Raw genomic sequence first — 72,089 nt, forward strand, 5'->3', positions numbered from 1 at the left:
CCCTGATCAATACAGGTGTCTACCCCTCAGACCTAAAAAAAACACTACTCAAGCCATTGTTGAAAAAACCAAACCTAGATAGGGACGAACTCAAAAATTACCGACCTATTGCCAATCTCCCTGTCTTGGCAAAAATTGTCGAAAAGGCCCTGAATGTCCAACTGTCAGCCTTTATAGAAACCCACCATCTACTGGATGACTCCCAGTTTAGTTTTCGCCAACATCATGGGACGGAGACGGCCCTGATCAAGGCAACAGAGGACATCAGAACCATTCGTGATGCGGGTGGTACAGCAGTCTTGATACTGCTGGACCTGTCGGCGGCGTTCGACACGGTCGATCATGCCATCCTGATCGACCGTGTCAAAGGCCTGGGGATTAAGCATAAGGCCAGGACTCTTCTGGCTTCCTTTCTGGCAGAAAGAACTCAGGTGGTCACCATAGGGCCTTTTCAGTCTACCACCCTGTCACTGCCGTGCGGAGTACCCCAAGGCTCATCCCTGAGTCCGACACTCTTCAATATATATGTGTCGGACCTTGCCAACACCATTCGAGCTCATGGGATGAGCCTTACATCCTACGCTGACGACACCCAGCTGGTCCTAGCCATCAGAAATAACGGCCAAAAAATCGCCGATAACTTCAATCTGGGCATGCAGGCCATAGGGAATTGGATGGCCTCCAATTGCCTGAAATTAAACTCGGATAAGTCAGAGGTGGTTATCTTTGGAAACTTAACCCCAGAATGGTCTTCCCGCTGGTGGCCACAGTCCATGGGTCCCCCCCCCACTCCCGTTAGCAAAGTGAGGAATCTGGGAGTCATGTTTGACGACCGTCTCACTTTCTTCCCTCACGCAAATCAGATTGCCTCCTCTGCTTTCTATAAACTGCGAATTATTAAGAAAATTCTCCCCTTCCTCCCTGCTTCAGCTGGTAAAACTTTGATTACGTCCCTGGTTTTGTCCACCTTGGACTATTGCAATGCCCTCTTCCTGAACTCTCAAGAAAGAGTCCTTAACAAACTGCAAGCCATTCAAAACGCTGCTGCCAGACTGTTGGGTGATGTCCCCAAATTTCAATCAGTCTCAGGAACCATCAGAGAACTTCACTGGCTTTCCATCAGGAATAGAACCAAGTTTAAGGCTCTTTGCATTGTCTATAAGGCACTGCACAACCAAGGACCAGCCTTTCTCACTCAACAACTGGTTCCCCACCGGCCCACCCGGTCCCTGCGGTCCTCCGATCGACTCCAGCTGGAGATACCCCGCACCAAACTGGTTTCATGGGGTGATAGGAGATTTCTCGTTTCAGCACCCAAGCTCTGGAACACTTTGCCATTCTCCATAAAAAGTAGCCCCTCCCTATGGTCCTTTCGAAAACACCTTAAAACGTGGCTATTTGACCAATAATCCCATCATCCTGTAAGGCCGAATCCAGCAGATACTTAGCGCCGAGATGCCCACGGGCCTTCGTTCGCGCTTTATAAGTGTCTAAATAAATAAATAAATAAAGAAGTCAGTCATCTAGGCACTCACTCATTTATACAATGACCAAGACACTCACTCTTCCGTCACCCAAGCACTCAGTCAATCACCTATTCATGCATCTGTACACTCAATCATCCTTTCATTCCTACACATATCTACTAATTTTCCCATTTACCTACTCATACACTCATAAACTCTACAATCAATGAAGGTGAATTTTCAAATTCAATAAGAGATGACCAATTGGCTTTGCCTCGCCCACATGACTCCATACATTTAAAACCTTTATGTGTATATAAAAAAAAAGAAATACATGCAAAATACACATATATGCGTACAAGGCATTTCAGTCAGTCCTCTTCATCGGTTGTTCTGTTGTAGCGGCTTTCATATTTTGCATCAGCCCACCACAGTATCACAGTATTCAGCGCTGAGCAGAGGGTCCGCACACTTCAGTCATTGGCTCTCCTCACTGTGCATAATCCCATTTTATCTGCCCATCAAATTCAAAATTTCTTAAGCAGTCATTCTAAACACAATCAGCAATATTAAAAAATAAAAGTATCTTTCATTAAATCACACATTGCAGTATTTAGTAAAAGTTATAATCTTGAATAATGTTTTATAAAAAACATGACTTTGAGTGTTTTTTTTTTAACCAGTTTTCAAGCTACAAAATGCATCCATAGAATCAGATAAAAGAAAGATCGGCGTTCCAGATGAAGAGCTTAGATCTCTAGCTAGAAATGCTTTAAAACAGATGGTAAGCTTTCCTGGGGTCATGGACTAAAAAGCCCAGGAGACTTACTGTTTTTGTTGTTCCTGGGGGGCTGCTGCACTTACTGTACCCACCCAGGACATTAAGAAAATGCCTAGTGTACCCTCTCCCTGCTATGGTCACTACCAGGATCTATAAAAAAAGCAAACAGGAAGCCCACACTGGGCATTATGGGGTCGCTCCATTCTAGAAGATGTAATAATAAGTGAGTACCTCCTGCTGCTCATTTATTATTCATTTGTATGTATTTATTAAACTATTTTGGGTGTCCTGGTGTCCACTCAGGACAGCCACATCTTTACTTTTTGTTATGGGCTACAGAGGTGCCCTAGAGTCCCCACAGCCCCACTGGCTACCTTCAAGTAGCCTACAGGCAGTGCAGGATCTATCAACACATTGATTTTTAAAATAGTCTGTGGAGCCTTAGTGCCCACCGGGGGCAACACACTACAATAAATATTTATTGGTGCCGGAGGGGTGCCCCAGGGATCCCGGCACCTTGAAAACTGCCTACCACTTCAGCGGTCAGAAAAGTTTTTTACATGACAGTGGGGGGCCCCTGTGTCCACCGGGGCATTCCACAAGAAGTCCCACAATGTTTGGTGCCGTGCTAGGTGTATGATGCAATATTGAAAGTAATTAGCAATTTGTGGTGAGGGTGTGAGTTACTGTTACTTTATGTACAAGTTATAGTTACTTGAGATAACTATAACTGGTGAATTTCAGTGGCTTTTGTTAGTTTAAAACGGTATATTTTAACTGAAATGTTCACCTAACTATAACGTCCCTTTAACCTTTGTTTTTTCAGTGAATTTCTAGAGTAACTGGGAATTATTGAAAAGACGTAATTGAAATCACACTTGGCCTACTAGTAACTTAGGCCGACCCATCAATGCTGCTCCTAAATGTCCCCTTCTTTTAGGTGCATGGTGTACTACTGGACTTGAAACGTCTCAAATTGTGGTTCCTTACTTCATAACTCTTCCAGCCTGCTCCTCTGAGCTGTCAGTATCTTCACTGCAGAGTCTTCATTCAGGGTCCAGCCTCTGTGCTCCCAACCAACAATTTTCTCACTTGCATTTACACATTTCTTGATGCTCCATTTCTTTAAGCCCCAGTCCTGACTACTTCTGCATGAACATTCCAGTTCTGCAATTCTACCCCATTTCTTGCAAGTCTGAATTTTCAACTACAAAACTGTTGTTAAAGTCAAGAATTTGTTGTTTTGTTCTTCGGGTGCTCATTTCCATTGGAGTGGCCATCCATCTGAAAATCATGAAACCCATGGAATCAGAAGGCTGAGGTTTGGAGGAGACTGACCTTACTACAGGAAGGTTAACAAAAGGAACACTGCCAAACACTGCAGCCATGACCCCTATTCACACTCAAATGTGATTAATTACATATATCACAATATGAATATATTGTGCAAGTGTGTGCATCTTCATCAGAAGTAATGTGTGGGCCTCAGCACTGATTTTTTTTCTCACTAGACTTTGACACAGAGCAAAAGAGAAAAAAAAAAAAAAAATGAAAAAGAATGAGAAAAAAAGGATGGAAATCAGGGAAAAAGGGAGAAAGCAATAGAGAGCTAAAGAGGCAGGCCTGGTATGGTGCTAGGTGAAAGTGTCATAAGGCAAAATCAAGCCTGCACTGCTTTGTTCATTTACCGTGATTCTGAAGGGCAGGCTACTGAGAAATACTTTGGGAACTGAACATTTTAGAAAGTAAGCACTGGTACCTCACCAAGGCCTAAGGAGGAGTCCTCACCGGACATACTCTCGGCAACTCCCAATCAATATTATTTTCGGTTAACTAAAAGGACCACTGGGAAGAAAGGGGAAGCGGGGTTTGGCAGCCAATATTAAGAAAAAAAATCGATTTGTTAAAATGACTCCCCTAGATTTACCCTTGCTGGAGAACTTGGGGCCAGATGTAGGAGCCCTAATACCGGTCGGAAACGGCCGATTTTAGCCGTTTCCGACCGGTATTAGGGTTTTCAGATGTAGGGCATGCATTTACAGAATCGGTATTTTACCGATTCTGTATTTACCGATTCGGTAAAATTACCAAATCTGCAAATACAGACTCGGTAAAATACAGATTCTGTAAATGCAGATGTAGCTGGCACATGTCAGAGTGCCACGGGGCTTTAAGAATCGGTATTTTACCACCCAATCCAATTGGGTGGTAAAATACCGAATCCAGGTGTGCATGCACATGTGTGTATGCACACCTGTGCCATGTGACACACAGACATGCCCTTAGGGCATGTCTGTGTGTCACATGGTGCACATGCCTATTTTTGGGGTGCCAGAGGGTATCAAAGTGACACCCCCTGCACCCTAGCTGGAATCGGTATTTACCGATTCGGTAATTACCGAATCAGTATTTGCCATTGATTCCTATGGGCTTCACAGCCCATAGGAATCAATAGGAAATACCGAATTCCTAATATTCGTTATTACCGAATCGGTAATTGAGATTCGGTAATAATGAATACCTACCCATTCATTCCTTGGGCTTGGAGGCCCATAGGAATGAATGGGAAGACATTCAGTATTACCGATTCGGTATTACAGAATCGGTAATACCGGGAGGTATTTCAAGGGCGTCCAAAGGACACCCTGTTGCACCCTTGAAATGTGCAGTGTATGGAGTTTCATTCCCGCCGCAGCGAACACTGGTTACCCGTGTCGCTTTGGTCTTTTGATTGCAGAAAGTACGTGTATTTAAGTCACGCCTGTCCTTCTCTTGCCTCATCCAAGTGGACGTTCTGCTTAAAGATAAAGGAAGAATTCTTGGTACTGGGGGCAGATAGTGATTCCTGCCCAAGCACCACCCCCCTGTGTGGGTGGGTGTGTTTGCTGGCCACCGATATCTTTCTGAGAATGTGAAAGGACCCACATGAATAGAGTACCCATTGTCCTGATGAAGCCTATATCATCTGGCTGAAACGCGACCGCGACTGCGCCGACACCTTTTGCTTCAATTGGAGTCCCTTGTTTTGATGAAATAATTTGTTTGATTTTTTTCTGATTGGCACCTATGCAAATATAGACTGGGTTGACTCTGTAACCCCCAGGTGCTTTACTCTTGGGACTACCATTGAATTGTGCTCTCATTACAAATGAAGTGGAGGCACTGATCCGAATTAGGATATATATATATATATTTTTTTTTAATATATATTTTGTGTTTGGGGTACATAGAAACGTGATACTGTAAATGTGATGTATATTTGTATATATGTATATGTGATATTTTGTAGATAAACTGTCGGTTGTTGTGCTTCCCTTGATGTTCGCTCATATGTGTGTTGATGAATTTTATATGTAATTCCTTCATGTTTAATTTCTGTTTCACAAGATAATTAATTGTTTCTTGTTTGAAAATTAAATTTGGATCAATCCCTTCGGTACCCTTTGTTGCTAATTTTTCATCTTAGGAAGTCTCCTGCTCAGGTATGGGAGGGTTAAGTGGGCAGGACCCCTGACCATTTTTTTGCTAGTCTTGTGTGCACATGTGGCCCACATGCATGCCCTAAGGGCATGGATGTGTGCCACATAGCACTTAAAAAAAAGCAAGAAAGTGCTTTTTTAAAGGAATTTGGTAATTACCACCAACTTGAAGTTGGTGGTAATTACCGATATCTTAAGATCCAAAAGCACTCTTTTATGTACTTTCTACATTGCATTTAAGGAATCAGTATTACCGATTCCTTAAGTGCAAGGCCCATTAGGAATCGGTATTAGGGAATCGGTATTTGCTGATTCCTTATTACCGAATCCTTCCCTACATCACGAATACCTAAATACCGGTCAGTAACCGTGAAATTTACCGTATTTCACCGTTACAGAGCGGTATTTAGGCCACCTACATCGGGCACCTAGTCTCTTAGATTGGTACTGTCATATAGAAGTCCTAAGTATATGCAGGAATTAACCCAGGCTCTTGCAGAATCAATTGCACCTCTATTCATAGATAAGGCCAATATCATTTTGATAGGAGATTTTAATTACTGGGCTAATGAGGAAAAAGGGGGCCACAAGCTAGGGATCTTACTTCTGTCCTCAGCAATTCAAACCTGGAACAACTAGTAAACCTCCCAACTCACCTCAAGGGACACATCCTGGTTCAGATGTGGATCACTAGATTCCCGGGGAAGGATTTGTGCGTAGCTCCATGTGAATGGTCTGATCACCATTTGATTTCCTTTTCTGTGCTCCTGCCTAGCTGCAATAGCCCCCCTCGGGATCGGACATCATTGCAAGAAATTGGTCTTGGTCAATTTTATTTTTTATTTATTTATTTACTAAAACGTTTTGTATAGCCCTAACAAGACCCCGGTGAGTAACAGAGAGCTTTACATGAGTGTTAAAAAGGATACAGGTCAATAGCGTCAGGGAGAAAATTAGAGCAATTATGGCAATATACATCAGGAGCAACAGTGACATGAGTACGGGCGAAAGTGGACAATGGCAGAGGCCAGGTAGCAGTTACAACAAGTTACATTGGGAATGGCAATAGTACAGTAGCAGGTGTAGCAGAGGCCGTTGCAGAGGCCAGTTGGTAACACATGATGCTAAAACAGGTAGGGCAGTGATGGAGAGAGGCAACTAGTTCGGTGAATTGTTCTTCAGAAGAGCCTTCACCTACCTTTTAAAGGCAAAAGTTCATGGAATCAGTCTTGTTTCAACAGGTAGAGAGTTGCAGATTTTTGGGACAGTGCCAGAGAAAGTGCGTTTGTAGGTGTTCAGTTTTTTAAATTTCTTTGGCTTAAGGAGCAGAGTGCTGGTGCCCCTTGTGGTCTGAGCACTACCAGATAGGTCAAGCTTATTTTTCAGGTATAGAGGGGTGTTGAAGTGTAGTGCTCTATGGGTAATACAAGCAATTTTTTATTGTATCCTTGCCTCGAATGGGAGCCAGTTGAGTGATTTAATGTCCGGCGAGATGTGGTTGGATTTCTTGGAGCCAATGACAAGTCTAGTGGCAGCATTCAGAGATGCTCTGAGTGGGGCTAGGATGAGTTTAGGGAGAACGCATAGAGTGGCACTGCCGTATTTGAGTCTTGAAATGACAAGTGCTTGCACCGCCGATTTGAAGTCATCTTGTGGGAGGTAAGGTTTGAGTTTTCTTAGGATGCTTAGAAGGTAGTTCGCTCCTTTGGTCGATGCTCTAATGTGGTCTTGCATGTTTAGATTCTTATCTAGAACAACACGCAATAATTTAGTGGAGTCAATGATGTGTGGTGTGCAGTTGAGAGTGGTGAGAAAGTTCACTCCTTGGGGATTTGCTTAGTGGGTGAAATGAAGAGGAATTCAGTTTTAAGGCTGTTTAGTTAGAGATGGTTGGAGGTTAACCAGTTTAAGGATTTGTGCAGGGTTTGGTTGAGAGGCTGGATATCTTCTGGTAAAGATAGTTTCATGTACAGTTGGGTATCATCCATATACATGTGGTATTGGATGTTGGAATTTTTGAGGATTAACGTCAGTGGTTCCGTGAAGAGGTTGAAGAGTGTGGGGGAGAGTGAGGAACCTTGTGGGACACCGAGTGTGCAGGGACTGGGGTTGGATAGACTGATTAGATTTGACTTTTTGTGTCCTGTTGTTGAGGAAGGAGGCAAACCATTTTAGGACAGTGCCTGAGAGTCCCATCCTACATTCCAAGAGGTTAATAAGGTTGTCATGTTTGACTGTGTCAAAAGCAGATGAGAGATCGAGTAGTATTAGTAGGCATGCTTCGTTCTGGTCAAGCATAGAGAGGGCATCATCCACTATATGAGTGATGGCCATCTCCATGCTGTGACCAGAGCGGAATCCCGATTTGTTTTGGTCGAGGAATTGGAATTGGTCAATGTATTTGTGCAATTGTTCATGTACACATTTCTCGAGGAGTTTAGCCAGAGTAGGGATGTTTATGATTGGTCGATATTTATTCAGGTCTACATGGTCAGCTGTGGGCTTTTTCGGAATAGGGAAAACTAGGCCCGCTTTCAGGCAGTCTGGGACCTCCCCTTGGAGAAGTGAAGCATTGATGATCTTAGACCAGAGCGGGACTAGTGTTCCAACTATTTCTTTAAAGAAGTTGGGGGCGGGGTCATTAAAGTGATTGGAGGGTTTCAGGGTCGATAGAATGCTGAGTATGGCAGTCTTGTTGAGGGGGTGAATTGGTTCCAAGAGGAGTTGTTTTTAGGGGAGAGAAAGGACAGCGTAGGTGTGGGGGTGGGTTGGGAGGTGTCAGGATAGTTCAGAGAGGGAGTGAGTTTGATGAGAGCCAATTTGAGGTCAGATTCGGTTTTATTCAACTTAGCGAGTAAGAAGTCAGCAACAGCAGCACAGTTCGGTTGAGGGCAGGGGGAGATTTGAGGTGATTGTGCAGAAGTGTTATTAGATTGTGACTTAATCAGCTCAGAGAATCTTTTTGGACAATTTTTGGCTTTGTCCAGTTGGGTTTTGAAGAAATTTGTTTGAGCCGTTCTGATGAGTTTATTGTATCTGCTCCTTTTTAGTCTAAGAGTTTTTAGTAGCTCAGTTGATGGAGCTGATCTCCACGCACATTCTGCTAATCTAAGGCTGTGATTGTCTGAATTAAGGCTGTCATTAAACCATGGTTTGCAGTCTTTGATGGGTATCCTTTTTAGTTGGGCCAGCTGCATCGAGGGCAGACAACATGGAGTTGTTATAGTGTTCAGTGAGGTTGTGAACATTGTGAATGTTAGCAGGGGGCCGAAGGGAGATATTGCAGTAAGAAATTATTTCATTTATGTTGGTATAATGCAGCGTTCTTTTCCACAGTTTATGTTTAAGTGGTTGTGATCTTCAAGACTTCTAGCTTTCAAGGATACGGAAGGTGATATAGCGATGGTCAGACCAATCGCAGGGTAAAATAGAGTCAAATTGAATGGAATTGGGGTTGGCGGTGATTAGGTCTAGGGTCGAGCCTAGTTTGTGCATGGGAGTGTCACAGATTTGGGACAGGGAGATATCACTTAGGAAGTTTTTGAGACTATTAACTGCCTGATCATGTGGATCATTCCAGTGGAGGTTGACATTCCCCCCAGGATCTGGGGGGAATGTCGTTTCAGGTTGGAGGAGATGGTTTCCATAGTTTATTCAATAAACAGGAGGTTGTCTCTGTCAGGAATTAGCCCTCGCGCCTGCTCAACGAACTACAATCCCCATCTATCGCGGGCCGGGAACTACAACTCCCATGAACCCTTGTGGCCATCGTGATTTAGCGCTGGTGGGCGGGTTGCTCGGGGCTAGTGATTCTTGGTGTCCCCCCGGGAGCGGCTGCTCTCGATCCGAGGAGTAGAACGGTCGGGAAATTCTGCCGCGCTTGAGATCCTGATTGGTATCGTACTGATTACATTTACTTTCTAGCCTTGCATTCCGATTCTTAGGAGCGCCGTGCGCTCACGTTTTGGAATCAACGTGAGTAGTTCTTTTTTTTTTTTTTTTTGGGTTAAAGACTTTTATTGCAATCTGCTTCGTGTACACAGCATTTACCTACAACCCGGAGGCCGGCTGCTATAGAGGGACATAGCGTTATACAGTTCAGACATTATTCACTCTGCAGCGTCCTTGGTCGTCATTGTACATTTTAGTTTAGCAGAGAATATACGATCACTTTCGCAAACAATTCTGTAACAGTCTTAATTTTGTATTTTATAACTACAACTAAACGTGTGACTCAGATAGTAGAACAGGTGTTAGTCTTTCCTTACACTCATTACCCATCAGTGCATTAATTGATGCAAGTAGCAACCATTCACATCTCGAGATTCTCAGGTCGTAACATTCCTTTTACGGGACGTGCGACCAACTCAGCAACACTATATCAACTCCATTTGTACGTGATATATCAGTCTAAGTGCGCCTCATTCAATATCCCCCTCCTCCTCAGAGCTGTCTATATCTTCTTCTGATAGGGGCTCACATATATCCCCTCTATAAGTGTTCCATGGCATCCATAACTTGTTCCATTTCCTGGGGTTTGCTCTCATTTGATAGACTGCCCTTTCAATCACTAGTAATAAATCCATATTTCTACACCATTGTGCCAGTGTCGGTGCCTCTACTGCCCCCCATTTTTGCGCTATATCCCGCTTGGCCACCATTATCCCTACGATTGCCCATTGCTGCCCCTCACGAGTCAAATCATTCTGTGTCCAGACATTCAGTAGACACACACGAGGGTCCGGTGGTAGGGATACTTCCAATGTTTGTGAGATGGTGCGCAGAACCTGTCGCCAGTAGGTGGCGATAATTGGGCACTCCCAGAGTGTGTGAAAGAGTGTGCCTGGTTCTCCGCATCCTCTAAGGCAGGTGGGGTGGTCAGCTCTGTGCATTTTGTGAAGAGTAGTTCTCGTATAGTAGACTCTATGTAATATTTTAAGCTGCACCAGCTGATATCTCGATGAGATACCCGCCTCTTTTGGTGAAGCCATCGCTGCGTTCCATTCTGCGTTGTCCATCACACCTAGCTCATCCTCCCATTTTGTTTTCAGTTTTACTAGTGGGTCCTGCAAATTATTCATTATTTTACGATAAGTCAGGGAAGTCGCACTAGCCTCCATATAATCGGTCAATAGGCGGTCCTCCAGCGGGGACGAGTCCGGCACCCTTGTACCTATCTCGATGGCTGTCATTAGTGCATGCCTGATTTGTATGTATCGGTATGTCTCATTCGGGTGTAACTGATATTGCCGCTGGAGTTGTTCAAACGGAACAACTCCATCGTTTGTCCACAGATCTCCTACCGTGGAGATCCCGATGGTATCCCACTGCGTGAAACCCTTACTTTGTCTTAACCGACCCAGAGCTTTGACATCCCACAAGGGCGTCATTTTGGTTATGGTGCCTCCCCATTTGAGTCTTGTTTGCGCTTTATGCCACAGCGCCACCGAGTGGTACGTGGGTCCTATCAGTTTTGGAGCGATGCCCTTGTTGTACAGTGGGGCCAGTAAGCTGTGGGTGCCCAGCTGCGCTCTGTCCACCATGTATGCGGGATCTTCCTGTGGGGCATGAATCCATTGATTTATGATCTTTAGATGCGCCGCCCAATAATATAGCTGCACATCCGAGAGTGCTATCCCCCCATCGTACCAATCTCTGACCAACTTTACGTTTGCTATGCGGGCGATTGCCCCATAGTAGTCCTGATATCGCAGCCGTTACCTTTCTAAAGTAGTCAGGCGGTACCAGGATTGGGGTATTTTCTAGGACGTAGAGAAAGCGCGGCAGCGCTTTCATCTTGAACAGCGCTGCCCTACCTAGCAGAGTTAGCGGAAGTGCCTTCCAGTGCTGCACGTCTGCCTTCAGTCGAGTCAGTGGCGGTATTAAGTTTAGGTCGTGGAAAAGTCCTCTATCTTTTGTAACATGTATCCCAAGATATTTAAAGGACGAGTCCACAACCGCCAGTGGGCAGTTCGCGGGCAGAGGTGGGAAAGGGCCCTTCAGTACATAGAGGATAGATTTCGTCCAGTTAATTGTATAACCAGACGCTTGACCATGTTCGTCGCAGATTGCTAGTAGTGCCGGTATACTCCTCTCCGGTTCCGACAGGTAGACTAACATGTCATCCGCGTAGAGGGAGATTCTGTCTTCCCAGTTATCTCCCCAGGATATTCCCTTCAATAGCGGGGAGGTCCTGATCACGGCTGCCAGTGGTTCTAAAACCAATGCAAATAACAGAGGAGACAGTGGACACCCCTGTCTTGTTCCTCTAGCCAACGGTATCTCGCGTGAGACATGTCCGTTTGCTGTGACATGCGCCACCGGGCCAGAGTATAGGAGTTTTATCCATGAAAGAAATCTGGGGCCAAACCCCATGTGTTTCAGCACCGCGAAGAGATACTGCCATTCCACCATGTCGAACGCCATCCTGGTATCTAATGGCTGCCGGTCCAGTCAGTAGGGGGGCCCTAGCCAGAGCCCCATGTACTCTCCTAAGGTTAAGAGCCGTACTTCTATGCGGCATGAACCCAGACTGATCCGGGTGAATCAGTTGTTCCAGGTGGGGCATCAGTCTGTTCGATAAGAGCTTCGCCAGTATTTTAGCCTCTGCGTTCATCAAAGATATCGGCCGGTATGATGTACACTCTTCCAGCGGCTTGCCCGGTTTCGGGATTCTCACGATCGTTGCCACTCTCTGGTCATAGGGTAGGACTTTTCTTTCTAAACTGTCAGTGTACATGGCCAACAGTGGCCCACTTATGACCTCGGATATGGCCTTGTACCATTCGATGGGAATACCATTGGGGCCTGCCGCCTTCCCGGAATGGAGCGCACTAATTGCTAGCTGTACCTCCTCCTGCGTTAAATCTGCGTCCAGCTCTTCTATTGCTTCTCGGTTTAAGGATTGCGTTGGTACATTATTAAGAGCCATCTCCGCCATTTCAGATGTTACCCTGGTTCCAGGCGTGTATACCTTTAGGTAGTAGTCCGCTAGAATTTCAACTATTTCCGACAGTCGCGTATGTAAATCACCATCAGCGCCACGCAGCTGCCGGATATGCCTGCCTTCTGCCTGCTTTTTGTCTAGCCACGCCAGAAGTTTGCTTGCTTTGTCTCCTATATTGTAGACTCTATGCGCCGTTTCTTCTATATTTTCCACTACTCTGCGCTTCAGATGGTCAGTGTGAAGCCGTTGACTGAGTTGCAACGTGTGTAACGTGTCTACCGTCGGGTTGCTCATGTGTGCTAGGTTTGCGCTGTGTAAACGCGTCTCTAGGACCAGTAAGTCCTTTTTCCGTTCCCGCTCATGTCCCGTGATAGTTGCTATGGCCTGACCCCTCAACACCGTTTTATAAGCCTCCCACACTATCGTAGGTGATTCGACTGAATTTGTGTTTTCTGCAAAATAGTGTTGAGTCACTTTCTTCAATTCTCTTCGTATGGGCCGTACCTGCAAATATCCCGGGTAAATCGGGTAGAATCTCCTACGAATTTTTTCCGGACAGATCAGTGTCAATGTAAGTGGTGAGTGGTCCGAGACGCCCCTAGGTTGAATGAGAACGTTGTCTACGGTGAGTGTGCCCCCTCCTAACGTGAGGAAGTAGTCAATGCGTGACAGGCTATTATGTACTGTAGAGTAGTATGTGTATTGCTTTTCATCTGGGTGCAGCTTTCTCCAGATGTCCACCAGCCCCTGTGCTTCTAGAAAATCGTGTAGTTTAGAAGATCTCACCGATTGCACCCGATTCGGGAATCTGTCGTGTGTGTCGTGCGCCACTGCATTGAAATCACCCCCTATTATGAGGTCCCCGTCTGGCAGTTCAAGTAGGAATTTCCCTAGATCCGGAAAAGTCAGTGCATGTAGTGCCGGAGGGAGATACACCGAGACTATATTGACCGGCTTACCCTCCCAATATCCATACACTGCCGCAAAGCGGCCTTGGTCGTCCGTCTGCGTGGATTGGACTATAAAGGGTGTTGACCTCCGCAGCAGGATCCCTGTCCCACGCGACCCGGAGGTAAAGGCTGAGTGTACTATCATCCGATAGCCTCTCCGGTTTAGCGCCTGTGTCGCCGTGCCCTGCAAGTGTGTCTCTTGTAATAAAACTAGGGATGGGTTAGTCCTTCGGATGCTTTGCAAGACCAATCCCCTTTTGATCTTATCCCCCAGTCCTCTAACATTCCACGACATCAGGGCCAATGGCGTTATAGGTCCTACGTGGTGCTCAACATTTCTATCACCAACCTGTGAATCCCGCGCCATGTTCCCTTTGTGTTAGGTGATGTGTGCCTGCCACCCCTTCATGTTCCAGCGTTGCTTGTCGGCCTATCCCTTCCCACCCCTCCAGCCCTACCCCTCTGGCTGCATGCTCTTCAGGAGTCGATGCCGTCGGGCCATGTGTGTCTAGTAACATAATGAACAGTACCATTGCATTGTGCATGAATCCCTCTGGATATCAGTATGCCTAATTCCCACCTCCCACTAATCCGAGTCAACAATGTAAGTAAAAGAAAAACAATCCCATCCCCAACTCCCCCCCTCCCTGCCCCCCTGCTGTACGGGCTCCCAACCGCCCGCCCCCCAACTTAGCAGAGTGCTTGACCCATCCCCAATACAATTTACTTGCTCGTCGGCGTGGAGGAATCTCCGGAGTCGTCGTCCCCTTTCCACCTCCCTGGAGGACTTCTGCCCAGTGTCCATCTGCAGTCTTTTCGGGCGGGCATACTTCTCATTTATCTTTGTAGTCGCCGGTCGGTCATTGGTCGTCAAGTACATGTTCGTCCACGGTCGATGCAGCTGGCGCCATTTCTTCACTTCCGCTCCTTGACTGCCGTGAGTCCTGTTGCCGACCATTGCTCTGTGGTCTCCGTGCCCCATTCGAACCCCGATGTCTAGTGGCCGGTCTCCAGCCAGTCCTGGGCGACCTCCGGGGTGTCAAAGAACCAGGTTTTATTGTCCGCTACAACACGCAACTTGGCTGGGAAGATCATTGAGTAGGGAATCTCTCTCCTTCGAAGTTCTTTTTTGACGTCTAGAAACGTTCTCCTCTTGCGCGCGACTTCCGCCGTGTAATCCGGAAAGAATGACACCGTTGAGTTTAGGATCTTGACTGGAGGGGAGACTCGCGCTGCCTGTAATATCGCATCCCTGTCGCGTAAATTAAAGAGGCGAGCTATGATAGGCCTCGGGGCAGCGCCCGTTTGTGGTCGGCCTCCCGGGACACGATGTGCCCTCTCCACTGAGAAAAATGAGGACAGTCTTTTAGGTTTGAGTTCTTGCTTAATGAGATCTTCGATATACAGGTCCGTTGCCCTAGTGCCTTCCGATTCCGGAATTCCAATTATGCGGACGTTGTTCCGTCTCGAGCGTCCTTCCTGGTCGTCCAGCCTTTCCCTCAGTACCTTGTTCTCCGCCGATAACTTTACCATGGCCGTTTGCAGCTCTGACACGTCTTCAACTAATGACTTTGTGACCACCTCCATTGAGCCGACTCTCTCCGACATCTTATGCAGATCAGCCCTGATCAGCGTGATTTCGGTAGAGATCGTTCCGACCGTGGTCTGTACCTGCGCCAGCGCTTTCATGACATCGTCAAGCATCGCCTTCTTCCCCCCCAGTAGCCTCCGTTGAGTTGTCGGCCGCCCCTTTGCCGGCACTTGGGGAAGTGTTTCCTTTATCGTATGCGAACTTGTCAAGGCGAGACTGAGCAGCGCTTCCTTTGGTGCTTCTACCTGCCATCTCGATTATTGTATCCGAGTCGTGCCCAGCATTATATCCAAGGGTATCTCGGAGGGGGGCCCCGCCGTCCTCTTATAGTTCTTTTAGGTGTCTCTCCGCCCACTTGTCATCCGTCCGTCTCTGAGCCAATGTGCAGTTGTTTGCGCATCACCCCCAGACATCCATGGTTGCGTGACGTAGACGCATTTTCCCCCTCTTAAGGGCCAGTGTCCGTGCCTCTCATTTGACTGGCCCTGCCGCACAATTTTGCCCGCCACAGTTCGTAGTGCGGGGGGGGAAGGGGGGGGGGGGGGGTCTGGGGGCCACGGGGCAGCCAGGGCAGCTGTGTTGGTGTTGAGTCTTTGGTAGGCGTCGCCGTCTCGTTCGGCGACCTGCCTTCCACCAGTATGGGTCAGAGGTCTTAAGGTGGCACCGGCTGGCCTCAGGCATCACTTGGGGTCCCTACTGAACAGTCAGCTGCAGCACTGTCTTATTCCCAACCTTCAGCATGTGGCTGAAGCAGGATGTGTATTTTGGGACTTCGGTAGGCTCAGTGTGTGACCACCCGCCTATAAGGCTTCAAAAAGAGGGGGAGGGGGCCGCTTCACCCTGGCCCTCCGCCCGGCCGTTGTTTGATGTGCAGGGTGCTTGTAGGGCTCTCCTAGTGGGTCTCGATCTCGGGGCCGACACACCGGGCCCCTCTCTGGTGACTGACAGTTACGACCCCCACTCACCAGCAGCCCCCGAGGTCTCTACCGGGGGGGGGGGGCAGTCTCCCGCTGCCGTGGTTCGGTCGTTGGGTCCACAGCGCAGGCGATGCCCTTCTGTCCCTCCCCTGGGCCGACGCCGGAGAGTGCACTCCCAAGAAGGCAGACGCGTGCCGACGAGGGAGGCCCCCCCGCGTCCACGGAGCCTGCTGCCCAATGTCCATGTACATATGCAGAGTCCCGGATGCTCAATCTAGTCCCCCGTACTCCTCGATTTGGAGTTCCGGGGGTCTGTGCGCCGCTGTAGGTCGCGGCCGGGGACTTCCGGTGTGTCTTACCCGGGCCGACTCCACTTCCTGTCCGGTCGTGCTAGCATGCGACCTCCCGGCTTATCACTTCGGCACAGGCCGCGCCACCTCGGATCTCGCACACCGCCTCCTGGCCTCGGATGCGAACCAGAGTCACCGCCGTTTGCACTGCCTGGACCCGGGTTTCAGTCTCTCCAGTTTGGAGGTGTGGAATGGCTCGGATTAGGTGTCGGATTAATGTAGGGGCCGTTCCGACCACGGAGCTCCTCTGTTTAAGCAGCCGCCATGGATGGCTGCTAGCCACGCCCCCAACGCGAGTAGTTCTTGACTCAAATTTACTTTTGGTGTTTCATATTCTTTACCTTCCCTGGCTAGGGCGGTACTGGTGTTTGTTGGCTCCACAAGTGATGGGGCAAGATCCTGCAAGTGGCGGAATGAAGGGGGAAGGCAACCTCCTCATTACCGTCATGAATTTATGACGAGTGGTTGTTCTCTTCGTGTTGGATTGCAATTCCCAAGGAGGGTGGCAGTGGCTTTGTGGCTACACCTCTCTCCGTATTTGGTTGGTCTTTGCTTGTGGAGGCTTGGGTGACATTCTAGGATATCAATGCAGTAATTGTTATCTATGGAATAGGTTTAAGCCCCTGCAGCGTTTTTGCTTTGTTTACACACATTCCTGAACTGCTGGATAGTGGGAGCAGTATACTGTGCAAGACGTCATTGGCAGTATGATTTACGTTCCAAAGAGTGTTATCACTCTGGGGGTATGTGAAGTCAACATAACATATATATGAATAGTGCAGGGTGTTGTCATAATCATGCATGCTAACTGTGTTCCTTGTGTTATGTAGGTATAGGAGGAAAAGGGAAGAAGGCCGTCATTTGGAGATTGATTCTTAATTACTGCAGGTGATAATCCATTTTAGTGAGACCTTACTGAGAGTAGCCATAGGAAGTGTACTAAGCTGTTCTTTTGTTTTGCAGCTTCCTTTCCCTGCTGTCCCCTCCTTTCCTTCCTTGGGTTTTCCCCGTTTTCGGGGTTTTTCCCTCACCGTATCGCTCGAATACCCTGTGTATATACAGTCAGGTTGTTTGAGAGGTCCGGAGGTGGAGCTTATTGCTGCGAACGAATCCTGCAGAGTGCTGATCCTGACAGTCTCCTGGCATTCTGCCAGGTTCTCAGAGGTTCCTTGCCTGTACCTAAGGAGGAGATTGAGATTGTTTTGCATGAAATCAGGAGCTGGCTGAGGGATGCCAGCAATGATCATGCCCCACACCATAGAAATAGATCATCAAGAACACATGAGGCTAATAAATGGTATTTATATCATCTGAAGCTATCCAAACTTAAGCTGCGACAAGCAGAAAGGAATTGTATAATCTAAGTACTCACCTGACCTTAAAATTGAGTATATTCAACATCTAAATAGTTATAAAACTCCTCTAAGGCAAACCAAACTGAGTTTTACAAAATCATAAATGCCTCTGATAAATCTAATGAGATATTTAAGATTGTCTCAGATGTATCCAACCCACACAAAGTTACTCTCTCGGTCACTCCTACTCAAAATCTGTGTGACTCCCTCAACGCATTCTTTGTGAATAAAATCAAGGTTATTAAAAATAGTATTCCACCTGGCTTCTCACACAACAACTGATGGGAATAGCTACACGATCTCTTGCTCCCCAAACATATCGCAAAAACATATGGTGAAATTACTGACAAAAGTAAAGTCAGGCCCACAAAATTATATCTGCCCCTCAAAGGTCCTGGGGGCAGTTTGTACCCACTTTGCTGCTTTGGTAATGCTCTTAGAAGGTCTAAAGCCGACTATTTCTCCTTTGTAATTTGTAATGCCTCTAATAGCTCTAGAAGCATTTTTAATATTTTGAATAGTCTTACCAGCCCTGACTGTTCTAGGAATGTAATAGCTCCCTCCCAAGAACTCGGTGAGAACCTGGCCAGGTTATTCCAGGAAAAGATCCAGCTGATTATTGATTATCTCGAGGGTGGCCATTAAGCAGCTGGGAATATCGTCCCTGAGGCTAGGAGCATTGTTGCTCATGTGGTGGGTGATTGGGAGGGTGTGGATAATGACCCTGTTTGTCAGGTTTCTCAACAACTATCTGAGTTTACGCCTTTAACGGTGGAGGACTTCAGCAGATTGGCACAGGGCATCTCCTCTGGCTCACCCCTGGACCCAATTTAATGCAGGAAGACAGAGGTGATCTTTTGTGCCGCAAACAGGATCCCTCATTCCCTTCCCTGCAATTTCTAGCCCCCTGGAACTTTGACCACGGTTCGGCCGGTAAAAACTGTCCGTAATCTGGGCATTATGTTTATTGATAACAAGCTTACTTTGGAAGCTCAGGTTACAAATACGACTGTCTCTTGTTTTGCGATCATTAGTTCCCTTCGCAAAAAAAATCTTTCCGTTCGTACCTTCTCAGTCACCTGCCCAAGTGGCAAGGTGTACGAATCTCAGTAGGCTTGACTACTGTAACGCCCTTTTGCTTGATTCCCCAAACAGCCTGCTGGATAGATTACAAAGGAACCAGTCAGCAGCTGTCAAATTGGTCTTAGGGCTGCCTAGAACATCCTCCGCATCTGCAGCTTTGGCAGAACTTCATTGGCTCCCTTTGAGACAGAGAGTGCAATTTAAATCTCTCTGCCTTGTCTTTAAAGCCCTTAATGGGATAGGGCCTGTGCTTATGCGAAAAAAATGTGATTGGTACACCCCTACAAGAATGCTTTACTCCTTGTCGGCGAGATTGGTGAAGGTACCCAGATTTAGGAAAGTTAGGTCAGGGGGTAGATCTTTTGGGGTGGCAGCGGCTAAATTGTGGAATAGACTCCCTTGGAAGATTGGGCAAATTAGGGAGCTCCTTCCCTTCAGGAAAAGTGTAAAAACCTGGCTGTTCCCCAAGACCTAGATGCCTGACCATGTTTCTGCTTCACCCCCCGCCTTTGTGCTGCTAAGCACCCGGATGCCTGCAAGGTGATAGTGCGCTCTATAAGTTGAATAAATAAAATAAATAAATGCTACTACTTTACCAGTCCATCGATTCTGGGCTGGTTCCTAGAGCATTTACGAGAGCGATGATTGTCCCTATCCTAAAGAAAGCGGAAGCAGACCCTACGTATCTGTTAAACTATCGCCCAGTCTCCCTCTTGCCATATCTGGCAAAAATTACTTGAGGCTCATGTAGCCTGCCACCATTGCTCTTTCATAGAAGAGTCATAGTTCCTGGACTCAAGTCAAGTCAGGCAGTGATTACATCAGTCATAGATGGCATGCGGAAGGTAGCTGACAATGGCATTACTCAAGCCTTGGTGCTTTTGGACCTGTCTTCGGCTTTTGACATGGTCGACCATATAATTCTGGCTGACGGGGTCAGGACCGCAGGTTTCCGGGACTCAGCCTTGAACTGGATCATCTCTTTCTTGAGTGAGAGATCACAATGAGTTAGGGTACCCCCCTTTGTTTAATATGGGGTACAAGTGAATTGCCGGGTACCACAGGGTCCCTCCCTTTCTCATCATCTTTTTAACATCTATATCCTCTCCTTGGTCAATCAACTTAAGAACAAGAAATCAACATTTTTTATTATGCTGATGAAATGCATTTACTATTGACGAATAATGATAGCCCCACGTCTAAACAATAATTTCAGAACACAATGCTGTTCATCCGAGATTGGATGAACAGTAATCAGTTGCAGTTGAACGCCGACAAAACAGAGATTGTTAACACAAAAGTAAGGTAGACAATTGGACCCCCTCATTTTGGCCCAGCGACATGGGTACCCCTCCATCTCCTAAAAAGGTGTTAAAAAGCCTCGGGGTCATCATCTATAAGGAGCGATCATTTAGGCAGCAGGTAGTTGCAGTGACCTCGGCAAGCTTCTGCCAATTAGGGTGCATAAAAAAGAAAATGAAATTTCTCACTAGGGAGGCTATGACCCAAGTAATATTAGCGCTAGTCATGTCTAGAATTGACTATGCCAATTCTCTTTACCTGGTTCTTCCTATAGTCCTATTGTGCAGACTCCAGTTAATCCCGAACCAGGCTGCTCGATTGATATATTATCTTCCCAAATGTGGCCACATCACCCAAATGACGAAGGACTTTCAGTGGCTGCCAGTCACACAGAGAACAATGTTTAAGGTGTGCTGTATGGTCGTTAAGGCCTAATGTATGAATTCCTCTACCTTCCTTAAAGCGTGGATCATCAAACATTGCCTCACCAGTGAATAGAGATCCAGCCACCTATATTATTTGGCGGTGCGCTCCTGCAATAAACTTAGGATGGGAGGGCGTAGGTTCTCTGTCACGGCTCCTCGCGGATGGAATGCCTTGTCTTTGAGCTTAGATCCACTTATAATTACACGAGATTTAGGCAACTCTTGAAGACATGGCTATTCAAACAGGCTTACCAATGACATGGTAGAAGGCCATATCAGCAAACCAGTGCCAAGAGACCATCTGGTGAATGTGCGCTCTATAAATTGCCCTTAACAAAACATAACATAACAAAACAAAACATAACATAACATAACATAACATCACATAACATAACATAAGTGAGTGCTGTTTAGCTTTTAATTGTCCACTGTGCAACTTCCAAGGAGCTTTTCATTTAAGGTATGACTGCTAAACTACTGAGATGGATGGACAGGATAGAAACAATGGAAGTGTGGTGTAATTGTAATAGGTTATTTGAAATTGTGTTCTCAGGTCTTTTGATGGCTTTACAGTTATGCCAACATTGCATTGTGGAGACCCCCCAAATTCCCTCCTTGTCCACTCTGGTGAAGACTGGAATTGTGAAACGGAGCGGTAAGTGAACAGAAAACCTTATTCTTCAAGTGCAACAGACACGACCTGCAGGTGTCAAAATCCTTGTTCACTGCCTGCAACTCTGAGAACTCCATATCCATTTCCCTCCATCAGAAACATTAAATCAGAGTCTCGAGGAGACGTCAAGACCCGACTCATTCCTTGATGGATAATGTTGGTATTGTTCTGTTTTCTGAGTGTCTCTTTGGAACCTATATCACCGTAGGTAAAGACTATGATGTAAAATGCACTCTTTAGCTGTCACCTTTCATCCCCCACCACTGTTGACAGCTGTCCTTTGCAACCCCCACATAGAAGTGGCTGTACGACAGCGGCAGCTCCTCCGTTATGGCAGAGGAGCATCACACCCCTTGCTGCAAGCCAACAGAGGCAAACAACAACAAAAAACTGATAATAAAACATTTTTATTATCATTATATTTTTTGCTCTGCAGGATGAGAGATGAGGGAGGGGTGGGGTCAATCATACTGACACTGCAGCTGCAGCACCAGGGAGGATCAGGGGAGTAGCAGGCACTGCTGTGTTCACTTGACGGTTTGGCCGGACCTCGGGGGATGACCAAACTGTCATGCGCACTTAGTTTTTGTCCTACCCGAGCTGTGTTATATAGCTGGGTGGAGAACCAACACAAGCACCCAGTCCATGTCTGAGCACCGAAAGGGCCCTCAGACCAATCCCAGTGTTGCTCTCATGCTGGGAATAGTCTGGGAGCCAGCTCAGTGTGAAGTACTTCCTGGACATTGGGTAGGGAAGGTTTTGGAGCATGAAGGTGGCCGTCGGAGCAGGTAAGTGCCATTTAATATATTTATAATTTTTTCTTTTTTAATTTGTATTCCCCATGCCCCTGTATCATTCCTTCATAATATGAGCGGCCACTACTGTTGTATGAGGCTCCTCTGTAGGAGCTATACGCCTTATACCACAACCACAAAATAACTGCCTAGCCACTGTATAAAAGCTAGGATACTGTTGCATCACTGTATTTTTTCCATATCTGAAAGGCTTGTCATTTTCTGCTCACCCATGGGAGAAATAAAATGACCTCTTCTGCTAAGTATCTCACTGTTGGAGGGCTCTTGGCAGAGTCCTCTTGCAGACATCTTTTCTTTAAAGATTCCCAGAACGTTTGCATAATTGTCGCTGGGAGCATGTATCCAGTTAATTTAAACCCCATTAGACTCATTAAGGGTTTGTGCAGTTTTCAGCTCAATCAATGACACACAAGGTTTCATTTTCCAACCATGATAAAGGGCCAGAGGAGCCCATCCTTAGCAGTGGATGCAGAGGCTGTGCCAAGGCTCTTACTGTTGAAATGTAGATGAATTTAGAGCCAGTTTATGCATTGCTGTGTTTGGAACGTTAACAAATTTCACAGTGTAAGCAGCACAACGCTTGGACTGCCCAATATTGGTCAAACCAGTGCTTAATTTAGTGCTAAGGCTCTCATCAGGAGGCCACTGCACCTTGTGCCACTCAATAGCCCCTGCAAGTCCTGCCGACGATAGTAACAACATAACTCCTAACCATTACATTTCTGCAAGTGTGAGCATTTCGACTATTTCAGGCCCCCAAAGCTGTATGAATGCCTTGGGTGACAGATATTATAAATTTTTAATTTATATTGAGTTAATAATTAACTGTTGTTGTGGTCATCTCTAAATTAGCCAGACAGAGCCAACTTGTGCTGACAATTAAGTACTAGTACTGAGCACCGGAAACCACTGGCTCAATTTAAGCACTGGATAAAACAAAGAATTGATTATTATAAATAAGCCATATTAGTCAGATTTGTAATAATGCTGCAGCATCTACGGACATGGGTTCCACTACTGATGTAGGCTAGCCTGGGAATACCCCTTTCAGCTATTAGCTCATTGGGATCACGGTTAAATTTTAGACCAGCCCACAGCATATCATGGATGATTATAGTGCCTCCTTTAGTGGGTGACTGGGACATAAGATAGTCCTTCTTAGTAGAACTTTTTATGTTTAAAGGTATATTCATAGGTATAAAAAAATGAGCAAAGGCAATTTATTTTTTGCTGGCTGCAATGCCTTCTAATCTACTGCCAAAGTCAGTACTTAATTTGTGACCGTTGGATACAGGTGGGCCTCACGGGCCCTTATTATGAGGGACCTCGGCTTTTTCAAGGTCTCATGGGGTGGCTGTCCTGTCTTTCAAAAGCCAACAAAAGATTTCCAAGGCCATGGTTCCGGCTGCCCGTTTAACAGATCTGTGGTCCACACAAGCCGAAGTATTTCTTTGTAATCTGCGATGTGCTCATTTATGGGATTTTGGCATAGGGCAGCGTTGCAAGTCTTGTTGCTGCACTGACCTGTGCCAAACTGAAAGCACAGGAATGCACAGTATTTATGCAATACAGTGAATTCCTGTCATTTCTCCCTGCGCTTGCATTGTTTCAGAAGCCTAGCAAAAACATAGGCACTATTTGCAGCAAGGTGCAGGATGCCTCCTTTGCATGCAGCGTTGTATTTGTGTAGGAAGGGGCAAAATGCAGCACACAGGGAAAGAGGATAAAAGAGGAGAAGTTATCATATTTCTCCTTGTTACTCCTCACCTCAGAAGGCGTACGATTTGGCACTTCCCCAGGTTTACATCATTTTGTAAATCTGGGTTACTGTCAAATTCCATGGGTCTTACGTGCAAACACCCACCGCAACGCCCATGGAATGCCTCCTGAGCACAAAGTAAGGCAAATCAGAGATTTGCGCTACCTCGCCTTACTCAAGATTTATGATGCCACTCAAAGTCAAGCAGGGTGGCTTTGAGTGGCTTCATAAACCTGATTCCGAACCCTGCATCATGCATGTACCATTTTATGTGGTGCAAATGTGATGCAAGGCTCTCATTAAAAAAAACCTTAGTGGTGATGGCACGTCGTCTTGGAAGTGTCACCCACATGCCAACAGGCCTGGGTCCTGAACGGTGCAACTTTGATGTGTACATACTGCACAGTTCCTTTGAATTCAGGTGGGGTTTATTGAAGACAGCCCCCATGTAAGGACTGAGCCCCGGGCCCAGCATGCCCTAGTGGGAAGCAACCTTTACACCGCAAATTCTTCAATGCATGCTTTTACCCCGCATGTGGTTACTACGCAAATAGCTATCTGTAGAGGACATACAGTGTTGGATTTAAGTCCAACAACTTCCCTACTGCTGCACAGATTGGAATTGGAATACTAAATTATACTATTCCAAACTCCAGTGCACCCTCAACAGCAATTCGGGGTGAAAAATTGCGTTGCAATGGCATGCGAAGTAATAGCATGCATTGGACCATCATACAACCTTCCCTTGTATTTCTATTTGCTCTCCCCGAGCACACACTCTGCAGACTCGTGGTGAACTAGGAGCACACAGCTAGAACAGAGCTGCAGAAAAGGAGCCAAATTAAGGAAAGAGATCCTTGCACAGAGCATTGGTAGAATTACTGAGAAAGGTGCAATATGGGGGTACAATCATTTGTGTATATCGTACAAGGGGGCGGCCTTACGAAGACCAGATGGCGAGTATATGTCTGTGTGAGAATATGTGTGGTCATGCCCAGTTTTTTGTGGACTGATGCAGCAGATTTTTTGACTTTGTGCAATAGGATTCTGCTAACCAAGGTAAAGTATATGTGTTCTGACTAGTAAACGAGATCAAATAGGCTAACACATAATTGGCACATTTAACTACCCTAAATGTCCATAGCATATGGCGGACAAAATACACCAATGGCATGGAAAGATAAATGTCACTTATGGACTACAGTATTATTGTGCCATCCACTAGAGCAACCAGGTAAACATGACTCTGGGCCAGCCACTGCAGCCTGGCAGTTGAAGTTTTAAACTTTAACCCAAAATATCTAAACAACCCCCTTTTGACAGTTTTGAATTGTTAACAAGTCACCCCTATGTAAAACTTGTAGCCCACTAGAGAGGGTGCATGGTAATAATATAGGAAAATAAGAAATTCAAAGTTACCATGTATTCACAGTGACTAGCACTTAAATGCTACTTTACTGCAGGAAGGCTGGCTGACCATAGAGGAACACTGGGAAGAAATATTACATATGAATGTTGTTATCTCAGAGTAGGGGCCAGCTATAAACATAATGGAATGACTATAATACTTAATAAAAATAACAATTCAGTGGTGAAGCAAATTTTTAATAAATATTAAAGAAAAGTGACTTTTAGAAAGGTACTTTTTTCCTGCATAAGATCCTGGGACCCGATTCAAAGAACTAACTGAAGACAAAATCCTAAACTTACTACCATTTTCGTACTCACAGAAGGCACTTACTCATTTTGGTATTCACAGAAGACACTTACTCATTTTGTTATTCACTCCTATCTTTAGGACTCCTAAATGCCTTCTGTGATTGCCTTCTCTGAATACTTAAAGTCTTCAAATTGGGATTTTTCTCAGTTTAGAAGTAGTAAAGTTAGGACTCCTAACTTTAGGACTCCTAAAGGCCTTCTGTGAATACCGAAAGTCTTACAATTAGGATTTTTCTCAATTTAGTAGTAGTAAAGTTAGGACTCCTAACTTTAGGACTCCTAAATCCCTTCTCTGAATACTTCTGTGAATACTGAAAGTCTTAAAATTAGGATTTTTCTCAGTTTAGGAGTCCTAAAGTCCCAATTTTAAGGCTTTCGGTATTCACAGAAGGCATTTATGAGTTCTAAAGTTAGGACTCCTAACTTCTGTGAATACCGAAATGAGTTTGATTGCAAGCGTTTCAAATGGAACTCTTAGCACACAAAAGACTAGGGGCCAGATGTAGGAGGCCATTTACCGACCGGTAACGGACGATTTCGGCCGTTACCGACCGGTAAATGGGTATTTGGGATGTAGGGGCATCATTTTACAGATTCGGTAAATTTACCGAATCGGTAAATTTACCGATTCTGTAAAATACCAAATCAGTATTTTTACCGATTCGGTAACGGCCACATGTAGGTGGGACTCTTCAGAGTCCCTAAAGCCTTACAGATTCGGTATTTTACCACCCAATCCAATTGGGTGGTAAAATACCGAATCCAGGTGTGCATGCACGTGTGCATGCACACCTAGCCATGTGACAGACAGACATGCCCTTAGGGCATGTCTGTGTGCCACATGGCACACATGCCCGTCTTTGGGGTTCTAGAGGGTGTCAAAGTGACACCCCCTGCACCCTTGCTGAAATCGGTATTTACCTAATCGGTAAATACCGATTCGGTATTGCCCATTGATTCCTATTGGCTTCAAGGCCCATAGGAATCAATGGGCATTACCGAATCGGTATTTACCGAATCGGTAAATACCGAATCTTAACGATTCGGTATTTACCGATTCTGAAACAGCTACATACCCACCCCTCTATTTTACCATTTCTTAAATACCGAATCGGTAAAATTCGGTATTTAAGAAGTGGTAAAATAGAATTACCTACATCTGGCCCTAGAAGAGCACCCTTCATGAGCGGTCGGCCATCTTGGAGTGGTTCCAATCTAAAAGCTTCCTTCCAGGTAATGGCCTTAACCTTCAGAATATTCGAAATTGCCTGTTGTTGATATGCCAGGCAGACTAAATGACCTTGACTCTGAGGAGTTCTGACAGTATATCACTTTTGTCCTCCCAGTCAGGCAAGCATCAAACCCCTTGGGAAGAAAGCAGCCACCAAAACTGTTTTGGAGTTGCAAGGGATGAGGGTACTGGTCATTACCCTTGCCACACCTCCGGGGTGAGAACACAGACTGTGCACAAGGGGAGGAGGGTTTCTACCACTTGCATTTTGTGATTGAGGGACACTTTGAATTGTTTGCAGGGAACTTCTACCATATTTATTAGGGTAGATTCAGGAGTCACAACTGCCCACTAGATAGTGCCAGTCATTCCTGTAGCATTGCCTGGTTACCCCACGTGGGCTGAGCGAATTGAGTTTCACTCCACAGAATTCCAAAGAATTGCAGAAAAACTCTGTCTGTTTCTGCGCATTTCCTTGACTGGGCAGAGTTCACTTCCATCTTGAGTCGTGTCTAAATTTGAGGCTGACATTGTTTCTCACTTGTAAAAGCTGAGGTAATTCTTTTTTTTTAGATACTGCAATGTCAATGCCCATCGTTACAATCCAGAAAGAAGATGTAGGGATGGGTATCTGCCACACATAAATACATGTGGTGTAATTATCTACATTTCTAGTACAGCTGCTAACAAACAATATGGGAGGCTGTGGAGTTCGCCTACCTGCTGGTGCTGACCGGGCCCATTGCTTTCTTTCCAAAGCTAGAAGGTCTGCAGGGTGATTGAATACAGTCTAGTGGTTCCTCAGGTCTAAGGAAGGCATGGAGTGGCTGTAGGACGGATGTCTGTGCCCAGAGTCACAGGTTGCAGTGGTCCTTTCCGGTGCCTCCCACTCATACACCCACGCACACAAAGCCCTGCACGATCAAGGCCCGAGCTACCTCAACAACCGCATCAACTTCTACGCTCCCAAGCGCCACCTCCGATCAGCCAGTCACGCCCTCGCCGCCGTCCCCCGCATCCGAAGAACGACAACAGGAGGAAGGTCCTTCTCCTACCTGGCCGCCAAGACCTGGAACTCCCTCCCGACCGACCTGCGCCTGACCCAAGACCACCTCTCCTTCAGAAAGAAGCTCAAGACCTGGCTGTTCGAGCAGTAGCAGCACCCCCCCCCCCAAGCGCATTGAGACCCTCCGGGTGAGTAGTGCGCTCTATAAATGTCCTTGATTGATTGATTGATTGATTGATTGATACATGTGATGCGAGGCAGTACCCAATTTCCAGGTAGTGGTGTCACCCCTACATGCATCTGTGTGTGGATGTAGTACATACATACTCCAGGCATTCAACCTCAGAGAACCATGGGGCTTGTAGTTTCTGAATGCTACTGGTCTGATTCCGAAACAAAATAAATTGTCACACACTTGCTGGATCGCCCTTGATCCACGTCATGCATTGCAGTACCAACGACAAATGATTCTGACAATGGCCACGGAACTCCGGACTCTACTTGCCTTTACCCAGGGAACATCCTCTGCCCCCTCCTCCAATCAAAATTGCTGATGCCGCACCAGTGCTTAATTTGTAAAATATGAAGTGCAGGTGCTCAAATGTTTTAGGAACCACACCCACTACACCCAGCTCTACACACTTCCTGCACTGGCTCCACCCACTTTCTATATTCGCTCCACCTACATCCTCAACTGGTACTGCTGAAAACCAGATGTAGTACCTTATCTGAATCTCAGCAAGGGAGCCTTCCTCAGGTAAGGTTTTGATAGGAGGTTCCCCCCTCCCCCAAGAAAACTTTGAGAAGTATTACATTACACAGCCCTTATTGGCGGGTCCTGTGCAGAGGAGACTACATGGTACTTTCTTTGAATATAGCTCAGAAGAGCTTAATTTGTGTGGTTGATAGAAGGATTGGACAGTTAGGGCATAGGGCATTCAGACAGTGCCAGGTAGGTGAGCCTGTTTTATGGACTGCTTGGCTGGTTTTTTACTCTTGATTTCCCTGTTATTAAAAAAACATTAAGTCACAAACAAAATGCACACAATCTCCCACTAAGTCAAAACGAAACACTCAAGTCAAACGTAAGACAAAAACAAATACATAACCAACCATAGGCACTGACACACAATGGATCTCACACAGAAACAAAGACACACAACAGCAGACAACAGCATTAGTAGACTATAGCATTTTAGACAACGATGGTGCAACACAGCACTTCATATTCCATGGAGAAGAAAGAAAAGAGCATTAAAATGCCCAACATTCCTAAAACGGAGTTATGTGTATTCTTGATGCTATAATTACCCACAATCCATAAACAACATCACGACCTGTGCACATCAGGCTCTCAGAGTGGGCCCAGGCCACAGCCCACGAGCACAGGCATGCTAAAGGCAAGTCAAAATTTATAATTTCTGGCCTGCTTCAGCTTCAGTTGGTTTCAGTTCTGTGTGTGCATAGTGTGAGCTGTTAAATAATAAACAGCTATGTGCTTTTTAATTTCTCGAGGGATGTTGCATTGTTTGTTGTCTCGCTAAGACCTGATCTTTCCAAGACCCAGCCTGCCTCAGTACCTCGCCCTCAGCTCACCCATCAGCCCTCACTCAATTGTAATAAGTATCCAATTCCTACGACATGCTCTTTGAATGGCCGGCGTAACTACTGACATATCTAACGTGATGCAGTTGAAAGGGATGTATGACATTACAACGCATGCTTTTACCATGCATGCCTTTACAATGCGTTTTTTACAACGCATGCCTTTACAACGCATAGTGCTTTGGGGCGCTGGATAGTGAATAGTTAATTTACTATTCCAACTCCAGTCCCCGTGGATAGTAGGGAAGGTGTTGGATAGTAAATTAAACCTATTCCCTATCCTAGAGCGCCCCCCAGCGCAATGTGTTGTAATGGTATGCGTTGTAAAAGTTGCGTTGTAAATGCACTGCGTGGTAAAAGTTGCGTTGTAAAGGATGTTTCCCAGTTGAAAGAGCCTAAACCTGTGCTTTCTTTAATAATGCAAAACCTGCCTTTGCTTCAGAAATGAAAAACTTGAAAAGTGACACACAGGTTTTATACTGCAAAGTGAAAACATGAGCTCTGAAATTGACATACTTTAGCCAGACAATTTCATTTAGCAATGTATGTAACCCTGTGCAAGGAATTTGTAGTTTGATTTAAATATGCTTAGTTAGATGTTGTTCTGACTATGAAAGTGTGATTCTAACTTCTGAAAGTGTTAAAATGTGCATTAGTAGAAAATACCTTGTATTTGAATTAGCACAACATTTTAAATCATAATTCAGCTCTTGCTCTCAGAGTTTCTTTTGACCTTCATGATAAGCAAAGGAATCTTTTTCTCTCTGTGTGAAGAGTACAGTGACATAATTTGCAGCTGTGACCTCGGTCTGAGCTTTCTCTCTGTAGGTGCTGGCAATGTTGAACAAAGCCTCATTTAATTATTTGCTTTAGTGAGAACAGAAAAACACGTATTTTAAAAGTGCATTACCATGTTTAATGTTCTTTTGCAGCTCATGTTGTGTGTGTAGCTAGAAATAAATTGTCTTTTTTAAAAGGAAGGTTAGGAGATGAAATTGTATTTAATAAGATGCAGAATGTACAGTGTGAAGGATCTTTGTCTTCGCCTGTCTGAGGGACAAGTATGAATCTGCCGATGGGTGGAGGCATACTTTTGGAGAATGCTGGATTCCAGTTGGAGGAAGAGAAAGTCACGCCTCATGCTTTGTAACATTATTATTTGATAAACGCGTTCCTAGTTAGGAGTGTCAGAGAGAGGACACCTTCCAGAACACAGGCATGAAGACTTTCGGAGCCCTTTGAAAGAGACAGACAGAGAGAGATTTAGAGACGCGAGGCTGCAAAGGAGTTTCAGTCTCCGATGCAGAAATGAAGGGAAGAGAGCATAAGTGATTTGCAGATGCAATGAAGGAGAGGCAGGACCTTAATGGAGGACAGAATGGAGAGCAGACGTAGGCAGATTACACATAAGTTTAGTTCTATACTCATGTGTGCTTTGACTAATTGGCTTTGTCAAGGCTTAGTTGTTCTATGCTGTTTCCCTTCATGGGAGATTCTGCAATTATTAATGATTGATATAGATTTATGCTAACTCACTCTTGCTTCTAGAACGCTTCAGGAGTTCAGTCTGACATCATTTGCACCCCATTGTCGTAGGGATTGTTTCTTTATGGAATGCGCTGTTTGTAAATGATGATGCTTTGTGCTAACTTAATCTTATTGTTATCAATTCTTTAACCTGATTGATACCTGACTACTGAATGAAGAGTCAGAGATTCTTAAATTTTGATTTGAAAATAAATCCCTTTAACATTACTCTCAACTCTCATTATTGGCTAACATGTTTATTTGCATTTTATGAATTGCTAATGTTTATGTAGGAGCTCTCTGGTCATAAACAGTGGCAAAGATCCATTGACCTTTAGTGAAAATCAGGGTAACGGTAATCAGAGGTAATGGTGCCACATTTCCTAAATTTTCCAAAATGAGATTACCGTGGGATTTCTGCTGCAACAAGATGGTAGCAGAGTTAAGGTTAAACACCTTGACCAGAAGGAGCAGAGTTTAGGTTAATGCCCTGAAAGGAGCCACAAAAAAAATTGCCCGATTAAGAATAGGGCCCAAGCAACAAAAAGTCCTGATTCCTGATTCCAATGCCCAGAACTTGAAGATTGGCAAAGCTGTATTAGTAGGCGGTCCAAGCAGGCGGTTACTGAAGAAGGAGTGAGTATTAATAGGGAGCAGCATATTTGCGGTAATTTCTGATTGCGGCAAATTTTTGATTGTGGTAATTGCATTTGCGGTAATTGCGTTGGATTAGATCATGGTATGTGGGAATGTTATTTGCGGTAATTGCATTGCATTAGATTGTGGTATGCGGTAATTCCAGATGCGGTAATTGCAGTTGCGGTAACGGCGGTTGCGGTAATTGCATGGAATGTGTTAAATTCTGGTGATTGTGTGGTGTCTTGTGGAGTTGGAATAAGAATTTAGTGGTTGTTGTTTCAGACTGTGAGCGTGCGCGGTCCATGTTATTTTGATGTCAGGCTCGATGAGTATGAAAGATAGATTGTGGTGTAGAAGACACCCAGAGCCGTAATTGTCGACCATTGGTTGTGGGAGTCGTGAAGCGCTACAAACGAACCCACAGGTGATAGGGACACATGTGTGAGAGAGCTTGATAGAGTTGTGCACAAGGACGGACCACAGCGATTCGAGTGGCTGACGCAGGCCATGGGTCACTGTGTGTGAATGATTTTGAGCGATTGGATCCTATCGACTATTTATGTGATTGTCCAGCCGTTTGTTGGCAGATGGTCGAGTTCAGTTGTCCGGTCGTTTCACAGACAGACAATAGTCAGATTGAGGTAGACAATTACGAGCGACTGTCCGGTCGTAAGGTGGACAGACAGTCAATCAAGTGATTGTCTGTTCATTTGGTGGACAGACAGTTACTGTCTGTATGAGTGAGAAGTGTGGGAATGTGTAAGGAAGAGATTATGAAGGAGGGTGAACCGTGGTGAGGTGGAAAAGTGAGATCAGAGTGTGCCGCGCTGTGATAGGTTCATTGTGTAATTACCGTATTGAGATTGGTCGAAAGTGTTCAAAAATGTGTACTGTAACAGGATTGGAGGTAAAAATTTGAAGTTTATTGACTTGAATCAAAACATTGGATTGAATTATTGCAGAAATGAAATTTTTTCAAGGTTTTAAGATACTTTTTAGAGGTAAAACGACAAATTTGATTTGGGTCGGTGATGAGACTCCACCCAATAGAACGCCAGCACAATTTATGTTAACAAATTTGGGATTGTTGTCATATTTGTGGCTACGCCAATGGTGCAAGGTTACTGAGAAAGAGGATCCTTTGAGTTTTACAAAATGTGGTACTTTTGAACTGCAAATTATTGACAGATTAAGAGAAATGTAATTTGAAATAGAGTAACCATCTAGAGCTGCACTATTTGCAGCCTTAAGCCCTTAAGCTTGTGGGAAAAGATGGCAAGAGAGGAGTGTAGCTCAATGGTTAGAGCGGCAGACCCTGATGCAGAGGTCTGGCCCGGGACCATGGTTCAATTCCCGCTTCTGCTGGTCCTGGGCTCAATTTCCTCAGACCTGATAATTCTCGCCTCGGTGCCTATTCTAATCATGGGTCCCACTCAGAAACTCTGGGCAATAGCTTGCTTAATCTCCACAACGGCCCCAACAGCGCTGGGATGTCTGGCTTCACCTTGGGGTGAGGAATATCAAAAAGGGGAGTGAAGAGGGGGTGCCGGTCGGCACCGAGGTGGGCGAATCCTCCTCTTCAGAGAGTACAAATAATCAACGAGGTCCACCTCATATATAATTTGTGTATATATTGGTGTTAATGGAATACACTATGTGTGTTAAAATACCCCTCACACACCAAAAGGGCCCTTGGTGTCATGCTTCATCATTGGGGTCTTCCCGCCCCGCTGCGGGACGGGGCGGTGCTGCGACAAGCGACTACGCTGGAGCACCTTTTTATTGAGGGTACTATGTGAGTGACCGAGTGGACACTGTCCTGTCCGGTTGCTCCCCTCGCCCTCTGCCTCCCCCAGACGCTACATTCACTGCTGGCTGCATTCGCTCCTGCCTACCTGCCTGCCTGCCTGCTGCTTAAGCGCACTCAGCGCTCGGTATCGTTTTTGTGCAGATCTAATTTATTTATTTAATTGTCTTTCTCTGTATTGTACTCGGCGCTCGCTAGTACTTGCCTGCTGATACTATATTGAGGTCCATCTGCGCACTACTGCTGATTTATCAGAAAAGAGACGATTGTAGAGTGCATTTTCAGTGTTTATCTACTTTGTAGCTGTGTTTACCCTCGGCAGCCCGTGGCTCCTCCCAGATCCCGCCTCCCAGCCACCCCTCCCACACTCCACCCCCTCCACCATCCATTTATGGCCAATGCCCCCACGCGCAGCGTCCACGCGCTCCGGCCACGCCGAAGGTGCGCCAAAGGTAAGCCCGTCTACGCCCGTCCGCGCCTGGACCGCGCCCAGCGCCAGACCCCCTGCCCCTCGCGCTGCCCAGCCCTCCCGCATTACCTACGATGCCACCACCCTCCTAGCCCTTAACCCCGGTCGCGCCCCCACCTGCGTCCAAGCCGCTCCGGGACACACCCATGGACCTTTCTCTTGCTACTCCTGCAAATTCAGCGGCACCGACAACATCTCCGCTACGACCACACCACAGATTCCCGACCCCAACCACCTACAATGCATCCTTCTCAACACCCGATCGGTCCACAGACACGCCATTGACCTATGGAATCTACTAGACACCATCTCTCCAGACGTCGCCTTCCTAACAGAAACATGGATGAACGCTTCCTCCGCCCCAGACATCACCATTGCCATCCCTGAAGATTATAAGATCACACGCAAGGACCGTACCGGCCACACAGGAGGAGGAATCGCTATCGTCCATAAAAAATCAATCCACATCTCAACCAGCTCTGACGTCAACCTCGCCAACTCTGAACACCTTCACTTCCAGATCCACATCGACCCCAAGACCACACTCAGAGGCACCCTCCTCTACAGACCACCAGGACCCCGCGCAAAATTCAGTGAAGACATCACGGACTTCATCACTCCACACGCGCTCCCCTCCAAAGATTACATCCTTCTGGGAGACCTCAACTTTCACCTTGAAAAGAACAACGATCGCAACACCACCACCCTCTTGGACAACCTCGCCAACCTCGGACTTAAACAACTGGTCACTTCCCCCACCCACATCGCAGGTCACACACTCGACCCCATCTTCACCTCCAGCAATCATGTCTCCTTCAGCCACACTACGGATCTCCTCTGAACTGACCACAGCTGCGTTCACTTCACCTACAACAAGCCAAAACCCACCAACCACCTCCAACCAACTCTGCAAAGAAACTGGAACAAAATCACCATCGACCAGATCTCCTCATCGCTCCTTCTAAACACCCCAGCCCACTCTTCTAACCCAGACCAAGCCGCCGCCAACTTCACCCTATGGTTATCCAACACCGCCGACATCCTAGCACCACTGAAAAAATGTCAAAGCAAACCTGGCAGCAAGAAGGCCTCATGGTTCAACGATGATCTTAAGAAGTCCAAGAAACTCTGCCGCTCCCTTGAGAAGGCCTGGAAAAAAGACCCAACCACTAGCACCAAGGACGCCTTCAAAAACGCCACCCGCACACACCACCAACTAATCCGAAAGGCCAAGAAAACAGCATTCAAGGATCGACTAGACAACAACGCCCACAACAGCAAGGAACTTTTCAACATCGTCAAGGAATTTACCAACCCCTCGGCCAACTCCAACGACATCACCCCCTCTCAAACCCTCTGCGACTCCCTGGCTTTATTCTTCCACAACAAAATTGCAGACATCCACAACAGCTTCGACAACCAACCCGGAGATCAACCCACCCAACCATATGCTGAACATTCTCCCCCCTTGAACACCCTCAACGACTGGAACACAATCTCCACTGAGGACACCATCCGCCTGATGAACTCCATCCACTCAGGATCCCCCACAGACCCATGTCCTCACCACATCTTCAACAAAGCAGACTCCGTCATAGCACCGCACCTCCGAGACGTCATCAACTGCTCCTTCAACTCCGCCACCTTCCCGGAAAGCTGGAAACACGCTGAACTCACCGCCCTTCTGAAAAAACCCACAGCGGACCCCACCGAACTCAAAAATTACCGCCCCATATCGCTCCTTCCTTTCCCGGCCAAAGTCATCGAGAAAGCTGTCAACAACCAACTCGCCGCTTTCCTCGAAGCCAACAAATCCCTCGACTCCTCCCAATCTGGCTTCCGAGCAAAACACAGCACTGAGACCGCCCTCATCGCAGCAACAGACGACATTCGAACCCTACTGGACAATGGAGACACAGTCGCCCTCATCCTCCTCGACCTCTCTGCAGCCTTCGACACAGTCTGCCACAGCACCCTTTTACAACGCCTCAGAAACATCGGAATACAAGGAAAAGCACTTGAATGGATCACCTCGTTCCTCACTGGAAGAACCCAGAGAGTCCGCCTTCCACCATTCAAGTCCGAGGCCACTGAAGTCATCTGTGGCGTACCACAAGGATCCTCACTCAGTCCCACCCTCTTCAACGTATACATGAGCCCCCTTGCGGCCATCGCTCGCCAACACAATCTCAACATCATCTCCTACGCGGATGACACTCAACTGATCCTTTCTCTCACCAATGACCCCAGCACTGCCAAAACCAACCTACACGAAGGAATGAAAGAAGTTGCCGAATGGATGAAACACAGCCGTCTGAAACTGAACTCAGATAAAACAGAAGTCCTCATCTTAGGTACATCCCCCTCTGCTTGGGACGACTCTTGGTGGCCGGAAGCCCTTGGAAAAGCACCCATCCCGACAGACCACGCACGGAACCTAGGCGTTATCCTGGATTCTTCACTTTCAATGAACAGACAAGTCAGCGCCGTATCCTCATCCTGCTTCAACATTCTTCGCATGCTCAAAAAAACATTTCGCTGGATCACCACCGAAACCAGAAAAACAGTCACCCATGCTCTGGTCACGAGCCGACTGGACTACGGAAACACCCTCTACGCAGGTACTACCGCTAAAATCCAGAAGAAACTCCAACGAATCCAAAACGCCTCAGCCAGGATCATATTAGACATCCCGCGTAACGAACACATCTCTGGCCACCTGAAAGACCTCCACTGGCTACCCGTCAATAAGAGGATCACTTTCCGACTGCTAACCCACGCACACAAATCACTCTACGACATCGGACCAGAATGCCTCAACTCACGACTATCCTTCTACATCCCCTCCCGCCAACTACGTTCTTCCAGCCAAGCCCTCGCCACTGTACCCCGCATCAACAAGACCACCATGGGAGGAAGATCCTTCTCATACCTGGCAGCTAAAACATGGAACTCACTCCCCACTTACCTTCGCCTTACCCAGAACCACCTAGCATTCAGAAAGCAACTTAAAACGTGGATATTTGACAAGTAATCCTCCTCCCCTCCCTAAGCGCCTTGAGACCCTCTGGGTATGTAGTGCGCTATATAAATTCTTTGACTTGACTTGACTTGAGTGGATAGGAGTGAGTGTCAGTGGGGTCGAGATTGATAATGAAAAGTGAAGTTAAAAAATACAGTGGCCAAAGTGGAAGAAAAAACTATTTAATAGACACTGGCTGGTATTGTTAAAAGGGTGATGCGGAGAGGTAAAGCAAGTTACTGGGCTTACTCTCCTGTGTGGGTCAACATGTTTCGGGGCACCATGCCCCTTCGTCAGGACTGGGTATAAATCCCCCTGTCACTCACTAATGTTAATGCCACAAAAATGTGTGGGTTATATATTCTTATTATCAATGTGTATAAATATAATTTATAATTATACGTGTTCCTAGCTATATCAGAAGTTCTGAAGTTGTGAGCCTGAAAGGATAAGAGCACAGGGTTATTAGTGCGCAGATCCCAAAGCGCTAGACTGGGATCTGCCCTGATCTTTGGACTGGGTAAGAGTGGTCTGCTTAATTCAGACACTCTGTTCATCACCACCCCCTTTTCTGTATCGTTTTTGGCCACTATAGGTGTGGCAGGGTATACTCAGACATGAGTCCCTTTCTCACTGCTCCATCAGGATTCAAGCAAGCCGGGCCGAAGAGGCTGAAATGCCAGAAACCGGTCCCCGGTAGCTTGTCTCCTTTCTGGTGAATAATTGGCTTGGTAGTTTGGTCTGCCCTGTTCCCATGATGCACTGGGCCAGGGACAGACTAATTTGCATATAGCCAGGTTCTGAGCTGGGATGGGGCAGTGAGATAAATAACGGTGATGGATCAAGCCCTGATCTTTGGACTGGGTAAGAGTGGTCTGCTTAATTCAGACACTCTGTTCATCACCACCCCCTTTTCTGTATCGTTTTTGGCCACTATAGGTGTGGCAGGGTATACTCAGACATGAGTCGCTTTCTCACTGCTCCATCAGGATTCAAGCAAGCCGGGCCGAAGAGGCTGAAATTCCAGAAACCGGTCCCCGGTAGATTGTCTCCTTCCTGGTGAAGAATTGGCTTGGTAGTTTGGTCTGCCCTGTTCCCATGATGCACTGGGCCAGGGACAGACTAATTTGCATATAGCCAGGTTCTGAGCTGGGATGGGGCAGTGAGATAAATAACGGTGATGGATCAAGCCCTGATCTTTGGACTGGGTAAGAGTGGTCTGCTTCATTCAGACACTCTGTTCATCACCACCCCCTTTTCTGTATCGTTTTTGGCCACTATAGGTGTGGCAGGGTATACTCAGACATGAGTCCCTTTCTCACTGCTCCATCAGGATTCAAGCAAGCCGGGCCGAAGAGGCTGAAATGCCAGAAACCGGTCCCCGGTAGCTTGTCTCCTTTCTGGTGAAGAATTGGCTTGGTAGTTTGGTCTGCCCTGTTCCCATGATGCACTGGGCCAGGGACAGACTAATTTGCATATAGCCAGGTTCTGAGCTGGGATGGGGCAGTGAGATAAATAATGGTGATGGATCAAGCCCTGATCTTTGGACTGGGTAAGAGTGGTCTGCTTAATTCAGACACTCTGTTCATCACCACCCCCTTTTCTGTATCGTTTTTGGCCACTATAGGTGTGGCAGGGTATACTCAGACATGAGTCCCTTTCTCACTGCTCCATCAGGATTCAAGCAAGCCGGGCCGAAGAGGCTGAAATGCCAGAAACCGGTCCCCGGTAGCTTGTCTCCTTTCTGGTGAAGAATTGGCTTGGTAGTTTGGTCTGCCCTGTTCCCATGATGCACTGGGCCAGGGACAGACTAATTTGCATATAGCCAGGTTCTGAGCTGGGATGGGGCAGTGAGATAAATAACGGTGATGGATCAAGCCCTGATCTTTGGACTGGGTAAGAGTGGTCTGCTTAATTCAGACACTCTGTTCATCACCACCCCCTTTTCTGTATCGTTTTTGGCCACTATAGGTGTGGCAGGGTATACTCAGACATGAGTCCCTTTCTCACTGCTCCATCAGGATTCAAGCAAGCCGGGCCGAAGAGGCTGAAATGCCAGAAACCGGTCCCCGGTAGCTTGTCTCCTTTCTGGTGAAGAATTGGCTTGGTAGTTTGGTCTGCCCTGTTCCCATGATGCACTGGGCCAGGGACAGACTAATTTGCATATAGCCAGGTTCTGAGCTGGGATGGGGCAGTGAGATAAATAACGGTGATGGATCAAGCCCTGATCTTTGGACTGGGTAAGAGTGGTCTGCTTAATTCAGACACTCTGTTCATCACCACCCCCTTTTCTGTATCGTTTTTGGCCACTATAGGTGTGGCAGGGTATACTCAGACATGAGTCCCTTTCTCACTGCTCCATCAGGATTCAAGCAAGCCGGGCCGAAGAGGCTGAAATGCCAGAAACCGGTCCCCGGTAGCTTGTCTCCTTTCTGGTGAAGAATTGGCTTGGTAGTTTGGTCTGCCCTGTTCCCATGATGCACTGGGCCAGGGACAGATTAATTTGCATATAGCCAGGTTCTGAGCTGGGATGGGGCAGTGAGATAAATAACGGTGATGGATCAAGCCCTGATCTTTGGACTGGGTAAGAGTGGTCTGCTTAATTCAGACACTCTGTTCATCACCACCCCCTTTTCTGTATCGTTTTTGGCCACTATAGGTGTGGCAGGGTATACTCAGACATGAGTCCCTTTCTCACTGCTCCATCAGGATTCAAGCAAGCCGGGCCGAAGAGGCTGAAATGCCAGAAACCGGTCCCCGGTAGCTTGTCTCCTTTCTGGTGAAGAATTGGCTTGGTAGTTTGGTCTGCCCTGTTCCCATGATGCACTGGGCCAGGGACAGACTAATTTGCATATAGCCAGGTTCTGAGCTGGGATGGGGCAGTGAGATAAATAACGGTGATGGATCAAGCCCTGATCTTTGGACTGGGTAAGAGTGGTCTGTTTAATTCAGACACTCTGTTCATCACCACCCCCTTTTCTGTTTCGTTTTTGGCCACTATAGGTGTGGCAGGGTATACTCAGACATGAGTCCCTTTCTCACTGCTCCATCAGGATTCAAGCAAGCCGGGCCGAAGAGGCTGAAATGCCAGAAACCGGTCCCCGGTAGCTTGTCTCCTTTCTGGTGAAGAATTGGCTTGGTAGTTTGGTCTGCCCTGTTCCCATGATGCACTGGGCCAGGGACAGACTAATTTGCATATAGCCAGGTTCTGAGCTGGGATGGGGCAGTGAGATAAATAACGGTGATGGATCAAGCCCTGATCTTTGGACTGGGTAAGAGTGGTCTGCTTAATTCAGACACTCTGTTCATCACCACCCCCTTTTCTGTATCGTTTTTGGCCACTATAGGTGTGGCAGGGTATACTCAGACATGAGTCCCTTTCTCACTGCTCCATCAGGATTCAAGCAAGCCGGGCCGAAGAGGCTGAAATGCCAGAAACCGGTCCCCGGGAGCTTGTCTCCTTTCTGGTGAAGAATTGGCTTGGTAGTTTGGTCTGCCCTGTTCCCATGATGCACTGGGCCAGGGACAGACTAATTTGCATATAGCCAGGTTCTGAGCTGGGATGGGGCAGTGAGATAAATAACGGTGATGGATCAAGCCCTGATCTTTGGACTGGGTAAGAGTGGTCTGCTTAATTCAGACACTCTGTTCATCACCACCCCCTTTTCTGTATCGTTTTTGGCCACTATAGGTGTGGCAGGGTATACTCAGACATGAGTCCCTTTCTCACTGCTCCATCAGGATTCAAGCAAGCCGGGCCGAAGAGGCTGAAATGCCAGAAACCGGTCCCCGGTAGCTTGTCTCCTTTCGGGGGAAGAATTGGCTTGGTAGTTTGGTCTGCCCTGTTCCCATGATGCACTGGGCCAGGGACAGACTAATTTGCATATAGCCAGGTTCTGAGCTGGGATGGGGCAGTGAGATAAATAACGGTGATGGATCAAGCCCTGATCTTTGGACTGGGTAAGAGGGTCTGCTTAATTCAGACACTCTGTTCATCACCACCCCCTTTTCTGTATCGGCTTATCCTTTCAGGCTCACAACTTCAGAACTTCTGATATAGCTAGGAACACGTATAATTAATTATAAATTATATTTATACACATTGATAATAAGAATATATAACCCACCCATTTTTGTGGCATTAACAATAGTGAGTGACAGGGGGATCTATACCCGGTCCTGACGAAGGGGCATGGTGCCCCGAAACATGTTGACCCACACAGGAGAGTAAGCCCAGTAACTTGCTTTACCTCTCCGCATCACCCTTTTAACAATACCAGCCAGTGTCTATTAAATAGTTTTTTCTTCCACTTGGCCAGGTATTTTTTAACTTCACTTTTCATTATCACTCTCGACCCCACTGACACTCACTCCTATCCACTCACATAGTACCCTCAATAAAAAGGTGCTCCAGCGTAGTCGCTTGTCGCAGCACCGCCCCGTCCCGCAGCGGGGCGGGAAGACCCCAATGATGAAGCATGACACCAAGGGCCCTTTTGGTGTGTGAGGGGTATTTTAACACACATAGTGTATTCCATTAACACCAATATATACACAAATTATATATGAGGTGGACCTCATTGATTATTTGTTCACCTTGGGGTGCCCAGGAGTGGACATTACGCATGGAAAAGCCAGGAAGGGTTCCACAGCGGTATGCATTACTGCGCCAGGACACCCCAGTTGGGGTATTAGTGCGCTTTACAAGTACAAATTACATTACATTTACATTACATTACAAAGAAAGAGAGGACAAAAGAGTAAAGAATCAGATACAGGGGAAGGAAATTATGGATGACAAAAAGCCTCAAATCGATAGTGATTTAGGGGATGAAAAATTGGATGCATTGTTAACTGAGTGTCCTCCATCTTATGTGGTCCCCAGTACATATTCCGATAATAGTGTACCAGCAAGTACAACTGTGGGTACTGCTTCTGTTGAACCAAAGGAAATACAGATTGAGGGAACTCTACAGATGTTCCAGATTGCCTCACCACCCTTTGATTCGATACCGACAGTGATACCTCCAGGTGTTAAGCTCCAATTGTGACTGATTCGGTACAAATGTTACAAACTGTAGCTGCACAAACCATGCATAGACAAATTTTGACTGGCCAAATTAATATGGTCTCAACTCAAGAAGCTCAAAGAACTGTAGAAGGAATATTTACATCAGGGTTTATCTTGATATCTCAGAATTCACAGATTATAGAACAGAAAAGGCCCCAGACAGTTCAAGCATTGAAAGATAGAGAAAAAATTGTCTTCACAACACCATTCGCCATGGGAAAAACACATTTATTTGAAAATGAGATTTTTCTACCATGGTTTGAGGAAGCAGCAGGGATTGAAAGGATAGAGAACATAGTAGGATAAATTCACCCTGAACCTGAAAAAGAGAGACCACTTAGTATTTCAAATTTAAAATGTTTACTTGTCAGGGAAGGTTTAGATCTTGGGAATTTGAACCAGTATCAGGAAAAAGGATTAATTTACTTGAGTACGGAAATTACAAAATGTACAGAAACTACATGTGACCGACTAACTGATTTGGCCTGAAAAGATGAAATTGATGTTTCAGGAATTTCAGAAAAGCTTCAGGGTAAAGATGGATGATGAGGCAATTGAGACAACGCGTTCTTCACAAATGTGATTACACATTAAAGAATGGGTGAAATACATTTGTGAATGTAAGGGTTTTGAGAAATTAGGAGATAAGTGGGCATGGAAACATGAAAAGAAAAAGTAACCACCAGACCTTGCAAGGAAATGGGAGAAGATGAAGAAACCAGACCTAGTCGAGGAAAAAATGAACAGGTTGAGGGAGAAGCCTCACCTTATCCACTGAGAGAAGTAGTGGGAGAAGTGCATGTTCATGTACCACAGGACAGTGGTGAACTTGCAGCATTTGTGAACACATTCCCAAAATTGAGAGACAAACCTGTGCGTACCACACAAGTTGATGGATTTGTTGAAATCTCAAATGTGTTGTGGATTGATTTCAAAATGTTCTTTGACACTACAGAGCCAATTGAATTGTGGTCTGAATGTAAAGTTGATGTGCAAGGGTCAAGTGAGGAGACAATGAGAGAGTCTTGCACTAATGTACCATTTTCTGTTGTTATGGGGCAAAATGAAGCAGTGATTACTTTTCTGAAGGGCCCACTGCCACCAAAATGTCTTAATTGGGTAAAGATAAAAAAAAAAACTCACAAAAACTAAAAGAATCAGTTCATGAATTTTGTGAAAGAGTGTGTCAGGAATTTCAACAGCACAGCAATAGAGTGTGTACTGATGTGAGTGACATGAGATTATTTGTGTCTCAGTTTGATATTGGATTAATGATTTTTGGTCAGATCGGTGTATACATTCAGCAAAGAGTGGTTGGTTGACAAAGATAGTTGATACTTGGGATTGCGAAAAATGAAGGTGAGATACAAGAGGTGGTTCCACAAGCAGGAGTCCTAGGTGCTGAAGGAGGATTTGGTGTTTTACAGGCCAGAGATAGCGGAGTTTTGGCTGGTCTAAATTCAAGTATAGATGTCGCAAATGCTGAAGAAAATGACCTTTCGCCATCTTTGTAACAGATTTGAGCATTGGCAGAGGAAGTGTAGACTTAAAACTGATGGAAATGCACAATTACATGCAAATGTCAATTCAGAAACAGATACCAATGACACAAGTTCTCCAAGCCCAGATGGTCCCACAAAATATTGGAAACCCTAAAATTAATTTAAATCAGTTGTCCAAAGCAAATTTGAATTCTTTTCAGAACCAAAATCAGAACACGTTTTAACAGTCGGCTGTATTTAAAAGTGACAGAGTTAGACCCAACATTTTTGAGATCATTAGATCCATTGTGAGGACAGTGGAAGTTCCAGACCTACCTTACTTAGAGAAAAAGGCCCAAGTAGTAGGAGTTCTAAACAGACAGGTTGCAAACTCAGTTTCAGAGCAGGTTTTAGCAACATTAGGTTCATTTGAGGAAAGTTACCAAAGTGCTCCTCGTGACTCAAGCAATATAGACCTGCTAGGAAGACATTTGTGGTGCTAGTTAAACTGCACAATTTACTGTACACCAGATGATATTGAATATCAGACTTCTGTTGAGGATGTATGGTTTGAAATGACCCAACAAGAGACAGCTGAAGAATTGCTTTCAGAAATGACAGTTGAAAAATTACTCTCTGATTTGGAAGAAACAGTGGACCAAGTAGTATGGGAGTTCATAGAGAAAGATGTTGAATTAATAAAAAGTGCAGAACCAGTCTAAGTAAAATTAGAATCAGATGCCATGTATACAGCATAACTATCATACAATTCGACACGAGAGACAGTTACAGAAAAATCACCCGTAATTGAAGAAAAACTGAGCATGGGACTTTAGGAGGGATCGATTGGAAGTTCAGGTAACTATCTGATCACAGGTTTACAGAAACCCAATGAGAAGTACAGAATAGTGCAGGAAATTAGCAGCATAGTTGTTCTGTGTTGTCCTGTGGAACCGAATCCAGCCAACATACCTTTTCAAATTGCATGTTCTGAAGATTGACTTACTGTTATTGTATCAGTCAGGTTTATAATGAAGATAGTCAAGAGTACTGTCAAAAAGGAGATGAATATCTGGGACACGTAATTGAAAAAGGAGCTAGAAAGGTGTCACCAGAGAGAGTAGAAGAAATTCACCAGATGAATCCACTTCGAACTCAGAAAGAAGTCAGAATGCTGTTGGGAATGGTTGGCTACTGTAGACAGTCGACACCAAAACTTTCCCTAGTGGATAAGCCTTTACCGAGGCTGACAGACAAGGATGTGTATGATCTGCTTCCAGTGGACAACGTTTGCAAAAAAGCATGCCTAGAGTCAAAAGAGAAAATGTGTCGTGCCCCGGCACTAGGGATGCAAGTTTATTTAAAAGAATATACAGCAATTTGCAGTGAGAGGGAGGGCTGTGCTCTCTCAGTGCCTGTTCAAAAACATGAAGATGTTCAAAGGTCTGTGACGTGTTTCCCAATGACCCTTGACCCCATTGTCACAGAAATGCCCAGCTGCCTTAACTTAGTGGCTGTGGTTGATTTCAGCCACAAAAAGAGTGAGAATATAATGATGGAATGTCCAGTAACTGAAATGTTTTCTTGTTTTGTGGAATTGTTACTGAAAAGTCTTGTGATTGAAACATGTCAAAATTCAAATGTATTAAGTCTACTGCCAGTAAGGAAAATGTTTGTGATGAAGCACTACCTGAATGTCTAGGTGTCATGAATTGATGCATGAAGCCAAGGTTAGGCACTAATGATAAACCCCTGATTGAGCACAATCATGTCTATTTTGTAGATGGCCAATGTTTTCATGAAGTTACCTCAGCAGAAGATACAAAACTGAATGCCCTTACCATGGCATGCAGTCTAACTGCTCAAATGGGAGTAACAATTGTAATAGGAAAGGTAGATGCTAATTCGGTTGCCCAATATTGCGTTCTGCTGGCTTACACATTAAAGGGAAACTTCACATGTGAATCTGAAAAGGACACTGTCTATCCAATGTTGATGTCAATACCGAACACTTTTGAAGAGTTGAAGGATTGCGTTTGAGAAAAACGCAATTACATCCAAGTATCAGTGTTGCCAGACAGTTTGTCGTTGCCAATGACACAATACATGCATTGACATACACACCTAGAGAGCGATTCAAGGAAACGTCTCTTTAGAAAATATAGATACCAGCAAATGTTTAGGAAGCTAGCAGAAGATCAAGAAGGCCATCGAGATGTGACATGTCAACAAATGAATGCATGGAAAAGAACACATGCTACATTGAGTCACATTGGGAAATCAGAAGGTCCCTTCAAAAGAATGCAAAAGAACATCATCAAAATGCTTGATTCCTACACAACCAGAAGATATGATAACCACATGGTAGCAAATGTTTTATTGCAAAAATCGATCTACAGGGATAGATTGCCAGTTTCTCTAAAATCAGATCAAAACACCCACTATATCAATGATGTCCAGAATATGATGTGTGCAGAACTACAGACTGAACAAGTATAGCAATGTAGCTATCGACCTGAAGTTTCACGCATAATCGAGCAACACAAAGACCTCATAGACTCTAGACATCATAGACATCATAGAGTCTCGCTTTACAAAAGACTGTGTCTCAACATCACTGGAGTGGCTTGGAGATGTACCTGTAAATGCACTTGTGACAAATGCAGATGAGAAGATGAGCCATTGCTGTGAAGGATTGGCTGATGTGGCGCATACAGTTTCTCACCAAGTTGCAGGTGCTACACGAGAACTGCATAGTAATCTGTGCGACAACCTCGATCTGAGAGCTGATGTGATCGAGAATGACATTTGCAAGACTTGGTTGAAACAAAGATGGAAAAGACTGTTCCAAATGATCCAGGTCACAATGATTGCTGTGAAGTGTGGTGGCCTTCCGAACTGGGTGCATATTTTCCATGCTCGTAGGGTCCTGTGTCCCCTTGATGAAACAGCTCCTCTTCTAGAAGACATGCCAGCAGTGGTCGAAAGGCCACAGGAGAGGGTCAGTCAAGCTGTAGGGGAACACACCGAGTCTAAAGTCTGAAACAGCTCTAAAGCAAACCGAAGTGGGACTAGAAAAGCAGGAACTGGAAATTGGCTCGGATGAAACTGATATCAGAGTGGTGAAAAAGGCAGGTCGAGCCTCTGATGAAAGAACTAGTTCTGTGGGCCCACAAGTGGGAGTGGAAGAAAGCTGGCTAAAGAGGTATATGAAAAGTCTGCAGTTGTCCTCTGAAAAAACGTTTGCAATCATAGTTAAAATGTCTGAAACAGAACAAAGTGAAGGCAATAGTGGAAGGCTTGGATTGAGAAAGTCCAAAAGATCGATGGTGCTTTGTCAGAGATATCCAGCACCTGAATGGTCATATTACATGGACAAAGCACTGTCACAATGAATGAACTGTGTGATGCAGTATTTGTATTGTATAAGCCACCCTGATTTCAAGCTTGAGACAAAAAGAGAACTGAGAAAAGCTGAAACAATGACTGAGAACTGTCAAATACTGAAAAGAAAACAATCATTGATGAATAGAAGAAAAAAAAGGAACTGTTCTGTTAGACTTTATTGTTTTCGTGAACTATTTTACAGAAGACATAGGTCCGAGAAAAAGCTACAAGAAGAGTGAGGAATAACATTCTTAGTAGAACACGGAGTAGGTTTATGGATTGTCTTTTTAGAAATTTTAAATGCTGAAAACTAACCATTCTAAGAAGCTACTTACAGAACTCTGCAATGAACTTTTGAGCTTGGCTATAAGTGATCTGATTGATCTCACATGTGGAACGAACTTAGTGTGATGATTAACAAATCCTCAGAGGTGTGAGGATTTTAAATTATCCGAGGGAGGACTAAAAGCCTATACTTTTTTTACTAATGCAAAACCTGCCTTTGCTTCAGAAATGAAAGACTGCATTTGAAAAGTGACACGCAGAGTTTGTGCCCCAAAGTGAAAACATGAGCTCTGAAATTCACAGACTTTAGCCAGACACTTTCATTTAGCAATTTATGTAACCCATGTGCAAAGAATTCATAGCTTGATCTAAATGTGTTCAGTTAAATGTTGTTCTGACTATGAAAATGTGATTCTAACTTGTGAAAGTGTTAAAATGTGCATTAGTAGAAACTAACCTGTATGTGGATTAGCACGACATTTTAAAATGAAGAAACAGAACTAGCTCGTAATTCAGGTCTTGCTCTCAAAGTTTCTTTATACCTACAAGGTAAGCATAGGAATCTTTTTATCTCCGTGTGAAGAGGCCAGTGGCATCATTTACAGCTGTGACCTTGGTCTGAGCTTTATCTCTGTAGTTGCTGGAAATGTTCAACAAAGCCTCATTTAATTCTTTCCTTTAGTGAGAACAGAAATACACATATATTAAAAGTGCATTACCATGTTTAATGTTTCTTGCTTAGTTAAAAGAATGTTCTTTTGCAGCTCATGTTGTGTGTAGTTAGAAATTAAATGTCTTTTTTAAAAGTAAGGTTAGGAGACGAAATTGTATTATATACGATGCAGAATGTACCGTGGGAAGGATTTTCGCCTGTCTGAGGGATGACATATTCATCTGCCAATGGGTGGAGGCACTCTTTGGGAGAATGCTGGATTCCAGATGGAGGAAGAGAAAGTCACGCCACATGCTTTGTAACATTTTTATTTGATAACTGCATTCCTAGTTAGGAGTTTCAGAGAGAGGAGAGAGGGCACTATCCAGAAAACATGCCGGAAGAGAGAGACTGACAGAGAAAGATTTAGAGACGTGTGGCTGCAGACTCTAACGCAGAAATGAAGGGAGGAGAGTAGAAGTGATTTGCAGATGCAGTGAAGGCGAGGGCAGACCTTGATGGAGAGCAGAACGGAGAGCAGATTAAATGTACGTTTAGTTCCATTCTGATTTGTGCTTTGACTAATTGGCTTTGCCAAGGCTTATTTGCACTATGCTGTATCCCTACATGGGAGATTCTGCAATTATTACTGATTGATATAGTTTTATGCTAACTCACTCCTGCCTCTAGAACTCTTCAGGAGTTCAGACTGACATCATTTGGGTGGGCCCCATTGTCTTAGATTAGGGATTGTTTCTTTATGGAACGCGCTGTTTGCAAATTATGAAGCTTTTTGCTAACTTAATCTTTCTGTTATCAATTCTGTAACCTGATTGATACCTGACTACTGAATGAAGAGTCAAAGATTCTTAAATTGTGATTGTAAAATAAATCCCTTTAAAATTACTCACAACTCTCATTATTGGCTAAAATGTTTATTTGCATTTTTTATCAATTGTTCATGTAGGAGCTCTCTGGTCATAAACGGTGGCAAAGATCCATTGACCATTAGCAGAAATCAGGGTAACGGTAATCAGAGGTAATGGTGCCACTTTTCCTAGATTTTCCAAAGCGATATTACCGTCAGATTTCCGCTGCAACACAGTCATCATGCCTGGAGATGGGTGGGTCATTCTCTGAAGACATACAAGGCAGACATTCATCCAAGCAGAAGGAGGAGGAAAGGCCTGGTAGGTATATTTATTTTTTATAATTACTGAGCCCATCACAGGGAATATAAATTCAATAGTCCCGGCCCTGTTAAATACGTGCCGCTGCTTAGCACCAGAAACCACCAGCACAAATTATGCACTGTGCCTCACACACCCCTTGCTTGGAGTTTTGGCATGCAGGCAGCGGGGTGGCCGATGCTGACCAAGAAGATATACTGCTGTAACAATACGCATTGGCACATCCGCCAGATTTGGCTCGCAATATGTGTGCTAAAACATTTAAAATACTTTCTGCATCAATGAGGGTAATAATTGAATGTGTAACAGTCATGCACATTTCAGATGTAAGGCAGTGAATTGAATACTTAGGCGTGGGCTGCACACTGGGCGCTGGTAAACTCCACCACCCATCAGAGTTTTGCTGAACTTCGCATTCCAGGCCAAGCATGGAGTGGCAAAACTCCCCAAACTCTGCTGGCGGAACTGAGTTTGTCGCCCATAAGCATGGGCACAAAATCCGTTCCGTTCGCGGAATTTGCGGATTTTCTGCAATTTCATGAGGGTAATAATTGAATGTGTAACAGTCATGCACATTTCAGATGTAAGGCAGTTAATTGTATACTTAGGCGTGGGCTGCACACTGGGCGCTGGTAAACTCCACCACCCATCAGAGTTTTGCTGAACTTCGCATTCCAGGCCAAGCATGGAGTGGCAAAACTCCCCAAACTCTGCCGGCGGAACTGAGTTTGTCGCCCATAAGCTTGCGCGTAAAATCCGTTCCGTTCGCGGAATTTGCGGATTTTCTGCAATTTCGCGGTCTGCGAATCTCGCGAAATTGCAGAAAAATCCGCGAAATCTGAAGTACATGAAGCACTTACAGGGTTACAGCAGGTGCCCAAGTTGAAGCTAATTTCTTTGTAACCCTTTACAAAATGGTTACAAAGAAATTAACCTCAACTTTGGCACCTGCTGTAACCCTGTAAGTGCTTCCTGAGCGGTGTCTCCAGAGTTGTTGCCTACTTGCAACTATTCTCTGACCCTGCTCTGACCCTCGAAGCAGGGTCAGAGAATAGTTACAAGCATGGCACAATTCTCCAGGCTGTCACAACAATTAAACCACAACAGGAAGCACTTACAGATAAGGAAGCAGGTGCCGGACTTGAAGCTCAAATTCAGTAACACATTAACCAGCTCCCGGTTGAGGATGGGCAGGTGTGCTTTCTCCCCATATTCTACAGTGGTGAACAAGAGGGTGCTGTGATGAACAAGAAGGTGCAGTTGTGAACCAGAGGGTGCTGTGATGAACCAGAGGGTGGCAGTGGTGAACCAGAGGGTGGCAGTGGTGAACCAGAGGGTGCTGTGATGAACCAGAGGGTGGCAGTGATGAACCAGAGGGTGGCAGTGATGAGCCAGAGGGTGACAGTGATGAACCAGAGGGTGGCAGTGGTGATCCAGAGGGTGGCAGTGATGCACCAGAGGGTGGCAGTGGTGAACCAGAGGGTGTCAGTGGTGAACCAGAGAGTGGCAGTGGTGAACAAGAGGGTGCTGTGATGAACCAGAGGGTGGCAGTGATGAAACCAGAGGGTGACAGTGATGAGCCAGAGGGTGGCAGTGTTGAACCAGAGGGTGACAGTGATGGACCAGAGGGTGGCAGTGGTGAACCAGAGGGAGGCAGTGATGAACCAGAGGGTGGCAGTGATAAACCAGAGGGTGTCAGTGGTGAACCAGAGGTTGGCAGTGATGAACCAGAGGGTGGCAGTGGTGAACCAGAGGGTGACAGTGATGAACCAGTGGGTGGCAGTGGTGAACCAGAGGGTGGCAACGATGAACCAGAGGGTGGCAGTGGTGAACCAGAGGTTGGCAAGGGATGAATCAGAGGGTGGCAGTGATGAACCAGATGGTGGCAGGGGTGAACCAGAGGGTGGCAGTGGTGAACCAGAGGATGGCAGTGGTGAACCAGAGGGGGGCAGTGATGAACCAGAGGGTGGCAGTGATGAACCAGAGGGTGGCAGGGGTGATCCAGAGGGTGGCAGTGGTGAACCAGAGGGTGGCAGTGATGAACCAGAGGGTGGCAGTGATGAACCAGAGGGTGACAGTGGTGAACCAGAGGATGACAGTGGTGAACCAGAGGGTGATGTGATGAACCAGATGGTGGCAGGGGTGAACCAGAGGGTGGCAGTGGTGAACCAGAGGGTGCTGTGATGAACCAGAGGGTGGCAGTGGTGAACCAGAGGGTGGCAGTGGTGAACCAGAGGGTGGCAGTGGTGAACCAGAGGGTGGCTGATGAACCAGAGGGTGGCAGTGATGAACTGGAGGGTGGCAGGGGTGAACCAGAGGGTGCTGTGATGAACCAGAGGGTGGCAGTGATGAACCAGAGGGTGGCAGTGGTGAACCAGAGGGTGCTGTGATGAACCAGAGGGCTGCAGTAATGAACCAGAGGGTGGCAGTGGTGAACCAGAGGGTGCTGTGACGAACCAGAGGATGGCAGTGATCAACCAGAGGGTGGCAGTTGTGAACCAGAGGGTAGCAGTGATGAACCAGAGGGTGGCAGTGATGAACCAGAGGGTGGCACTGGTGAACCAGAGGGTGCTGTGATGAACCAGGGGGTGGCAGTGGTGAACCAGAGGGTGCTGTGATGAACCAGAGGGTGGCAGTGATGAACCTGAGGGTGACAGTGATAAACCAGAGGGTGGCAGTGGTGAACCAGAGGGTGGCAGTGATGAACCAGAGGGTGACAGTGATGAACCAGAGGGTGGCAGTGGTATACCAGAGGGTGGCAGTGATGAACCAGAGGGTGGCAGTGGTGAACCAGAGGGTGGCAGTGGTGAACCAGAGGGTGCTGTGATGAACCAAAGGGTGACAGTGATGGACCAGAGGGAGGCAGTGGTGAACCAGAAGGTGCTGTGATGAACCAGAGGGTGGCAGTGATGAACCAGAGGGTGACAGTGATGAACCAGCGGGTGACAGTGGTGAACCAGCGGGTGGCAGTGATGAACCAGAGGGTGGCAGTGATGAACCAGAGGGTGGCAGTGATGAACCAGAGGGTGGCGCTGCTAAACTGCCCGGGAGCCCTGTGGACGTGAGCTCCTGCACTGCTGAGCTGCCCAGGAGTTGTGAGCCCACGCGCTACTGAACTGCCCCGGGGCCCAGTGGGTGTGAGCCTCCGTGCTGCTGAACTGCCCTCTCAGTGTGAAAATCATTCATACTCAATTGCCTGGGAGCCCTCTGGGTGTAAGCACACATTGTGCTAAGTGTCCCCCTGCCCCCAGTGCATATATACCTGTACCGCACAGCACCATTATGCTCTAGCACCATGTAGTCTGGTGCCTGGATGCTCCTGATCCTTGGAGGTGGTACCACTGTCTGGTGCAGTCAAAATGTAAAGCCATACACAGCACCAATAAACAAGTGTCCCCCCTGGCACCGGTATGCGCATGTACCAGGCCACTGCACCCTACTGCTCAGCGCCAGCATATGCCTGTACGGGCAGTTTAGTATGAGATGGGACATTATCCAGCAGCAGCAGCTGCATGCGCCTTAACCCACTGAGCAGGATCAGAATGGCTTTGTACCAACACGCGCAGCAGAGCTATCTTGGACATCTGAAGGATTCTGGGGTCCTGTGCCAAATGTATTTTTGCATCCATGAGTTTCCCGAGCCCCATCCCCGTGTAGGTACTGTGACCAGGAGGCTGCTTGCTCCTCATCTGCTTCTCTGCTCGGTCTCTGTCACAAACAAGATGCATGTGAACTTGCATAGAAGCCCCGCCCATGTGGCCCCATCCACCACGCGGTATGAAACGTCTTCCCGCCCGTCCCCACTATAATGGCCAGCTCACTCAAGAGACCTCGGCACCTTTTGGCGCGCTGGAAAAGTTACAGGCACACGTGGTCACATATTTGTGCAAATGGCACAAAAATCCGCGAGTTCACGGGAAAATTCGTGAACTCGTGGACATTTTTTGCAATATCGCACGAATTCGCGGACCGCGAATTCGCTAATTTCGCCAATACTTAGTCGCCCATCCCTACTGGCAACCTTTCCAGGCCACTACTGGATCTGTGGAAGAACAGAAAAAGGACTGCACCTGCTGTTTAAGACCTGTGAGGAGACCTGAAAATGTTGTTCCAGATCTGCTCCCACTTGGAGAAGCGTGGCTCAGTGGTTAGAGGCGGCAGACCCGGAAGCTGAGATCAGCCATGGACCAGGGTTCGATTCCCCGCCTCGGCGGGTCTCGGGCTCAAAAATTCCACGGACTCGACAATTCTCGCTCCGGTGCCTACTCGACTCACGGGGTCACACTCTGCGACTCTGGGCAATAGCTTGCTTAATCTCCACTACGGCCCCTCGCGGCGGGATGCCTGGCTTTCACCTTGTGAATACCCTGCTGGGGTATCTCACAGGGGAATACCAGGACGGGTTCCCTAAGCAAGCGCCTTGAGACCCCTGGGTGATTAGTGCGCTATATAAATCGAAATACATTTACATTTACATTTACTTGTACTCAGCACAAAGAAGGGGTACAATGGGTCAGTTGGCTGCCCTGTTTAAGCTACATGGCCACATCAACATGCAAGAGGCCTAACTAGCCCCAACTGGACCTGATCCAGACCTTGATGTTGGAAGGAGTGTTGACCCCCAAGTGCTGTACATGAGGTACTGTGACTCTTGACTGTGCCTAACTGGACATCTAACCTCCCTGAAATCTGGGACTTGAAAAATGTTTGGATTAAAGACTCTCTGAAGACTAAGACAAGCCTGCCAAGCCCATCCACCTGAGACACGCTGCAGCTGATATGAAGCAACAGGCTTTCCTCACTTGAAGATTCTCCACAGCAACAACTCCGATACAGCGGCAAATTGCAGAGAAGGTTCTCAGCCACGTGGAGCTCTCTTCAGCTACATCTTGCAGCTGTGCCCTGCTGGGGTATTTCGAGCTCGGAAAAAGAGAATAGGTGTGAAGGTAGAAATCTTGACTGGGCGAAGGCACCAAAAGTAACTGCCTAGAGGACTTCCCTGGAAGGGAAACTTGATTTTTCACTCTGTGCTTTTTCGACCACAACCAACATTTTCACCAGGACCTTGTCCAATTCTTATCTAACAATATGGCATCTTCTCTGGATACAGCCTGCTGCCTTGCAGCACTGAAGGATTTTGACTTTCAGAAACAAATGTCCCAATGTTAAACCTCTGAGTCGAACATGGTTGGAGTTCAAGACCCGCGCTTCATCGTAGTCCCCCTGAAATCATGCCTAAATCCAGGTCTAATGTTACCATTGCCTACCATTGGCACTTTGTGATTTATACCATATTTTTAGTTAAAACAATGAAAAGTTCATATCCCCAGTTCCCCTTATGGATTTTTGTCATTTTGGAGAACTGATGCTCATTAGATTATTCTATCTATTAAAAATTGGAGTGGCATAGGTTGTCAACTTTTTAACTGTTTTGGCAGTACTAAATGTTTTACACATTTTCCCGAAGTTATGCCGGTTTGCTCTGTGCCATAGCTAGCAGGGGTTGAGCTCAGGTCTAAATTACTGGAACGTTTATCTGAAGCTAACAGGAGTAGTGACATTATTGCTTGTGGTGGAGTATGATCCACCTTAATTAATAATTCACTTTCTCACAGTTTGTGAGCATGAAATAAATTAAGAAAGAGAGTGTGTTTGGGGTGGAGGTTAGGGGGCTTAGGCATAAGCCCAAGCCCCTAACCTCCACCCCGAACCCTCTCTCTTTCTTAGTGGGCTTTATTAGCACAAATAGCCCACTTTCCTGAAGGATAGGTAACTAACATAATCCATGAGAGTGGTTAGAGGCCTGTCTGAAAGGAGTAAGGGGCAAATTAACAAGGGCTTTATCTCTGCTTTTTTGGCTTTAAAAGCCAAAGAAGCAGAGATAAAAATATCACCCTATCAACAACTGGGTGCTAACATGCAAAATCGCATGTTAGCTCCCTTTTTCACTACGCTTCCCTTTGTATCTCTAATGAGATACAAAGTGGGCGTTCCAGAGCAAAATAATAGGAAAAATGTCACTAAGCGACATTTCTCCTATTATCAAGCTTCACGCTAACCCTGTTAGAGACAAAAAAGCAGCGCTAACCTGCTGGTCAAGGTTAACGCTGCTTTTTCACGTCTGTTAATTTTCAGACCTAGGGCCCGATGTAGGTGGCAAATACCGGTCGGAAACGGCCGAATTCGGCCGTTTCCGACCGGTATTTGGCATCTTGAGATGTAGGGGGCCAGATTTTACAGATTCTGTAAATTTACCGAATCGGTAAATTTACAGAATCTGTAAAATACCGAATCGGTATTTTTACCGATTCGGTACCTTCCAGATGTAGGTGGGACTCTTCTGAGTCCCAAAGGCCCTGCAAATTCGGTATTTTACCACCCAATCTAATTGGGTGTTAAAATACCGAATTCAGGTGTGCATGCACATGTGTGCATGCACACCTAGCCATGTGACAGACAGACATGCCCTTAGGGCATGTATGTGTGCCACATGGCGCACATGCCTATTTTTGGGGTGCCAGAGGGTGTCAAAGTGACACCCCCTGCACCCGTGCCAAATTCGGTATTTACCGATTCTGTAATTACAGAATCGGTATTGCCCATTGATTCCTATGGGCTTCAAGGCCCATAGGAATCAATGGGCAATACCGATTCGGTATTTACAGATTCGGTAAATACCGAATCTTAACGATTCGGTATTTATAGAATCTGTAATACCTACATCTCCCCCCTTCATATTTACAGACTCTTAAATACCGAATCGGTAAAATTCGGTATTTAAGAGTCGGTAAATATGAATTACCTACATCTGGCCCTCAGCCATTTAATCCAATGGGAGGTGGATTACATGGCTAAATCCTCCATGGGCTACCTACACGGATATCCCTATCCTTGTTGTTTTATCGCTGCATTACCAGCTATAACCTCCCAAAATACCGCTATCGCTAGATTTTTTTATCTCCTAGGCATTGTTAATAACGCGATAACCAGGTGATATTATCCAGCGATGGCGGGCTTTAAAAAATTAACGCTAAGCGCCCTTAGCGTTAATTTTCCCTATTTCTTGTTAATATGCCCATAAGTTCATAAGAAGAGGACTGAAAAGTTTGGGGATGGGCTGCAAGAGCTGTCCTCATTGGGTAGCTTGCAGTAATAGTTTCAAGGGAGAGTGCAAAAGTATCTAGAGTTACTTTCTTGGGAGGAAATTGGGGTTCACTTGCAATGCCAAGTTCCCGGAGTAGAGAATATCTCCATAGATTGGGAGCAAATACGTTGAGAGCAAGGGCAGAAGGCATTATAGCCAATAGCAAAAATGGTGGAAGCTGTGTCAGACAGGAGAGAGATTGATACACGGTAAGAGAAAAGTGGCTTGGAGGTGTAAGATCATGCACAGACATGGATGGACTCTGTGGAGACTGCAGCAAAAAAGTGTCAAAAACTGAGGGCAGGAGCAAGACACAGATATTACAGAAAACGTTGATGTTGTGTAACACTTTACCGGTAATGTGACTGACACAGGCAATAACTGCAGCCCCGCCCCCCTTTCTTTTTCTAGTCCCAGAGAAGGGAGAAGACAAATAGCACCAAACTGGAAGTAGTTGGCGACCAGAAACATTTAGACCTTAATGATAAACCGGAAAACTGGGGAGGTGCAGCAACAAGTGAAAATAGTGAATCTCCTTCCAGCAATGAACATCGGCGTACCTTATGCATTGTGTTTGCTGTAATGATGATACGATGCAAGTGTTGTTGCTCTACAGGACTGGGTAGATCAGGGCAGAACGGAAGGACTATCACTGGCCCAGAAGCACAGCACCATGCTCCTTACTGCTAGTGACCTATTGCCAAGGCCAGGCTCCACAATTGACTGCTATCCTCATCCTATTTATTGGGCTTCTGGTGCAGGCAGGGTATTCTGTGTGATGATGCAGTAGCACATCAAAAGCTTGGACTTAAGACATGCCAGGATTGCAGCAACACCATTACCCCATGCGTCCTCCTCCTTTACGACCAAAAGCATCTTTTGCATCCAAATGGCTACTCGGTTTCCCGCTGCTAGAGGGCTTCTAATCAGAGCTCTCAAATGTTCTTGGTCCACGCATGAGAAGCTCATTCAGCTCAGGTATGTCTTTGCATTCTAAGAATTTTAGCCCTGACTTCATAATGAGTCAATAGGAATACAAATCAAACAATGAAAAAAAATCTTGGACTGGATGAGCAACTCACTCCTGGAACTGGGAAACTGCCCTAGGCACCTCCCAGTATTTCATTAATGTTTGACCAACTCTGCCTACAAGAGGTCGTGGGCATAGTCAACTAGCTGCCTGGTAGTGAGCATCAAAAGAGGAGTGGTTGTTGGATTAAGAGAATCCAGTGTATTCTTTCAGGCTGAGAGGACAGGGATCTTGGAAGTTTCAAAAGCTAGCAAAGATTGTGTTTCTTTTCTCTTATGCACTGCAGTATCACAAAGCTATCTAGACTGCCACTATGGGTTACACAGCATCACTAAAAGAAGAGAGATCTTCTCAGCTAGGCACCAAATCTCAGTGCTTTGGCCTTGTACACAATGTCGACAGTCTTTGTAGTGATGCTGGTGGTAGTGCAGACAGTGGATGGAGATGATGAGTGAAAGATCTGGCTGGACAGTTTTAGATCACACTGACACTGACACAGAAGACAGATTTTAGAGGTGGGATGCGGGGCATTATGTTGGGCATTGCTCTATCGGACCAGGTGAGTGCTTATTCTGTTGTACTATGGCTATCTGAGGTAGGTACGATTTGATTTCACAAGAGAGCTCAGTTGCTGTTAGGTATTCTGGGCTTTTTTTTACTTTATAAACAAAATATAGTGATTTTGAAAAGTTAGTGTTGATAAGAAGCATGAAAGTGGCTTTGAGTTTTGAGTACAGCAAAGGTAAGGGATACCATACATCACTGACCTATGGTAAATGATTATATTCAACAGTCAATGTTTATATATAGCTGTCAATCTAAAGAATTCAAACTACAAAATGTATCCTACCTCAACAGCATCATATTTATGAGATGGCTATTTGTTATTTAGAGGTTGTTGATTCAAGTAAAACTCCTGCAGCATTACAAAATCTAACTTTATTAGTTATTAGTGCACATTACTTGCCGTCACGATGTTCTAGCTGCCAGGTGTCATTGTTTTGTATCCTAAAATATCACATTTCTATTCTCCTAATTGACTGCAATAATCCACTTGCTTTACAGCCGCGGCCGATACAGGTAAGAGCAGTGGGGCCGGCTGGGGTGGATTTCGAGAGACGACCACGAGGGAAAATTAATTATTCATGTAATTTATTTAATTTTCCCTTGTGGCCGTCTCTCAAATTCCCCCCAACCGGTCCAACTGGCCCACCACTCTTACCTGCAGCGGCCACAGCTGTGGCTTTATGGGAATTTAAGGGTCGATCCAAGGATTGACAGTAGTTGAACATCTGCAGATTATAAGTGTAAGTGATAATCTAGTTAGCACCACCAGAATGACCTTTGTCATTTTAGAACATTGGAATGTTGAGCGCTCCATTATAGTCAATGGAGCGCTCTGGGTTTCTAAAGGCTGGTAGAATTCCGGAGCAGCAACATTCTAATGTTTGTTCACAGCAGCTGCTTTGGACAAAGATCTCATAGAGCCAGAGGGGATTTCAACCCCCTTGTACCCTGTGAAGCTTTTGATGAACAAATTAGAACATTCTACCCACTATGGGCGAAATGTTCTAACAGGCCTAGAGTCCTCCGTAGTGGGCTCTACTTGCCATTACAGACCTTTGTCTCGGGCTTCCAACGCACGAGCGGGCCTCTATTGGCCGAAAGAGCCCACTACGTCTGGCTCTAAGGATATATTATAACTGTTAGGAGGTTACGTCACTGGTGGTTGGTAATTCCAAAGGTTGGAATCCTGACAAGGACCCGTTTAAGACATTGGGTCGGAGTTGACAACACTGTCCACCAGCACATTGAACCCTTAGCCATGGATTCAGCTTTTTAAATTGCTGTGAACTTTAAAATTAGTGGGAGAGGACTTGGATTCATAAATACATCCTGAAAGTTACATTATACAGAAAATACAACATCCATGCAGACCATCTGGGTAGTAGTATAATCACGCAAGAGGGAAGTAGCAAGCAAATGTTATATCTCGGAAAAATACTTTTAGCTGGAGAATTCCATGCAATATGTAGGGTTTCACCCATTTTTTATCCCACAGGCCTAGTTTAAGTGAGAATTTTCTCGTGATAGTAATTTGAATAAACTTCGGAAAGTACACGATATTCATAATGCTCGTGAAAGCAGACATTGCTCAGGTAAATATGTTGTCTTTTTCCAATCCGCTAATTTTACTTGCATGGGGTTAGAACTGGGATTTCTGTTAGGCTAAGGCTGACGCCATAGCCAGGCAGAAACCACCATTCTAGTCAGGGCAAGGGAGTCACACGCCAAGATAACCCCTGCTCACACCCTTGGTAGCTTGGCACGAGCAGACAGGCTTATCCCGGAGGCAATGTGTAAAGCATTTGCGCAAGCACACAACATCCTAGGCACACCACAAAAGGAACTCCACACAAGGTTATATAACAATAACTTCTGTATTGTCAAAACACATCAGATAGAAATCACACATGTACATTGTGCCAACTGGCACGGGCAATATTCACAAGGGATTATGTACAGGACAGGGCCACATGGGCCACTGTCAGAATCAACACTTTTAGAAATAGCACTTTGTAGATTATAGAATAAGTGTAGCACAAAAGAACAATTATAGGTCACAACCAGTAACTACTGGTAAAGGTAGGTACACAGTACTCAATCCTAATTACCATAGGCCTAGATCACGCATGGACACATATCCTCTCTAGTATAAACTCTACTAGGCAAAACACGATCACCTTAGAATAAAATACATTTAGGGGTATAAGCAAGAACACATTACACATGATGCATCACAACATTCAGAGGTGTAGAGAAAGAAAACACATGATGCATAAAATCATTCAGAGGTGCCAGAACACAACTCAATAGCGCAGAAACACATGATGCCTAAAAACATTCAGAGGTGCAGGAAAAACCACACAATTGCGCAAAACTACATAAGCCACCACTTGTGGCCCTAGGCCACTGGCCTTGTTGGGGCTAGGACGCCCTGTGTCCAAATGTCAGGGGCCTAAACGTGGTAGCTGCCCACAAAGTGCTGGGCAGCTGTGTAGCAGGGAGCCTGTCAGCAAATATGCCCCCTTAACGGTGGAGCCTCTCAGGGCTCGAGACAGATGCGGCACTTATGAGCCTCTCAGGGCTCGTAGAACAGATATGGCACCTCGAGCCCCACGTGGCTCTGAACAACACTGCCTATGAGCCTCTCGGGACTCAGAAAAGAGGCCACCACGCTGGGGGAACAGCCCACGGCCAATAATGCCCCTGGCGCCTCTCAGGGCTCAAACCCCACTGCACCCTCTGAGCCTCGTGGGCTCTGAATTCAAAAAGGCCCCCCTACGTTGGAGTCCCGCACAGGGGACTCAAAAGACAAGGAACTGCCCCAGGAGCTTGGTGAGAGCCTCGCAGGCTCTAAGTACGCAAAGGGCTTCCTAGAGTCTCGCAGGGCTCGTGACTCAAGGCCCCATACACGCCGGTAGTACTACTGGGGATGGGGGCGGGCACCGGCAATGTGACCCGACACCCCCCTCTCTCTCTCACATACCGCCCCCGTGCTCCACTCACCGGCGGGTTGCGGTACCGGAGCTCCTGCTCCTCGGGGCTCCGGCGACTCTCTCCCCGGGGCCTCGCTCTCCTCGCGGCGGCAATCTCTCGGCACCCGGGCTTCCAGCGCGGGCTCTAACAGGCAGACCGGGGCTCTCCCTCACTCACTGGAGCCCCGGTGATGACGCGGCTCTCTCCTTCCGGTGGGCAGCCAATGGCTGCGCGGCAACTCTTCCTGGGGGCAGCCAATGGCAGCGCGTCCCACCGGGTCGAGCCCCCAACAGCGGCCCAATCCCAGCGCGGCCCCTTCGGTGCCTCGTCCGCGGCCCTGGGCTGTGGACGGAGAGGTTTTCTGGCAAAGATAAATAAAGCGCGCCCTGCGCTATAGAGAAATGAAGCGCTCCCTGCGCTATAGGACATGAAAGTGCTCCTAGGCGCTTAGAGGGAAAGTAAAGCGCTTCCAAGCGCTATGGGCAAAGATAAGCGCTCCCAAGCGCTATGGGCAAAGATACAGCGCTCCTGGGCGCGGTGGCATCAGCAAGACCACCAAGAAGCGCTCTCAGCGCTAGGGCAAACAAAGGTCCAGTAACAAAGTCCTTTCAGGGGTCCAGGACCAGTCCATCAGGGATCCAGGGGCTGGGCAGGGCCCAGGGAGGCAAGCCTTCTCCTGGGCCCAAGCAGCAGCACGCCCCTGGCAGGATTGAAGTCAGAAACAAGAACATTTTCAGAGTGTCACAGCACCCTTTTTATACACAAAAATTCCTTTGTCTAGCAGGGTGTAGGCAATGTAAGCACCAGTTACAACTGGTTATAGGGAACTCCTTTCACTGGCCAGGCTGGGGACATCAAACGCACCCCACGGGGTGGAGCCAGCATTCTGGCAGGCAGGCACAGCCCTTTCACTCCCAGGTGCTATCTCCTCCCACCACTCTAGTTGCAGATGCAGTCATTCAACCAAGGGCTGACTCAGACAACCTCCTGGGGGCTCCCCAGCCCCTGTCATCCTCAAACCAGACAGTCAATCCACAAGCAAGCCCAGGCACACTCCTGGAGCCAGGCTCCAGCCAATCACGTGCCAGCAGACTCACCACACATGCACACCCATGTCTAGAAGTGGCACTTCTACACTAGACACATTCATGCCGCATACATCATTACACAGCATTTAATCTCACGAGTTCGCACATACCAAATTCGACCCTGCACTCCCCACACATCAGGAACTACCATGGTCACACAGATTCACCATGCATTCCTATGGGAGGGCAGGTCACTCACCACACATACACAGAGAGCTCACGCACTTTACACTGTACCACAGTGAAAAAGTGCGCAAAGGCCTAAAATCACCAACAGGCTAGGAAAAAGCAAAAAAAGTTTCGCGGTGAACCTGCCAAAAAGGGCCAGGTCCAACACATGGCATCTTCTGGTTGACCCAAGAACGCTTTCTTTTGTACTGTCCATCTGGCTTTCCTGTGTTATGTGAATGCAACCATGTGTTTTGCCTGAAGTGACAGTCACTGGATTTAAAAGTATCCAGGCTAATTATGGTTTTCAGATTTTTGACACTTCTGATCTTGAACAACTATGCTTGATGTAGTGTAGGTCTGCAATTACTTGATGCTTGATTCTCTGTGCACTATGGGTGGCATGCAGTTATGTTTGCCTAATCTGCAACAACTGTGATATATTCTGAGAGAGTGAGTGGACCTCAATCTGAAGCTGTAGGCCCTTTTTATAGCAGTTCAGATACTGTAAGGAGCTTTGTCATTTTGGTATCATGGCTTGGCATGTTTACTTTTTTGGATGCTTTTGGATATAGTAGATTTAGAAGTCAGCAGGAACAGTGCAGTCTTATGGGTCTGCCCATGTCATGTTTGCTGTTGTCTCAATGAATTTGCACTGGCACATACAGGTGCATATTTACAAGGGTCCTACGCCACCTACGCGTAACTTTTTTTGATGCTCCTGTGGTGCACAATGCTAAGCCATATTTACAAGGCCACCATGTCAAGCTTTTCATGGGCTTGTAAATACGGCCCCCTTCTACTCTTTACTCTGCTTAAAAGCGGCATTTCATGGGTGTTGCTGTGGGGATTCCCATGCAGCACACATGGATTCAGATACATTCCCAGATTAGAAGATTTCATAAACCTGAGTGTGCGTCAGGGGAGGCCTTCAAGTTGCAGAACTAGGAGAAAGGCCTTTATTTCTTCTAATTTTTTGCTCTTCATAGAAGGAGGAAAACTCCATGAATGATTGTTTTTGTGCAGGAAGGTATCCTGTCCTGCACAAACACAATCATCCCTGAAACACAGGCAGCCTTGCACCATGGTAAAAGACAGCCTGTGTTAGCACTAGGCAGCCAACTGTGCGGCAGCACAGAGAAAAGCACAGGGCCATGTCGTTTTGCTGTTAATCTGATGCATCCCCGCATTTTCCTAAGGACGCAGCTCGATGCAGCAAGATGGCTTGCAGGTCGCGCTGCACTATTTTCTAGTAAATTTGTCCCACAATATTGCATGTACGGCCCAGGTAATATTTCTTACTAAAATGGGTGCATGATTTTGCTCTGCATCAACAAACATCGGTGAGTCCAGTTTAACTCTATTGTACGTACCCCATGATTCATGACTCCTCTTGTTACAATTGTCTCTTACTCCATTAGGCTTTTGATTATTCGAAGTGCACCTTTAAGTGCAACTCTATCTTTGACAAGTCTTTTAAGAAATGCTCTTCAATAAAAAAAAAACTTAAATCACAGCTTTACAACAATAGATTATTAACTAATAGCTCAATTTTCACTGTATACCATGAAGCACAGCTCGATCAATAGGGATCCAATCCAATTCTGGCTATGTAAAACCATTGATTGCTGGTATTGTGTGAACTGGTGTAGAGGCAAATGGATTCATTCATTCATCTTGCTTAACCTGTTGGGTGCTGGTGACTGAACCACTCTGTCACCAGCCTCGGACGGGCTGTGCTAATGACGGAGTGGTTCCGTCACGGCCCCGCCGCCAAGCCTGCGCGGCAGCGATTTGGCGCCTGCGCTGAGTGTTCCATTGAGCGGGCGGGGCCGTGACGGAACCACTCCGTCACAAGCACAGCGCGCCCGAGGCTCGTGACGGAGGGGTTCCGTCACGAGCATGGCGGCGCCCCACGGCCCCCCCTCCCCCCTAGCGCTGCAGTGGAATTACCGCCGCAGCCAAGGGGTTAATATGTAAGAAAACAATACTTGCTCCAGGGAGGGCCTAATGACATTAACCTAGAGAGCCTCAGTGTCATAATGCACAATCTGAATTGTTGATTCACAGGCGGCAATGAACTTTTCCACGCCCCTTCTTATCCAAAGCCACCCATACACCATAGCAATATATTTATTAAAAGTAAACCCGGGGAAAGTGTGGTAAGAGAGAAAACATAGACAAAACTCTGACTCATGACACAGCTGGGCACTGACTGTCCTGATCCTAGTAGATATCTAAAGACAAGATTAATATCATTACTACATTATCACTATTGAGTCATCTATCAGTTGCCATAGAAATGATACACTTTCAGAATATCTCTATGTCTCAGAGTCTATGATTTTCATGGAACTTTGATATTCCTGGAACTGGATATAAATAATTTCTATGTGTTCAATGTATTTAAACGTATGACGTATTCTAAGGGTCATCTCTGATTTTGGGAGTACACACTTTCAGATTCAGAGGTACATTTAATGTTATTTAAAACTGTAATATACCAGACACAAAATTGTATTTTTCACACTGAAATCTAAAATCACTCCCCTAACACTACCACCACATCCAGAAACATAATGCATGCATCATGAACATTTCAATAGTCTTTTAAGGTAAAGCGGAACCCTTCCATTTCTGCACAAGAAATTAAATCCAAAATGGTGCAACAAAAGTGTAATTCTTTACTTTTTCAACGTGAACTCAGAAGTGATACTATTAAAGTATGTTTCCAAAATGTAACTTTATCCTTACACTACTTCTCTGTATTTCACATCAGCTTCCAAGCCCACTTTCCAGTGAAACTAACACTCTTCAAGATTTTCTGTAGTTCTTACTGGAGAAGGGAGATGGGAGTATTCCTGTAAATTACAGGCTAATTAGTCTTTTAGATATTGTTGAAAAGAACTTTTCTAAAATTCTGCTCTCCACGCATGATTTTTTTTAAAACAACTGTTTACCATTAGAACAAGAAGATTTTTGGCCATGACAATCCACAACCGATCATTGCTCTGGTCTTGGTACCACATAGAAATATATGTAACGGATTACGCCACGGTGTGTTTCAGCCCTGATTTTATACAGTTTACAAAGTGGCATATTATCAAGGACAGCGTTAAAATTATTGCCGGTTTAGAGGCAGAAAACTGCTGCTAAAGCAGCGATAATGGGCTTGATTATGTGCCCTGGAGAAATATAATAGAAGCCCATGTTGTCACCAGAACATGTACTTCTAATGGAATTCTCAAGGGCATTATCAAGCCCATTATCGCTGCTTTAGTGGCTGTTTTCTGCCGCTAAACTGGCGATAATTTTTAACGCCGTTCTTGATAATATGCCCCAAAGTTTGTTAAATAACTCAAGATGCTTTACACCAAAAACATGATCTATGCCGTGTTTAATATATGATGATGACCACACTATACTACATTACACCCCAGGGGGGTCTTCAAAAGAAATGCAACATGTAATCAGAATATTGTAATATGAATTACTTAAAAGTAAATATGAAAAAACAAAGTGTTAGGGACATATCAGCAACAGACAGCGATAAATAACAAAAGCTCGCTTAGCGCTTTCGTATTCATCGCCGTCTATTGCTGCTATTTATCACCCTGTTAGCGCGTTATTAACAACGCGCTTCTCTAGTGTGATGTAAATTCCAGAGATAGCGGGGAAATAGAAGATTTGCGGGGAACATTGCTGGTTTTCCAGCGATGTAGTGCAAAACGGCAATATGCTTGATGATACGACCATGTGGTCGTAACACAAGAATCCATCCCCATGTTAAACATACACGGCTCAGGATTTTAGCAAATGTTAGTTTTTAGTGAAAACAGCGGTTTTCGCCCAAAACTAACGTCTGCTAAGATGCATGGGCCACCTTGTAAATATCGCAATGTGCACATCAGCGATATTTTACAGGTTATCCTGCCCAGTGACACCCACTTTGCATATAATTAGAGATGCAAAGGGAGGCATCGGGAAAGAGGGTGCTAACATGCGCTACTGCATGTTAGCATCCCCTTGTAGATAGGCCACTAATATTATCTCCTCTTTTTTAGCTATTAAAGCCAAAAACGCAGAGATAAGGTTGTTGTAAATATGCCCCTTAGTTTGGTAGAAAAAGGTGTGTCTCTTCACTTTATTCTTAGATAAAATGCAGGGGAAGTCAGAATATATAACTATCTAGGTAAGCTTTTTACACAAATCTAAAATGGAATGAGCATTTATATATGTTACTAAAAGCGGAGCATCCTTACAGTCAAGATACCCTGTGAAGTTCAACCCCATTTATGGGGTGAGATGTTCCACAACCGGCCTACTGAAAATATGTTTGTCCAGAATCCCACTGTTGGTCCTTCACGGTTCAGAAATATTAAGAGTAGATTAAAAGGTATACTTTAGACCCTTTGGAAATAAGCTTTCCTTAGATGAAAATTTGAATAAATGATCACAGATTCGCTGACTAGAAGCAGAATGTAACAAGCTTAAATAGGTATTGGCTCTTATGCAGTACTCAAATGATATAAAAAGCATTATTTGTTGTCATGGCCAATTGGAGGCTGGTAAAAAGTGAGTATCTGGAACACCAGAGACTATATGTCACACAGCTGTTTGGCTAGAAAGTCTGCTCAAATTTATCAATATTCAAAATACTGTGGTAAAAAAAGAAAACACTACAATTCTAAAGAGAGTTATATTCAAACTTCATTTGGAAATACAAGTTTCAGTATAAACAAACATTTTCAGTGCAATTCAAATCATTGAACATCTAATTTCAAAATCTCCATAAGTTTTTAGTAGAATTAAATATGTGTGAAAACAATACGTAGAAATAATTGAAAAAGTAATGAAATGAATGAACATTTTTCCAATGCATTTCGGGTTCACCTGAACCCTTCTTCAGAGGGTATTAGAGAAGACCAAATATATGCTATATACAGTGGTTAGATTCTTCTACGATCCGTTCAGATCTACAACACAAAACAATGTCTGAATGAGTAAAGACTCTCCATGCTTACAAATTCTAGTATATCAAGAGTATCCAAGATCTCTGGAAAAGACTCAAGATTTGCACTAAAAAGAAAAATAAGTAGAGGCATACGCCACCAAAATAGTGAAAAGGCCACCAAACTCAGAGTCAACAGTGTTTGGTGAAAGAAGTAAAAATAAAAAGACACATGTTATGAGATCGCTGTGTGCTACCATTATCAAGCGTATTGTAATCAAGCCATCAAGTGCAGTGGGTGTGGCTTACCCTAGTCATGGTTACAGCAGAAACTTGAAGTGCGACCACGTCTTTCTGGAGTAAACCAAAGAACGTGTGTGAGACTCCTATGGTGAAATGCACTCGAGAAAATAATGTAGCTTCAATGTGATAACCGAGCTGCCATCAATATATTAAACATCCTATCTTACCTAAGGAAACGTGACCGCAGGGGTACGCCGCTACGTTGTTTTTAGTCTTGGAATTTTGCGATTCTCTTGTAATCTTATTATCGGTGAGTGGTCTGCACAACATGATGCTGGCTGGTAATCGCGTTTGAGTGGATAGAGGAGTAAATGATAGAGTCTTTTGGTTCTTATTGTTCCTTTAGAGTTGGCTTCGACTACGTGCAACTTGACCGTGTGACTCGCACTCCGGCATTGCTCTCTTCCGGGTAAGGTGCTTAAGATACTTTCAATGCACAGCATGAGTCTGTTATATTTAGATCTGGTAGGCTAAGTTTCTTTTGTTTCATTTCAGGGCACAGCCCACTGGTTGGGTAACTACACTGAAAGGTGGCGATATGATGTTTCCTTAGGTAAGATAGGATGTTTAATATATTGATGGCAGCTCGGTTATCACATTGAAGCTAGATTATTTTCTTGAGTGCATTTCACCATAGGAGTCTCACACATGTTCTTTGGTCTACTCCAGAAAGACGTAGTCGCACTTCAGTTTCTGCTGTAACCTATGACTAGGGTAAGCCACACCCACTGCACTTGATGGCTTGCTTACAATACGCCCGATAATGGTAGCACACGGCGATCTCATAACAAGTGTCTTTTTCTTTTTACTTCTTTCACCAGACATTGTTGACTCTGAGTTTGGTGGCGTTTTCGCTATTTTGGTGGCGTACACCTCTACTTATTTTTCTTTTTAGTGTAAATCTTGAGTCTTTTCCAGAGATCTTGAATACTCTTGATATACTTGAATTTGTAAGCATGGAGAGTCTTTACTCATTCAGACATTGTTTTGTGTTGTAGATCTGGACGGATCGAAGAAGAATCTAACCACTGTATATAGCATATATTTGTTCTTCTCTAATACCCCCTGAAGAAGGGTTCAGGTGAACCCGAAATGCATTGGAAAACTGTTCATTCATTTGATTACTTTTTCAATTGTTTCTACGTATTGTTTTTACACATATTTAATTCTACTAAAAACTTATGGAGATTTTGAAATTAGATGTTCAATGAATTGAATTGCACTGAAAATGTTTGTTTTTACTGAAGTTTGAATATAACTCTCTTTAGAATTTTAATGTTTAATGTTTAATGTTTTCTTTTTTCACCAGAGTATTGTGCATATTGATACATTTGAGCAGGCTTTCTATCCAAACAGCTGTGCGACATATAGTCTCTGGTGTTTCAGATACTCACTTTTTACATTAATTTTACCTTCAAGGGAGGGGGGTACTTTCCCTTGGTATATGTATGCACTCAAAAAATAGTTAGAACCCAACAATTACTTCTTGATAAGTTTCACATACATTAGGTGTGAAGACCCACCCTAGAATTTCTCATATTACAATTGGAGGCTGGGACACTTTTTACTTAAAAAGTCGTTGGGGTATTAATACTTTCTTTGCAAAATGGCATGACTTACTTATACCAAAAATCTACAATCAGGTTCATAGCTCAGATTTATGGAAACATGTTTTTTCCTGCCGGAACCCTCCCTTTGCTACATAATTTTAAAATACAGACGAGGATTCAACCTTTTATGATGTGTTACATGCGCGGCTGTGATAACTAAATGGTTGTGGTTGAGGTTTATGTACTCTAAAGATGAAATGTACTGGTGCTCATAATGTAATAGCTTGTCCTTATTTTTAAATATGCATTGTACATTTTTAAAACATTTGTCTTTAAAATGTGAGGCTTATATTTGCAATAGAATGCTAGGTGTTTTTCATCCATTATGTGATTTCTTGATGTCAAAGCCGGTTTTATTTATTTATTTATTTATTTATGTTATGTTATGTTCTTGTAAAGCGCCTGAATAGACCCCCGAAGGGGTATCTCCGCGCTGTTGCTGCAAGGGGAGTGTTCTGGATGGATATGTTGCGATGGTGGTACGCAAGCAAAAGAGGCATTAATTACTAGGATACAGGTATGTTTTTAAGGTTTTCCGAAAGATCAGGTGACTGGTGAGTGATCTTAGTTCGAGGGGCAAAGAATTCCAGAGTACTGGTCCAGCATGGGCCAGCGCACGGCCACCTTGTCTGGTCTTCTTTACTCTAGGTACCTGCAGTAACTGCTGATTACTAGAGCGTAGAAAACGCCCAGGGATATAAGGCTGGAAAATTTCAGTCAAATATTTAGGGCTTTCCCCTATCATACTCTTGTGAATGGTGCATAGAGTTTTAAACTGGACTCGTTTCCTCACTGGAAGCGAGTGGAGTCTAATCAGCAGGGGACAGGAGGGAGTCCTTGGTGGAGTGTTCAGGACAATCCTTGCTGCTGTATTTTGGATTACCTGTAGTTTGTTAAGTTGTCCCTCGTTTGCTCCAAGAAGCAAACCGTTACAATAATCCACCCTGCTGATGACAAGAGCCTGCACAAGCGTTTTCCTGTGATGGTCCGGTAGGTAGGGGAAGACTCGCCTTAACATCCCAATAGCCCGAAAGCAGGTACCGGCAACTTGATTTACATGACCTTTAAATGTGAGTTGCTGATCAAGTAGCACTCCCAGGTTCCTAACCGTACTCTTGGGGATGGGGACAGGGCCTAACTCTGAGGGCCACCAGTCAGATGCCCAGTGTGTTGCTGCTTGCCCAAACAGCATGACCTCAGTTTTCCCTACGTTACACTGCAGACAATTTGATGACATCCATTCTGCAATGGCTCTCATGCCATCTGCAAAAGATCTTTTTATTGCAGGTGTAAGATTTTTGAAGGGAAAAAGGAGTTGGGTGTCGTCAGCGTACGACACCGGGGTGAACCCGAAAGATCTTGCTAAGTTGGCTAGGGGGGCCACATACACGTTGAAAAGTGTGGGGCTTAAACAAGAGCCTTGTGGCACTCCCTTGTTGAGCTCCCTGTGGATGGATTTATGGGAGCCCAGCCTAACTTCTTGGGATCGGCCAGATAGAAAGCTCTTCATCCATGCCAGAGCCCCTCCCTCCACGCCTACCTTCCTTAGGCGGTTGAGAAGCACCATGTGAGACACCGTATCAAAAGCGGCGGAAAGATCCAACAGCACCAGAATCATAGAGCTGCCGTCATCCAGTGCCATTTTGATGTTATTGGTCACTGTTTGAAGGGCTGATTCTGTGCTGTGGGTTGGTTGAACCCAGATTGTGAAGGGTCCAGGCCTTCAGTCGCTTCAAGATACTGGGAAAGATAGGTGTTCACGTGCCTCTCCGCAACCTTGCTGAAGTAGGGTAAGAGAGAGATAGGTCGTAAGTTAGAGAGGTCTGTCCATGGAGATGCCGCTTTTTTTCTTATCGAGTTCACCACCGCCTTTTTCCAGTCTACTGGGACCTGACCTTTCATAAGGGAGGTGTTAATCACTTCCAGTATGGGGGATCCCAGGAGAGAAATCAGAGGGCCAACCATTTAGGCAGGAATGAGGTCGTTGGGAGACCCTGATTTAATATGACTGCAGAGGGAGAGGAGCTCTGTATTGTCAATCGGAGGGAAGGATATCAGAGGAAGTTTATTGTATATTGGCGGGGTCTGAGGAGGGCATTTATTGGTCTTATTTGTGATATTATTAGCTGCTACTATTCTTTCGTGGATGGTATTTATTTTGTCCTCAAAGAATAGTGAGACTTCATCGCATAGGGCCTGCGAGAAATCGCCGGAGCTCTCACATGCAGTTGGTTTTATAAAATTCTGCAAAATTTTGAAGAGCTCCTTAGAGCAATTACCCGCTTCTGCTATCTGTTGCGTTAGGTGTTGTTTCCTAGCTAGCTTTATATTTTTATAGTACTCTGACTGGGCATCTAGGAAAACTACACGGCTATCCTCAGTTTTCCTTTTCCTCCATGCCTTCTCAGCTCGTCTACATTTTTGTTTTCCTGCTCTCAGTTCATGGGTATACCATCTTTCTTGCTTAGACGCGGGATACTGCTTATGCCGCTTTAAAGGAGCTAAAATGTCAATGGCTTGCTTAAAGGAGACATTAAGCTTAGCTAATGCCATGTCTGCTGTATCTGTTGCCAGAATGTCAGGACGTGTCCAGACTTCCTGTACTTTATTGGCAGTCACTTTGTGCCATTGTCGTCGCCAGATAGAGGGGAGAGGAGCACTTTTAACAGGTCTTGTTGGAGTCAGTAATATAAATTCTAACATGAAGTGATCTGTCCATGATATCTCCTTTGCTGGGGAGCAGATTACTTTGGCGCAGTTGCAAAAGAGTAAATCAAGCATATGTCCTCCTTTATGGGTGGATCCATGGTTTTGTAGTTCTAGGCTTAGATTAAAAAAGGTCTGTGATCAGAGCAGTAGATTCAGAGAATATTGGCAGATCTACATGCGTGTTAAAATCTCCCAGGAGAATAAAGTCTTCTTTGGATTTGAGATGGGGAGCCAAGATTTCCTGGAGGGTAAGCGCAAAATTAGGGTTTGGTCCCGGGGGCCGGTAAACTAAAGCACCTTTCCAGGTGATGTGGCTGGTTAAGGCGATTTTAAAAATCATAATTTCTAGCTGTGAGTGTAGATGTTGTTCTATTATTGTGATTTTTATGTAGTCCTTGTGTATTATTGCCAGGCCACCCCCTGTTTTAATTTCTCTATCCAAATGTTTGATCTTATATCCGGATGGGATCCCCATTGCTATAGCTGTAAGTGTATGGGGTTTCATCCATGTTTCGGTGAGAAAACATATGTCCGGCTGAGTGGTATTGATTAAATCCCAGACC

The sequence above is a fragment of the Lissotriton helveticus genome, chromosome 3_2, assembly GCF_964261635.1.
Source record: "Lissotriton helveticus chromosome 3_2, aLisHel1.1, whole genome shotgun sequence".
In the NCBI taxonomy this organism is placed as follows: domain Eukaryota; kingdom Metazoa; phylum Chordata; class Amphibia; order Caudata; family Salamandridae; genus Lissotriton; species Lissotriton helveticus.